The sequence below is a fragment of the Girardinichthys multiradiatus genome, chromosome 1 (assembly GCF_021462225.1).
Source record: "Girardinichthys multiradiatus isolate DD_20200921_A chromosome 1, DD_fGirMul_XY1, whole genome shotgun sequence".
In the NCBI taxonomy this organism is placed as follows: Eukaryota; Metazoa; Chordata; class Actinopteri; order Cyprinodontiformes; family Goodeidae; genus Girardinichthys; species Girardinichthys multiradiatus.
The window spans coordinates 2,495,365-2,567,453 of NC_061794.1; the positions used below are offsets into that span (position 1 = coordinate 2,495,365).

The 72,089-nt window shown below is 42.1% G+C and overlaps 1 protein-coding gene across 2 annotated transcripts; it reads right to left on the bottom strand.

Moving 5' to 3' along the window:
• Positions 1-1,979: 1,979 nt before the first annotated feature.
• LOC124875741 (histone-lysine N-methyltransferase SUV39H1-like) lies at positions 1,980-42,974 on the bottom strand. Of its 2 annotated transcripts, XM_047378148.1 has the most exons (6): positions 42,835-42,974; positions 41,957-42,102; positions 40,229-40,888; positions 11,314-11,460; positions 2,555-2,684; positions 1,980-2,466 (listed from the first exon to the last, which is right to left on the bottom strand). In XM_047378148.1, exons 1-6 carry the CDS (start codon positions 42,851-42,853, stop codon positions 2,333-2,335), a joined length of 1,236 nt encoding a protein of 411 aa, XP_047234104.1. In that variant the 5' UTR covers positions 42,854-42,974; the 3' UTR covers positions 1,980-2,332. The 2 variants fall into 2 exon arrangements, with proteins under 2 accessions (XP_047234104.1, XP_047234161.1); XM_047378205.1 differs by lacking the exon at positions 11,314-11,460.
• Between the last annotated feature and the right edge of the window lie 29,115 nt (positions 42,975-72,089).

The window sequence follows — 72,089 nt, forward strand, 5'->3', positions numbered from 1 at the left end:
GCTGTTTCTGGTTCAAAAGTGGCTTGACCTGGGGAATGCGGCACCTGTAGCCCATTTCCTGCACACGCCTGTGCACGGTGGCTCTGGATGTTTCTACTCCAGACTCAGTCCACTGCTTCCGCAGGTCCCCCAAGATCTGGAATTGGCCCTTCTCCACAATCTTCCTCAGGTCCGGTCACCTCTTCTCGTTGTGCAGCGTTTTCTGCCACACTTTTTCCTTCCCACAGACTTCCCACTGAGGTGCCTTGATACAGCACTCTGGGAACAGCCTATTCGTTCAGAAATGTATTTCTGTGTCTTACCCTCTTGCTTGAGGGTGTCAATAGTGGCCTTCTGGACAGCAGTCAGGTCGGCAGTCTTACCCATGATTGGGGTTTTGAGTGATGAACCAGGCTGGGAGTTTTAAAGGCCTCAGGAATCTTTTGCAGGTGTTTAGAGTTAACTCGTTGATTAATGATATGCTAATTTTGTGAGATAGGAATTTTGGGTTTTCATGAGCTGTATGCCAAAATCATCCGTATTAAGACAATAAAAGACCTGAAATATTTCAGTTAGTGTGCAATAAATCTAAAATATATGAATGTTAAATTTTCATCATGACATTATGGAAAATAATGAACTTTATCACAATATGCTAATATTTTGAGAAGGACCTGTAGTCCTTCCACTGCCCGATAATGTCCCCCATCGAGGTCAGCGGATTCCCACCCCACTGTAAACAGTGTTGGCAAAGCATTGCTTCCCTCTCCTGGGGTGCCACACGGATTGCCAGAATCGCTTCGAGGTCGACTGATCGTCCTTCTCCACTGCCTCACAGAGCCCCTCCCAGGCAAGAGTTTTGGCCTCTGCTACGGTACCTGGTACCTGTCAGCTGCCTCAGGAGTCCCACAAGCCAGCCAGGCCCAAAAGGACTCCTTTATCAGCTTGACGGCATCCCATACTTCCGGTGTCCACCGCCGGGTTCAGAGATTGTCACACAGACAGGCACCGCATACTCTACGGCTACAGATTTGGGCAGCTGCATTGACAATAGAGGTAAAGAATACAGTCCACTCGGGCTCCATATCTCCTCCTGAGGGATCTGGGAAAAGCTCTCCTGGAGTTGAGAGCTAAATAAGTCTCCCAACAGACGCTCACTAAACGTTTGGGTCTGCCAAGTCTGTCCAGCTTTCTCCCCTCCAGCGGATCCAACTCACAAGGAGGTGTTTGGTGGACAGCTCGGCCCCTCTTCAACCGAGACATGAGGCTGAAGGTCCAAATACACAAATAAGTATTCCTATACACTGAGGGGGAAGCAAGGCCAGTGTCTTTCCCAAGAACACTTCAGCACATTGCAGGGGATTCATCTGTCAATCCTTCAATGTATCAAAGCTATCCTCAAAATTATATTACTTTTGGTTATGTCCAGATCTTCCATATCTGTTGCTATTGTTAGAATTATGTATTTGGACACATATACATTCAAATTACCACACTAATAAACAGTGCCAGGCTCACGCAATCCCATCTCGCCTAAAAATATGTAAAGATACAAAGGCACTGGCATGAGGCCAAGATTTGCCACATCATGGACAACAGTACTGCTATATAGCACTGACAACCTGGGCATTATTAAGAGACAACATGCATGACAAACTACACAGTTAACAGATCCAATAGCTCATCTAAAAAATGAAGAACATGCAGGACAGTTTGGTGAGCAACTTAAAAAGAATATAATCAACATAATATAATGTAGCTCCAAAATAGATGGACAGTTTTTTTAACAGTAGACTAGAAAAACAAATTGTCCTCAGTCAAATGTTACAGGACCATTAAACCTATGAAATAAAAATCATTTCAATCCAATGTCCAAACATATTTCAAGCAAAACATTTAGGGGGTCCAACAGCATGTGAATTAACAGTTCTGCGAGTCTGTTTATAAATCTTTACGCCAAAATTATAAACATGCTAAACTTTAGAGTGTAGCAGACTGGATAAAATGTAAGTTTCAATTTATTTTCTGCATGCAAGTGTTTTTCAGAGGAGCAGACTTACAAAAAACTAAATCTCAGGCTGTAATGAAATAAACAAGCCTGTAAAACTGTATATCAAATCAGGCCTAAAAACATTCAGCTGTAGGGGTAGACAAAAACAGACAAAGGCAGACTCAAAATTTAACAACAGAATAATTCATTCAAAGCTGCAGTTCAAGGAAAAGAACAATCATTTTATGTCTTAAAAAACTGCCATATTAAAATACAAGAAGTTGATGGTGGTTCATTAATAAAATAATTAAACTGTACAGCTCTCATTTCTTTTTAAAAACCAATATTCTCTGCAGTCCCCTGTCAGAACAGATACTTTCGACAAGATTCTGATCCACACAGACACTCAACTCGAATCATTTTCTTTGGTGAGGTAGGGAGTCCTGCTAGACTGAAACTGGAGTCCATTTTGGTGCTTTCTGTGTCCACTGGATCAACTGGAAACAAGGAAAGGCCAGCTCAGGTAAAAAGTTAGAGGGCTTTTTCCAAAAGTGACTTCAGTAATCCAGGATGAGTAATACTTACTTTGCATCTTGTAGTCAAAGGTAAGCTCTTCTCCAGCACGAATCGCCCGTGTTGAAAATAAAGCAATTCTAGGAAGCCTCTCATCAATGTTATCAATGAACACATTGAAGACCTGCAGGTTTGGGTTACACTGCAAAAAGAACAAAAGCTTTTCAAGCTTATATGTAGAACAAGTATAAAAAGAATATTTTTATGTAAAGTTCAGGTCAAATGTTTTAGATATTTTCACTAATTATAGATTCTCACCAAAGGCAACAAAACTATGAATGAACACACAAGTAATTATGTAGTAAACAAAAAGTGTGAAATAACTAAATATTTTCATATTTTTCAAAATATCCACCCTTTGCTTTGATTACTGCTTTGCTCTCTTGGCATTCTCTCCATGAGCTTCATGAGGTCACTTGTAATCATTTTCCTAAGACGACCAAAGGTAAATATTTCAGTCATCACAGCAAAGAGCGGTTACTTTAAGGAATCTAAAGTATAAAACATATTTAAAGTTATTTAGCATTTTTTTCGCTACATACTTCAATATATGTGCATTCATAATTTTGATGCCTTCAGTGAGATTATTTGTACAATGTAAATGTTCATAAACATAAAGCAAACCATTCAATGAGAAAGGCAATAACGGTAGTGTACTTTAAAAACACTACCGTAGCCAGTAAAAAAAATGAGCATATTTTTATGTAAATGCCTTTCAAAGCTGTAACTGACGGCTATGCTTATTTTTTATGTTCCTAAATCTATAATAATAATAACCATTAAATATTGCCAAAATCAGACCATCAGAAGAAAGACTCTTAAGGAAGGAAATGTAGTAAACCTGCAGCGAAACCATCCCCCCCCCCCCCAAAAACACTCTTAGATACATGCAGATTGCCATACGCAAGAATACATTTTATGTGTCTATACAACAGGAAGTTAAATAATTAACTTTTTGAAAGCATTTAATCTTATATGTCCAAACAAAGAAAACCCTAATCACTGGTCTACCAATGTCTTGTTTTTATTTTTTTTATTGTTTATTGTTTTTATTGTAGCTTGGCAGTGAGATGTAAGCTCCGTTAATTTATCCTGGCTAATTCACATACAGTAGGGAGAACAAGTATTTGATACACTGCCGATTTTGCAGTTTTTCCCTCTAGCAAAGCGTGCGGAAGGTACTCTTCAGCTGTGAGTGACAGGATCTAAAACAAAAATCCAGAAAATCACATTGTGATTTTTTTGTACATAATTTCCATGTTATTGAATGACATAAGTGTTTGATCACCTAACAACCAGTAAGAATTCCAGCTCTCACAGGCCTGTTAGTTCTTATCTGTATAAAAGACACCTGTCCACACACTTAATCAAACAAACAAACTCCAACCTCTCCACAATGGCCAAGACCAGAGAGCTGTGTGAGGACATCAGGGATAAAACAGTAGACCTGCACAAGGCTGGGATGGGCTACAGGAAAATAGCCAAGCAACTGTTGGTGCAATTGTAAGAAAATGGAAGAAGTTCAAGATGACTGTCAATCTTCCTCAGTCTGGGGCTCCATGCAAGATCTTGCCACGTGGGGCATCAATGATCATGAGGAAAGTGAAGAATCAGCCAAGGGCTACACAGCAGGACCTAGTCAATGACCTGAAGAGAGCTAGGACCACAGTCTCAATGAAGACCATTAGTAACACACTATGCCGCCAAGAATTAATATCCTGCAGCGCACACAGGTCCCCAAACCTGAAGGATCTGGAAAAAATCTGTATGAAGGTCCAAAATCCCTGCTCCAGTGTGCAAACCTCGTCAAGAACTACTGGAAACATCTGATATCTGTTATTGCAAACAAAGGTTTCTGTACCAAATATTAAGTTTTGTTTTTCTGATGTGTCAAATAATTATTTCATGCAATAAAATGCAAAGTAATTGCATAATAAAATGACACAATGTGATGTTCTGGATTTTTGTTTTAGATTCTGTTACTCACAGTTGAAGGGTACTTATGATAAAAATTAAAGACTTCTGCATGCTTTGAAAGTGGGAAAACCTGTAAAATTGGCAGTGTATGAAATACTTGTTCTCCCCACTGTACACGTAGATAGCTTCCATTCTCACATGTCCCAAGGGATTCGATCTCAGGAAACTACTTCACATGGTAATAAACAACAGCAATGTCACACAGTGGGCTGTTAGCTGAGCAACTAACAGGACCATCAACAAATTTCCTGATGCATTCAACCTTCTGAACTATACTCACCGGCTACTTTATTAGGTCAAGAATATCTGCTGCTGTTCAAACCGGGCATCAGAATGGGGAAGAAAGGTGATTTAAGTGACTTTGAACGTAGCATGGTAGTTGGTGCCAGACGGGCTGGTCTGAGTATTTCAGACACTGCTGATCATCTGGGATTTTCACGGACTAACATCTCTATGGTTAACAGAGAATGGTCGTAAAAAGAGAAAATATCCAGTGAGCAGCAGTTCTGCGAACGCAAATGCCTTGTTGATGCCAGAGGTCAGAGGAGAATGGCCAGACTGGTTCGAGCTGATAGAAAGGCAACAGAAACTCAAATAACCACTTGTTACAACCAAGGCATGCAGAAGAGCATCTCTGAACGCAAAACACGTCGAACCTTGAGGCAGATGGGCTACAGCAGCAGAAGACCACAATGGGTGCCACTCCTGTCAGCTAAAACAGGAAACTGAGGCTACACTTTGCACAGGCTCACCAAAATTGAACAATAGAAGATTGGAAAACGTTGCCTGGTCTGACGAGTCTCGATTTCTGCAGCGACATTCGGATGGTAGGGTCAGTATTTGGCGTCAACAACATGAAAGCACGGATGCATCTTGCCTTGTATCAACGGATCAGGCTGGTGGTGGTGGTGTAATGGTGTGGGGGATATTTTCTTGGCACATTTTAGGCCCCTTAGTACCAATTGAGCATCGTGTCAATGCCAAAGCCTACCTGAGTATTGTTGCTGACCATGTCCATCACTTTATGACCACAGTGTACCCATCTTCTGATGGTTACATCCAGCAGGATAACGCGCCATGTCATAAAGCACGAATCATCTCAGACTGGTTTCTTGAACATGACAATGAGTTCACTGTACTCAAACGGCCTCCACAGTCACCAGGTCTCAATCCAATAGAGCACCTTCGGGATGTGGTGGAACGGGATATTCGCATCATGGATGTGCAGCCAACAAATCTGCAGCGTCTGTTAGATTCTATCATGTCAATATGGATCAAACTCTCTGAGGAATATTTCCAGTACCTTTTTGAATCTATGTCACGAAGGATTAAGGCTGTTCTGAAGGCAAAATTGGGTCCAACCCGGTACTAGCAAGGTGTACCTAATAAAGTGGCCGGTAAGTGTACATTTTGAGGACATTAAACACAGTTGGTGTTTTTTGTGGAGTTATCTGCAACAAAACTCTTAAGTTTAGTTTTGTGGTTTCACAAACACAATATCAGAGAAACCTAACAAATAATGCTAAGCTTTACTGAGCATAGTGTCAACACAAGCCTCAATAAAACAGCCATTTTGAGCCCTGCATACCTTTGTTTAGCTCTATGAATGAATACTGGAACATTCCGAAGAGTAGTGCTGCAAATATTCATTTTGGTAGTTGACTAATCTCGCAGTATTTTTCCTTAATTCATTTTCATTCTCTGCTTTCAGATGGTGCACCTGTTGTTCTCTGTATCAGTTTTCTGGAATCTTCTCAAGTTTAAACAATTTGAGGAATGTACACTGATGCATCTACATCCACGCTCTAGATTCTAACAACAAAAAGAAATACTCGTACTCTTCGTCTTCCGCTTCATCCAGGACCTGGTCGCGGGGACAGCAGACACCCAGACGTCCCTCTCCCCAGACACCTCCTACAGCTCCTCCGGGGGGAGCCCAAGGCGTTCCTAGGCCAGCCGAGACATAGACCCTCCAGCGAGTTCTGGGCCTCCTCCTGGTGGGACGTGCCTGGAACAGCTTCCGAGCTCTTTCTAAGGGAGTACCCTGCCACCCTACGGAGGAAGCTTATTTCAGCCGCTTGTATCCGGGATCTCGTTCTTTCGGTCATGACCCAAAGTTCATGGCCATAGGTGAGGGTAGGAACATAGACCAACCGGAAAATCGAGAGCTTCGCTTTTCGGCTCAGCTGTTTCTTCACCAAAACAGACCGGCACAGCGTCCCCATTACTGCGGTGGCCGTAACGGTCCTTCTGTCAATCTCCCACTCCATTCTCCCCTCACTCGTGAAGAAGACCCCAAGATACTATTCCACAAAAAAAAGACTATTACTATCATGGGAGAAGAAGTGGAGGTGGTGCAGGAGTATAAATACCTCGGTGTTCACCTGGACAACAGACTAGAGTGGAAATGCAACTGTGAAGCCATCTACAAGAAGGGACAGAGCAGACTGTACTTCTTGAGGAAGCTTAGGTCCTTTGGTGTTTGCAGCAAGATGCTGCATATCTTCAATAAGTCTGTTGTGGAAAGTGTGATCTCTTCTACCATCATCTGCTGGGGAAGCAGCATCAGAGCCAGGGACTTAAAAAAGCTCAACAAGCTGATAAAAAAGGCTGGCTCTGTTCTGGGGACTCCTCTGGAACCTCTGGAGATCATTGTGGAAAGACGGATTCTTCATAAAATGAAGAACATTATGGAGAACCCTGAGCATCCTCTTCATGAGACTGTCCTACAACAACAGAGTGTCTTCAGTCAGAGGCTTCTTCAGATCTGCTGTAAGACAGAGCGCTACAGGAGATCCTTCCTGCCCACAGCCATCAGCATCTACAACGGCTCTCTGAGGAAACCTTCATAATATGAGTTATAACAACATTTAATTTCCCTTTGGGATTAAAAAAGTATTTTTGAATTGAATTGATACTTGAACTCCTCCACTTGAGGGAGGAACTCCACTCTAACCTGAAGAGGACAAGCCACCCTTTTCCAGTCAAGAAACATGGAGGAGCTGATCTTCATCCCACCCGCTTCACACTCTACTGTCTAACATGCACCGGGACCAGGTCCGACTTAGTGTTGGCAATGTGGACTAAACTCCTACTCCACTTGTATAGAGCCCGGATGGCCTCTAATAAAAGGGCCCCTGACTCCGTACTCCTGGAGCACCACCCACAGGGCACCCCGAGGGACACGGTCGAATGCCTTCTCCAGGTCCACAAAACACACGTGGACCGGCTGGGCAAACTCCCATCAACTCTCGAGTACCCTCCAGAGGGTGTAGAGCTGGTCCAGTGTTCCGCGGGCGGGACAAAATCCACACTGCTCCTCCTGAAGCCGATGTTCAACTATCGGCCGGACTCTCCTCTCAAATACCCCGGCATAGGCCTTACCAGGGAGGCTGAGGAGTGTGATCCTCCTGTAGTTGGAACACACCCTCCGGTCACCTTTCTTATGAAGGGGGACCACCACCCCAGTCTGCCAGTCCAGAGGCACTGTCCCCGACCGCCACACAATGTTGAAGAGGCGTGTCAACCATGACAGCCCCACAACATCCAGAGACTTAAGGTACTCAGGGCGGATCTTACCCACCCCCGATGCCCTGTCACCGTGGAACTTTTTAATCAACTCGGTGACTTCAGCCTGGGTGATGAAAGAGTCCAACCCCAGCCTCTGCTTCCACCAGGGAATGCGTGATGGCAGGATTAAGGAGATCCTCAAAATACTCCTTCCACCGCCCAATAATGTTCCCACTCGAGGTCAGAAGCTCCCCAACCCCGCTGTAAACAGAGTTGGTGAAGCACTGCTTCCCCCTCCTGAAGCGGTGGACGGTTTGCCAGAATCGCTTAGAGGCCAACCGGTAGTCCTTCTACATGGCCTCCCCAAACTCCTCCCAGGCCCGTGATTTTGCCTCTGCCACAGCCCATGCCGCGGCACGCTTGGCCTCACGATACCCATCAGCCGCCTCAGGAGTCTCACAAGCCAACCACAGCCGATAGGACTCCGTTTTCAGCTCGACAGCATCACTGTGTCCAATGTTCGCGGATTGCTGCCACAACAGGCACCTCAGACCTTACGGCCACAGCTATGGGCAGCAGCATCAACAGTGAATGCGGAGAACATGGTTCACTCAGACTCTATGTCTCCAACCTCCCCCGGAATCTGTTCAAAGCTCTACCAGAGGAGGGAGTTGAATACATCCCTAGCCGAGGGCTCCGACAGACGTTTCCAGCAAACCCTCACTATGCGCTTGGGCCTACCAAGTTGTCCGGCTTTCTCCTCTTTCAGCTGATCCAACTCACCACCAGGTGGTGATCAGTGGACAGCTCAGCCCTCCTTCACCCGTGTGTCCAAAATATGCAGCCGAAGGTCTGAAGACACGACAAAGTCGATCATCGACCTCCTGCCTAGGGTGTCCTGGTGCCAAGTGCACTGATGAACACACTAGCACAGAAGTCCAATAAGGAAACACCACTCATATTCAGATCAGGGAGGCCATTCCTTCCGATCACGTCTCTCCAGGTGTCACTGTCATTTTCCATGTGGGCGTTGAAGTCCCCCAGCAGAATAATGGAATCCCCAGGAGGGGCACAATACAGCACCCCCAACAGGGATGCCAAGAACGCCGGATCCTCCGCACTATCGCTCTGCCCGTAGGCCAAAACGAGAGTCAGAGACCTGTCCCCAACTTGAAGGCGCAGGGATGCGACCCCCTCATCCACTGGGGTAAACCCCAACACGAGACAGCTGAGTTGGGGGCAACAAGCAAACCCACCCCAGCCTTTACCCGCGGGCCACTCCAGAGTAAAAGAGAGAAAATAAAATCTGCAAGTGCGGAAAAAAAAACTTGAACATGAATAGTAGTTTTGAACTTTTTTTTTCCTTCTCCAGTTGCAAAACTTTTTTCCAGTTTTCAAATTTTTTCGGGGGAGGTTCAAAATAATTTTTCATGTTACATTTTTTTTCTTTTGAACAAACTTTATGGCCCCAATTTAGTTCCATAATTCAGCAATAGTGAACCTTTCCAGAAGAAGCCGGTCAACCAAAATTACTCCCAAGAGTGCATCAATGATTCAACCAGGAGGCCAGAACATCATCTAAAGCTCTGAGAGAGAGAGAGAGAGAGAGAGAGAGACAGACAGACAGAAAGAGAGAAAGAAACAGACAGACAGAAAAAGAAATAAAGAAAGAAAAAGAAAGAAAGAAAGAAAGAAAGAAAGAAAGAAGAGTGTTCCTTAGCAAACTAATGAAATACAGGGGTTGGACAATGAAACTGAAACACCTGTCATTTTAGTGTGAGAGGTTTCATGGCTAAATTGGACCAGCCTTATAGCCAGTCTTCATTGATTGCACATTGCACCAGTAAGAGCAGTGTGTGAAGGTTCAATTAGCAGGGTAAGAGCACATTGTTGCTCAAAATATTGAAATGCACACAACATTGGGTGACATACCAGAGTTCAAAAGAGGACAAATTGTTGGTGCACGTCTTTCTGGCGCATCTGTGACCAAGACAGCAAGTCTTTGTGATGTATCAAGAACCACGGTATCCAGGGTAATGTCAGCATACCACCAAGAAGGACGAACGACATCCAACAGGATTAACTGTGGATGCAAGAGGAAGCTGTCAGAAAGGGATGTTCGGGTGCTAACCCGGATTGTATCCAAAAAAACATAAAACCACGGCTGCCCAAATCACGGCAGAATTAAATGTGCACCTCAACTCTCCGGTCTCCACCAGAACTGTCCGTCGGGAGCTCCACAGGGTCAATATACACGGCTGGGCTGCTATAGCCAAACCTTTGGTCACTCATGCCAATGCCAAACGTCGGTTTCAGTGGTGCAAGGAGCGCAAATCTGGGGCTGTGGACAATGTGAAACGTGTATTGTTCTCTGATGAGTCCACCTTTACTGTTTTCCCCACATCCGGGAGAGTTTCGGTGTGGAGAAGCCCCAAAGAAGCGTATCACCCAGACTGTTGCATGCCCCGAGTGATGCATGGGGGTGGATCAGTGATGGTTTGGGCTGCCATATCATGGCATTCCCTTGGCCCAATACTTGTGCTAGATGGGCGCGTCACTGCCAAGGACCACCGAACCATTCTTGAGGACCATGTGCATCCAATGGTTCAAACATTGTATCCGGAAGGCGGTGCCGTGTATCAGGATGACAATGCACCAATACACACAGCAAGACTGGTGAAAGATTGGTTTGATGAACATGAAAGTAAAGTTGAACATCTCCCATGACCTGCACAGTCACCAGATCTAAATATTTTTGAGCCACTTTGGGGTGTTTTGGAGGAGCGAGTCAGGAATCGTTTTCCTCCACCAGTATCAAGTAGTGATCTGGCCACTATCCTGCAAGAAGAATGGCTTAAAATCCCTCTGACCACTGTGCAGGACTTGTATATGTCATTCCCAAGACGAATTGATGCTGAATTGGCTTCAAAAGGAGGCCCTACACCATTCTAATAAATTATTGTGGTCTAAAACTAGGTGTTTCAGTTTCATTGTCCAACCCCTGTATGTTCAAACTTGCATCAACATTAGACAACGAACAACAGAGACATTAAAGTAAATTTGCTGTAACTTGTCAACAGTTGACATCATGGCTGCAGTGTGCAGGTGTTTTATACCTTTATACATTACTACACCTCTTCTTTTTAAAGCCTGCATTTAACCTGTTAAAATGCTCTTATGCGTCTGTCTCACCCGAATGTCTTCAACTAAACTTTGCAGTCCGATCTGCTGCTTCAGTTTATTTTGGCTGACAGAAGGCTAAAATATGCTCTCAAGACACTTACGCTGTGATTGACAAAGTGGGAAATGTTCCCTAAATGAGCTGCATCCACAGTGTACACATCTTCCACATAATCAAGATCAAAGAGGTATGTAGAGCCTTGGCGATCGTAGAAATGACCCCTTCTCTCTGCTTCATCTGTTGTAATGATCTGAGGAAAACAGAAAACCATTTTTTCTTTTAAATACTGCAGTTCACTCAAAGTACAAGGATTTTGATTTTCCTGTGCTAAAGTAATAAGTTCCTCGACACTACAAAAAAAGATACAATGATTTTAAACATGAAGAATCATTATATTAAACTGTATTGTATCCTCAAATTTGTCATAGGGATAAATGCAACGTCTCAAAAATTTAAGATTCAGTATTTGGATCATATGACAAATGCTTTACCATTGAGCTAGAGGTACTCCACCAAAATATGTCAGACAAACCTAACTAGGTCTCAAAATGTTGCAGCTTTGAAGAAAAACTTTATCCAATTTGAATAAATAACTGAATCTGACTCCAATGTACAATGGTTAGGATTAATTGGAATGTATGTACCTGACTTTTGTGAAGTGCCTTAAGACGACGTGTTTTGAATTGGCGTAATATAAATAAACTGAATTGAATTGAAATTTCGTAAAATTCAGTATGTCAGATAATTTATTACAGGTAATGCGGTAGTGCAAGCCAAATTATGTTTTTTCATTAACCTTTGTAGGTAACAATGGAGCACTATTACTGTAGGTCTGGAAGTTAGAGGCTTGCAATGCCAATGTTTTTCTCTGCAATCAGGTATAAAATAATTCACTGACTGCATGGCCACCCAACACCTGTGCTCCACACACAGGGCACACGTGTAAAAGAACCTGCCCACAGCAAACTAAAAAAAAAAAAAAAAAGAAACTGTTGGTTCCTTTGAATCAGAACTGAATACACCCTTTACTGTAGCTTTTCACCAAAGAGTCTCAGTATGTGATAAACTTGTCTTTGTCCTGCCTTATAGAGGTTAAATAGAAAGTCCAACTCATACAGCATGGCACATTACCAGGAGGCGACTGGGGCTTAGTGGGAAGAGTAGTTGTCTTTTAGCCCAAAGGTTATGGGTTCTATTCCAGCTTCTTTCTGCCACATCATTGTGCCCCTGGGAAAGGCACTTACCCCCAAGTTGCCTACCGATATGCATATTGGTATGAATGTGTGCGCGTTTGTGAATGCAATTGGGTGAATGTTGATCTAATGTAAAGCACTTTGAGTGGTCACTAGGACTGGAAAGTCGCGATATAAAAGTTCAGTCCATTTATCATTTACATCAACGGAGTTTTTCCTCTCCACTGTCGCTACATGCATGCCCAGTATGAGGGATTGCTTCAAAGTCAATGCCAGTGACTGTCCACTGTCGCTACATGCTCATCCAGGAGGAGTGACTGCTACAAGTCTCTGACTCGATGCAATTTGCTGGCTTTCCTTAGATAGAAAAAACTTTTATCCAATTTGAATAAATGACTGAATCTGACTGCACTGTTCAATAGTTAGGATTAACTGGAACGTATGTACCTGACTTTGTGAATTTCTTTGAGACAGGTGTTGTGACTTGGCACTATAAAGAAACTGAATTGAATTGAAAACTGGATCAATAAGTTCCATTGCCAGCGACTCCCAGCATAATCTTAAGATCACTGGATGTGATTCAAATGGACAGGTAGTTACTCTAAGAGCGCTTGACAGGGCTGTAGAAGGTCCATATAACTTAAGATTCTGTCAGGTTGCATCCACATAATTCCTTTTTTAGGATTTCATGTGACAGGCCAACATTAAGTTGAGCGTAACTGTAAAGGATGCATGTTTTTCTTTAGATGTATGATCAGCCCCCTTTATTCTGATATGCCCAAAGAAAATCTAACTTAACCAATTGCTTTCAGAAGTTCTCCAATTACTAAACTGAGTCCCCTGCGTATAATGTATTCAAACTATAAATCCAGCAGTTAAATGGGAGACTGAGTGGGGGCCTCGTACTCGTACTCTTCTGCTTTATCCGGGACCTAGTCGTGGGGGCAGCAGACTCAGTAGGGACACCCAGACACCACCTCCAGCTGCTCCGGGGGGAGCCCAAGGCGTTCCCAGGCCAGCCGAGAGACATAGTTCCTCCAGTGTCTCCTGGGCCCCCTCCTGGTGGGACATGCCTCGAACACCTCTCAAGGGAGGCATCCAGTATAGATGCCCGAGCCACCTCAACTGGCTCCTCTCGATGTGGAGGAACGGCGAGCAGGAAGCCTGCAAGGGCCTATTGTAATCGCAAGAATTCTTATTCTTTCTTTCTTTCTTTGTTTTTTCCGTTGCGTCTTTGCGGGGCAATTTGCGGACTTTGCCATGCACCAAAACGCGTAAGATTTTACCCAAAACTGTCCCCCGCGTGAAATTCTTGTTCCGTAATGTCGTTGTCAATGGCCGTGGCCAAACCACTTAGCCACGCCCCCAAACGTGAGATAGGCCGAACCGTAAGTCGTAGAGATCTGAAATTTGGCACACTGCCAGAGCTCCTCAAACCAAGAAAAAAAGTCTCTTAAGGGTATGCCCTAAAATGCACAGGCAGTCGGCCATTTTGGGTCAAAGGCCAAATTATGGCCGTTTTTCACTTTTACTCACCTCGAACTTTAACGAACTCCTCCTGGGGATTTTGAGCTATCGGCTTCATATTTGGTCAATATGCAGTTAAGGCATGGGGGATTAAAAGTTATCAAAATCCTGAGTTTTCGGCCATGATTAGGGGGCGTGGCTGGGGCACGAACTTGGCATTCGCGCTGAAAGTGAAAAATTGCAATAACTTTCCCGAAGAAACACCAAATCACACCAAAGTTGGCATGAAGGAGGACATTCGGGTTCCTGACGATCCCATGGGGTCATATGCTGACATCATCAAAGCCACGCCCCCTGAGAACAGGAAGTCACTTTTTCAGTGGGAAAGGTGCCTCTCTGACCCTCTTCACCCAATCAACTTGAAAGTGTGTCAGAAGACAGATAACTAGTGGGTCTAACTTCGTTTGAAGCTCAGTAACTTTTCATAAAAGGTGTGGCCGTGGTGGCGTGGCGAAGTTGGACGTCACGCCATGGCCACACGTTTGGCTTTAATTTTCACATACATCATCTGATCTGCACCAAATTCAATGTGATTGAACCTAGTCCAGTCCCCAACAGAGATCTGATTACATATTTGGTGGGCGTGGCCTAATTCGTCCACCACGCCCCCTAGAAAATTAAAAACAAAATTAGCCCCAAGCCATGCTTTGACCTAGGATTGTGAAATTTGGTACACATATGTAACTTCTCAGGACCTACAAAAAAAGTCTCTTGGAGCATTGGTCCAAACCCCACAGGAAGTCAGCCATTTTGGATTGAAGTTGCCATTTTGACCCCATTTTTGCTGTTTCTAACCCACGTATCTGAGCAAACTCCTCCTACAGCTTTTGACTTACAGACTTGAAAATTACTCAGCATACTCTTAAGGCACTGGGGATCAAAAGTTATCAAAAGCTTTTTGATACATAAAAGCGTGTACATCAATGCCTCAAAATATGACTTCTCGCCATGAAACACAAAACTGTTATAGTTTCTACAAGGAAAGTCACAGAGACATGAAAACGTTCTGGGATTTATCCATATGTTGACAGGAACAATATTCAATGGTCAACTGCTGACATCATTGAAGCCCCGTCCTCTGAGAACAGGAAGTGTAATGTTTCACTAAGTGTGGCCCATATTTGATCTCCTTCACCTAAAACTGAAACTGTCTCCAATGACAGATAACTCAATGGTCTAACTTGGTCTCCAGTACTGATTGGTTTAGCTTCAGGGTGTGGCTGTGGCAGCGTGGCGAATTCTGAATTCTGATACCACGCCGCGTCCATAAATTACACATGCATGGTCCGATTTATTCCAAAATGAATATGGTTGATCTTTGGCAACCCCCAAACAGCTCTATTGGATTACATTGGAATTTGGATCAACAGCATCCCCTAGGACACTTCAAGGGCTATATCTCCCTCATCCATCATCGGATCCACTTGAAATGTAGTATACATGATCATGAGTTAATGATGGACATGTTGACACTGTCAATTGATGACATCGCTTTAGCCCCGCCCACTAATAAAAAAATGAGTATAGCTTCCATCAGGAAGATCCAATTTTCTCCAAACTGAATATGACTGATCTTTGTCAGCCCCTAAACAACTATATCGGATTACATTGGAATTTGGATCAACAGCGCCCCCTAGGATATTTCAAGGGCTATATCTCCCTCATACATCATGGGATCCACTTGAAATGTACAGGGGTTGGACAATGAAACTGAAACACCTGTCATTTTAGTGTGGGAGGTTTAATGGCTAAATTGGACCAGCCTGGTAGCCAGTCTTCATTGATTGCACATTGCACCAGTAAGAGCAAAGTGTGAAGGTTCAATTAGCAGGGTAAGAGCACAGTTTTGCTCAAAATATTGAAATGCACACAACATTATGGGTGACATACCAGAGTTCAAAAGAGGACAAATTGTTGGTGCACGTCTTTCTGGCGCATCTGTGACCAAGACAGCAAGTCTTTGTGATGTATCAAGAGCCACGCTATTCAGGGTAATGTCAGCATACCACCAAGAAGGACGAACCACATCCAACAGGATTAACTGTGGACGCAAGAGGAAGCTGTCTGAAAGGGATGTTCGGGTGCTAACCCGGATTGTATCCAAAAAACATAAAACCACGGCTGCCCAAATCACGGCAGAATTAAATGTGCACCTCAACGCTCCTGTTTCCACCAGAACTGTCCATCGGGAGCTCCACAGGGTCAATATACACGGCCGGGCTGCTATAGCCAAACCTTTGGTCACTCATGCCAATGCCACCGTCGGTTTCAATGGTTCAAGGAGCGCAAATCTTGGGCTGTGGACAATGTGAAACATGTATTGTTCTCTGATGAGTCCACCTTTACTGTTTTCCCCACGAGGTGACTGTGGCTCAGTAGGAAGAGTAGTCGTCTTGCAATCAGAAGGTTGTGGGTTTGATTCCAGCTTCCTCCTGCCATAGGTCGATGTGCCCCTGGGCAAGGCACTTAACCTCAAGTTGCCTACCGATCTGCGTATCGGTGTATGAATGTGTGAGCGTTAGTGAGTGCAATTGGGTGAATGTGGCTCTAGTGTAAAGCGCTTTGAGCGGTCTGTATGACTGGAAAAGTGCTATATAAGTTCAGTCCATTTACCAATTATCTGGGAGAGTTACGGTGTGGAGAAGCCCCAAAGAAGCGTACCACCCAGACTGTTGCATGCCCAGAGTGAAGCATGGGGGTGGATCAGTGATGGTTTGGCCTGCCATATCATGGCATTCCCTTGGCCCAATATTTGTGCTAGATGGGCACATCCCTGCCAAGGACTACCGAACCATTCTTGAGGACCATGTGCATCCAATGGTTCAAACATTGTATTCTGAAGGCGGTGCCATGTATCAGGATGACAATGCACCAATACACACAGCAAGACTGGTGAAAGATTGGTTTGATGAACATGAAAGTGAAGTTGAACATCTCCCATGGCTTGCACAGTCACCAGATCTAAATATTATTGAGCCACTTTGGGGTGTTTTGGAGCAGCGAGTCAGGAAACGTTTTCCTCCACCAGTATCACGAAGTGACCTGGCCACTATCCTGCAAGAAGAATGGCTTAAAATCCCTCTGACCACTGTGCAGGACTTGTATATGTTATTCCCAGACAAATTGACGCCGTATTGGCCGCAAAAGGAGGCCCTACACCATACTAATAAATTATTGTGGTCTAAAACCAGGTGTTTCAGTTTCATTGTCCAACCCCTGTAGTATACATGATCATGAGTTAATGATGGACATGATGACACAGTCAACTGATTACATCATTTTAGCCCCGCCCACAAACAAACAAGTGAGTGCAGCTTCCATTAGGAATGTCCCGATTTACTACAAACTGATTATGGTTGATCTTTGTCAGCCCCCACACAGCTCTATTGGATTACATTTAAATTTGGATCAATAGTGCCCCCTAGGACACTTCAAGGGCTATATTTCCCTCATACATCATCAAATCCACTTGAAATGTAGTATACATTATCATGGATCAATGCTGAACATGTTGCCACAGTCAGTTCATGACATCATTTCAGCTTTGCCCACTAATAAAAAACAAAGAGCAGCTTCCATCTGGAAGGACCGATTTACTCCAAATTTTTAATGCTTCTCGACAGACCAGAACTCTGCATGACCGAAGATCATATGGCATGACGCTCACAGTGCCACCAAGAGGCGACATTTGGAACTGAACAGCAGCCTTGTCAGTGGCGTGCTGCACGCGATGCCAGGCTCCCGCGGTCGCTGCACAGGCAGAGGTGCGCTGATGTGCGAGGGCCTTCAATGCTGCTTGCAGCTTTAATTAAAATTGGTTTTATGCAATGTTTTAATTTCATGAAAGCCTGAATTTGGTGTTTTCATTAGTTGTAATCCCGAGTCATGAAAATGAACTGAAATTTCACACTTTCACTGGGTGCTCATCTGAAAAACCATACACTAAAGCACGCCCTTCTATTTTAATACGGTAAATTAAAGGTTTGCCCATAATGACAACATCCAATCAGAACACTCTGTTAAGCTTATTGATGAAAACGTTGGTGCTTTTTTTTTAAATCGTTGGTGCTTTTTTTAAGAGCCTTCCTCATAACCTCCTCATAACCATAAAACTCCAACAGCTAAAACTTATCAACTTATGGGTACCACAAAAAACACTATAATCTCATGTTCTCTAAAAGACTCTGCATACAAAAGGCATTCTTCAAGAAACTGTGGAATTATTTCCCACCACAGAACCTAATTGTGAATCCAAAAAAGATTTGTTGTTTTTATTATAATGTTGTCTGAAGCTCCTTATGAACTCTGGGTTAAAAGCAAAAGGATGTGGGGCTAATTAAGAGCTGTGAACTAGAGATTGTCACCCCTAAATCTGTTATTTGTCATGCCAGAAATAATACACTCTTAAGTCTGAAGGTATTTAATCCAAAATTTTAACTCTGCAGAAAGCTGACAGCAGTATTTAAAGCAGCGGTCCTCAACCTGTGGTTTCTGCCCACCTGAGGCTCGTGAGCCATATATTGTGGGTCAGTGAAGAAAATTGAAATAAATCAATAAAAAAGGTATGCAATTTAACTGAACAGAGCTACATTCAAATGGAAAGAAAAACTGAATACTACACCTGGTAAACAAAAAATCTAAGCCAGTGATTGGTTAGGGCATTGAAATCTAATAATACTGAAAATTACATTTCTACTCCAGGGAGAACAGATGGAGGCTCAAGGTTGTTTTGGAGCCAGGGCAAGAATTCAGGAATTAAAATCCTAGGACACACATTTATTTGGCATAAAGGCAGGTAAAGCCCATAAAAAAAAAATGAAGCCCACTCTTTTAGCACTAAAGAGGAAGAGCAACCCAAACTCCAGTCTTCTCCCCAGAGAGGAATTTAAATATTATGACAACTTTGATGAGTTTAATTTGTTCAAATAAATGTTTAATTTGTAGGACTTAAAGGTTAAAACAAAAGATAAATCCTACACTACCTATGATGACAAGATATATTTTCAGATTACAACAAAACATTTTCAAATTACTAATATTTAAAATAATGGAACCTTTGTCACCTTTTGAATTATAAAAAAGGGGTCCTAATTTTCTCCCCCAACTCTCAAAACTTGAATAGCCCTGATTTATACAAAATTTGTTCTGTTTTCCTTTTGATGCAATATGCTGGAATGAAATCTAATTTGGGATTAAACTTCCTTGTTTATTTTTTTTTGGTTAAATTTCAACACTGCTGTGTTTGTATTAGTATTTGGGTATAACATAAATGATCAAAACCTTCTTAAAACAATTGCCTGCATTTAGCCCGAGCAAAGAAAATCCTAAATACAGCGGTGATCAAATTTAACTTAACAAAAGAGAATTATAACAACAAAAGTCCAGTCACCACAGAATAAAATGTTTTGACCTGGCTTGGCTGTCGGAGATGAAATAATCCCCCTGGCTCCATGAGTGTGTGTTCGGATGGATTGATGGCTGGAGTGGGGAGAACAAATATTTGATACACTGCCGATATTGCAGGTTGTCCACTTACAAAGCATGTAGATGTCTTAAATATTTATCATAGGTGAACTGTGAATGACAAAATCTAAAACAAAAATCCAGAAAATCACATTGTGTGGTTTTAAGAAATTCATTTGTATTTTATTGCATCAGATACATCAGAAAAACAAAACGGAGAAGTGATGTCATTCTATGAAACGTGATTTATTCATGTGTTAAAACCACTTAAGTTAAATAAGGGACGGGATAAGTACATAATTATTTGTTTTAATTATGGTTATAAAACAGAAGTAAAAAATGTAAGTTAATAAGGGCAGCTGGTGTCAGTGTAAAAATGAAGTGATTTATGTTACTTTTAAGAGGCATGTTTATTTGTTTTTGTAAGTCAAACTGGTAGACGCAGCTGATTGTATTTTGTATGTTTCAGTTTCACCTTCCTTTCAACGTCATTAAACCTGTGGACAAGGAGTTATCCGTCTACAGAGTCTTGATGTTAAGGAGCAATTTAACTTGCTGTCAAGTCATGTAGAGCACATATGATGAGGACAGTACAGTGAAACTACAGCTCTCAGTTGGGCAGGATAATGCAAGGTGGTGTAAGCTGAAACAAAGGTAAAGTAGCCATACACAACCAGAACACATGGCAGAAGAGACATCGTCGTGGAAAACACGTTCACAAGCCTCATGCTCTGCAGTGGAATCTAGCACCTCATCAGTTGGGTCAGCTGCAGCCAAGGCTAGAGGAAAAGCGGATGCTGTGAAAGCACAACTGGCCTTTGTTGAAAAGGAGGTTGCCATGAAACTAGAGCAAGCCAAACTAGAAGCTTCCATAATAAAACTTAAGTATGAGAAAGAGACTGCTGCAGCCATTGCTGAGGCAGAAGCCCTCGAAGTTGCTGTCAATTTGGACTGTGGAAAACAGAGCGGCAAATTACGCTCGGATCTTACTCCCTTAGACATTCCGGCATGCGCAGAGCAATATGTTCTCAACCAAAATCAGATACAGGAGACTGTTGGACAGTCTTGTGCTGATGGTAATCTAGTGAAAATAGAGCCAAAGCCTGGTTGCAAGATTTCATGTTTTCAGCTGAAACCAGAAGCTACCCCCTTCCTTCCGAACTACATTCCAACGGCATTCCAGTCTCTGCACATTGCTCCTCAGAATCTCCTGGATCAAAGACTACCTGACAAACAGACCACAGTTTGTGAGACTGAAGGGTTGTGAGTCTAACCAGGTAGTCAGCAGCACAGGAGCACCACAGGGGACTGTACTCTTACCATTCCTTTTAACTCTGTACACCGCAGACTTCCAGTACAAGACAGACTCCTGTCATCTGCAGAAATACTCGGATGATTCTGCAGTCGTGGGGTGGATCAGAGATGGACAAGAAGCTGAGTACAGGAAGGTGGTGGACCGCTTTGTGGCATGGTGTGGAAACAATCATCTCATTTTGAAACGTGACTAAAACAAAGGAGATGATTGTAGATTTTAAGAGAAACAGGAATAAGTCAAAAACTATTTCTATCATGGGAGAAGAAGTGGAGGTGGTGGAGGAGTATAAATACCTCGGTGTTCACCTGGACAACAGACTAGAGTGGAGATGCAACTGTGAAGCCATCTACAAGAAGGGACAGAGCAGACTGTACTTCTTGAGGAAGCTTAGGTCCTTTGGTGTTTGCAGCAAGATGCAGCATATCTTCTATAAGTCTGTTGTGGAGAGTGTGATCTCTTCTACCATCATCTGCTGGGGAAGCAGCATCAGAGCCAGGGACTTAAAAAAGCTCAACAAGCTGATAAAAAAGGCTGGTTCTGTTCTGGGGACTACTCTGGAACCTCTGGAGATAATTGTGGAAAGATGGATTCTTCATGAAATGAAGAACATTATGGAGAACCCTGAGCATCCTCTTCATGAGACTGTCCTACAACAATAGAGTGTCTTCAGTCAGAGGCTTCTTCAGATCTGCTGCAAGACGGAGCGCTACAGGAGATCCTTCCTGCTCACAGCCATCAGCATCTACAACGGCTCTTTGAGGAAACCTTCATAATATGAGCTACAACAACATTTAATTTCCCTTTGGGATTAATAAAGTATTTTTGAATTGAATTGAATTGAGAACCCCCCAGTCTATGGAAGGGAGGTGTCTCAAGATGTTATGATGCAGCATAATAATGGTCCTGACACCCAATATTACAGACCTTCAAATATGACACCGTCTCATCCACAGTTTACATGTACAAACAACAGCAGCTCGAATGTGAGTGACTTTGTTCGATACTTAGCTCGTCGTGAGCTCGTGGCTATGGATTTGTTGCAATTCAATGACAAACTGCAGAACTACAGAGCCTGGAAATGTTCTTTTAAGTCAGCTACAGTGGGCTTAGATCTGTCACCAAGTGAAGAGATGGACCTCCTGCTTAAATGGCTCGGGAGAGAATCAGCGCAGCATGTAGAACAGATTAGAGTCATACATATAAATCGTCCACAAGCAGGGCTGAATATGATATGGGACAGGCTCGACGAAAACTATGGATCAGCAGAAGCAATTGAAGATGCTCTGTTCAAACGCATAGAAGACTTTCCGAAAGTAACCAACAGATCACTCCAAGCTAACAAAGTTAGGTGATCTTCTCATGGAACTCCAGTCAGCCAAATCTGAGGGCAATTTATCTGTCTGTCTTTTCTTGACACAGCCAGAGGCGTCAACCCAATAGTGAAAAAGCTACCATATCATCTACAAGAGAGATGGGCAACACTTGGTGCAGCCTACAAACAACAAAGAGGTATTCAGTATCCTCCCTTTTCTTATTTTGTGGACTTCGTGTGCCAGGAAGCAAGGATTGCCAGTGATCCGAGTTTCGACTTCGTTTCTCACATGGACACATATCAGATGAGTAAAGTAGCTCCAAGGTTAAACAAGTTAAAAGAAGTATATGTTCACAAAACTGAAATCTCTCCTCAAGGCTGCACAGATCCTGACAAAACATTAAAACCTAAGAATGTGACAAATTGTGCCGCATACATAGAAAACCTCACCCTCGTGCATTTAAAGAGAAATCAATTGAGGATCGTATGGCACTGCTAAGAGAGAACAACATTTGTTTTAGGTGCTGTTTGTCATCCACACATTGCAATGAACTGCAAGATCAAGCTGCAATGTGCAGAGTGCAGAAGTGAGAAGTTGTACTGTCCGCCAACAGGGTGCGGTAGCTTGGACAACGCGAAAGGTTAACAATTTGTAAAAATTCAGTAACTTGATCATTCATAATTACGCAGCGCAACAATCCCTGCAAGTTTCAAGCAACACAGCTTTTGTTTGCTTTTCCTCTTGTACCGCTGGGGGTAGTAGAAGCCAGCCAGTAGCACACACAATTTCCTCATTTAAATAGGGCAGTCTGCATCTCTTCAGAATCAGAATCAGAATCAGAAAAGCTTTATTGCCAAGTACGTTTTTGGACATACAAGGAATTTGTTTTGGCGTAGTCGGTGCAATACAATACAAATTAAACAGTATAAACATATCTACAATATAATATAAATATATGTGCACAGTTTTAAGTGAGTGAGAGTAAATATAGAGCAGTATAAGATGCAAGAGCAATACAACAGTGCAGGTGATCTGCACCTATTATCCATTGCAAGTGCAATCATTGAAAATCGCATGCGACACGGCCACTTGTTGCACATGCAATACTTTTTTGTGCAAGTAATTTAGCGACCCCTATTTGGGATCTTTGAAGATCATGGCCTTTGTGTTTTGTCTACATAACTGTCAGAATGTACAGTGTAAATTCCTTTGACAAATTAGTCAGAAGATTCATTCTTTTGCTTTTGCTGGATACGTGGAAAGGTTCCATGTAATTATTAAAGTCATTTCTGCTTGATGGAAAAGGGAAAAATGCAAACAAAGTTATTTTAACCTTAAGTAACTGAAACAACTGTGGAGAATAAAAGAATCCTAAAATATAGACTGCAGCATATCTAAAAGCTTGACACCACCAAGTGATGCAGTGGATATAATGCAGGCTCAGGATGGACGAGTCCCTGGAGGTAATAATAAACCATTGCATTTGCATTGCATGCCAGAAAAGTAGACATAGGTTTCATTTTGTTTTGGTGCAGTGAAAACATAGAATGGTTTATTCATTCTAGAACTGTTGATGGCAACAGATAAATCATAATTGTGTCAATATTAGGTCAAAATATGTCTTTATCAAATTTTAGAAATTGGAAATATTAAAGTAATGTTCTTCTTCTTCCTTGAATATTACTAATATTGCTGCAGCTTAAATGTGAAACAAAAAATGTTTGAAGATCTATATGAACTTGCCTCACCATACCTAAAACAGTATAGCTATTATTGTCAATGTTTGTCTGCAACCCTAGTTTCTCTCTAGGTGCAAGCTATCTACAATTAGCAGGATGCAGTCATAATACACCAAACACAACTAGGTTATTGGTTGTAAAAGGAGTTGAAAAGGAAGCGCCGTGGATACAGAGCAGGAGCAAAGAGAAGAGAGAGAAGGAGGAAATTCAAACCATCTCATCCATCGATTATGATGGGCAATGTGAGATCATTGGGAAAACAAGGTGGATGAACTCCAAGCCCTACAAAAGGACCTACCCGGAGTATCAGGAATGCAGTATTATGTTTAACTGTGACATGGCTGTAGGATCATATCCCTGACTCCATCATCTCTCTGACCATATGTGCAGACATAGATTTAAAGAGTAGTGGAAAACGGAAACGAGGTGGACTAGCAGTACTTGTGAACAACAGATGAGCACGAGCCAGAAGAGCTGTATACTTCTTGCTATCGTTGCTGCAGTATTCCCCGAAAACACAGGGGGCAGTATGCTAGATAACCAGTGGAAATGTAAGAGGGAGAAGAAGAGCTTTATGAAACACCAAAAATAGCTGTGTGCACCATCAAAAACATTTCTAATCTATCTGATTAGGTTTCTTGCAAAGTTTCGGATTTACAAGAGTAAAGACAATGAAGAGGAAACTTGCTTTTTAACCTCTTTGTAAAGAATCTAAAACTTTACCTAGATACACTTTCAGACCCTTAACAAAAAAAGCATGTTAATACGGACAATCTAACTTTGAATCTTGCATTTCTCTTACCCTTTTCTTGTTATGTTACTCTCTTCATGAAGAAGTGATTCATTTGTGCGTGACATTTTTGAACCTTTCAACTTCGTTCACTGTGAACGAAGAGTGGTACATGTCTGCGCAAAGCTACAAATATTCGGAGGTGCACGACCAGGCACTGCAAGAGCGAGCAGGGCCCTCACGCAATTGCGTCACTGTTGACACATGCACTCTCACGCCCTGTTCAATGTGTCAAGAACATAGCTTTAGCAGTAACTTTTCATCCATATTATTTACCCAGAGAATTCACCAGTGTTATTTTGGCAACAGTTTGGCAACAACCTTCAGAGAAGGAGACGGAATTATTGAGTATATGGAAGCAACTTAAAGTCCAGATAAGAGACAGCAAGGATGTTTACAAGAAAAAGCTGGAGAGCAAGTTACAGGAAAACAATATCAGAGATGTAGGGTCAGGGATGAAGAAGATCACATGTTTCATTTAGAAGGACGATCGGATAAATGTATGTCTGGACAGAACCAATAAACTAAACACATTCTTCAATAGGTTCAGTTCAGCATCCTTCTATCCTGCCCACAGCCAAACAAACATCCCACCCTTCTTTGACCAAAAGCTTTCCTGTCACACCTCAAATGTTTTATCTTCCATCTCAGCCATGGACCCTTCTGCTTCTACATGTTTGCCTTCAATCAAATCAGAAGATGCTGTGGATCCCTTTGCCTCCCTCTTCCACCTGTGTGTCTCAAGAAGTCAGATGAAGAGGCAACTGGAGAGACTAAACCGGAATAAGGCTGCAGGTCCAGATCGTGTCAGCCCTATAGTCCTGGAGGCCTGTGCAGAGCAGCTTTGTTAGATTCTGCAGCACCTCTTCAACCTGAGCCAGAAGAAGGTTACAGTGTTGTGGAAAACCTCCTGCCTTGTTCCGGTACCAAAGATAACTCACCCATCAGTCCTCAATGACTATAGAACTGTTGACATGACATCATGAATGTCCTATAGAGACTCCTGTGAGTAAGCAAACGATAAACTAACAGGACCCCCTTCAGGTTACTTATCACTCTGGAGATGGAATTGAAGATGGCATCATATACCTGTTTAACAAACCCACTGTCATCTGGACAAAGCCAGCAGCACTGTGAGGATCATCTTTGTGTATTTAATACAATTCAAGGTGATTTGCTTTGTCAGAAACTTCAGAAGACTCAGGTGAAGGCCTCAACAATCTCCTGGATCAAAGACTACCTGACAAACAGACCACAGTTTGTGATACTGAAGGGTTGCGTGCCTAACCAGGTAGTTAGCAGCACAGGAGCACCACACGGGACTGTACTCTCACCATTCCTTTTCACTCTGTACACCCCCGACTTCCAGTACAAGACAGGCTCCTGTCATCGGCAGAAATACTGAGATGATTCTGCAGTCGTGGCATGTATCAGAGATGGACAAGAAGCTTATTACAGGGAGCTGGTGGAGCGCTTTATGGCATGGTGTGGAAACAACAATCTCATCTTGAATTTGAATAAAACAAACGAGATGAATAGGAATGGGTACCGAACTCGGTACTTTTATAGGTACCAACCGAATTCCGTCAGTACTACCGAGTCCCTATTCACATAAAATCAAACGGTACCATGTTTGGGTACCTAAACGCATCATTGTGACACTGAGGGAGTGGAAGAGTGGGCAATTTTCCATGCCGGGCACGATCACAGCATGGCACGCACAAGACCGTAATGACGTCTGTTGGGATCCACAGCCATGGAAACAACATTAAAACTCCGGTACAAACTTTTCTGGAACTTTCAAAATAAATTGCATTTAACTGACTTCCAGCAACTGAGGAAAGAGGGGTATCAGCGGACTTCCCATGATGCCACTGGTTGTATAAAAGCACCCCTCTTTGCGGGACCGGGATCGGAGAGGCAGCGCGCTAATGTCTCTTTGCTGGCAAAAAGACAAACTCTTCAACTGGATCCAAGGGTGTCATAAGATCATGCGATCATATGCACAAGATAAGTAGAAATAAATCACTGTCTGCGTATCCAGTGATTTTCATTCATGAACGGGGAATTCAAGGTACAAGCATTGCTTGACTGTTCTCTCTGAGATCTGCAGAAGTGAACTGTTTCCAGAGTTCCCAGCACGACGCCGAGTGCAGCAGTTTCCCAAGGGAGGCCGCATCACCGTGGTAACATGCAGTTTGGTGGGCCCGACAGAGCGGCCGCACCTTCAAACCCCTCCGCAGCTAAGGAGGTTAGCTGTAGCTAACCATTGTTCACTCTGGATGCTTTCTTCAAACTTTGTCGTCGGCCGGACAACTCCTCAGCACGGTTCATGAGGTCAGGGTTTGGGGAGAACAATAATAGAGAGATATTTAGGATGAAATGATCTAAACGTTTTTAATTTTATGAAGTTTGGTTTTGTTTGTGTGAAACTCAGCTATCTTGGTGCTAGCAGTCTATCTGCAGCACACGTGCTCAGCTTTGTGTTCTTTGTTTGTATGTTTTTAAAGTTAAGACAAACTTTACTTGAAGGGTGATTTAAACAAAAGATTGATCATAACGTGCCGTCTGCGCTTATGCATTTTAACCCTTATATTAACCCTGGAATTTTAAAAGGTATGTGTTTGATTCTGGTGCTAAGCTATCAGCTTCTTTTGTTAGCTCAACTGCTAACCGGTAAGAACACATGCTTGCTGCTAAAGAATATTTAACAGAAAGGTTGTTAGATTTCAAGCTAGTGAATAATAGTCCCTAAACATTATTTTACTAAATCTGATAACCAAGTAAACACCATTAAGCCCCATTTCTACAGAAAGATTTGTCTCTTTTCCAAAATATTCCCTTAATATTTCTTTAAATGTTATTTTAATAAAGGCAGCTAATTAGACACCGTTGAGAAATGGTCATTGGTTTTATTCAGCAGATTATTCTTTAAAACATTATTTTATTAAATAATATTTGATCTGATCTTGCATTGTGAATGGTTGTCTAAACGTTTGCTGATTATTGCCTAAGTTGGTTCCAAGACTAACTTAACTTCATTTCCAGATTCTTCAAGATAATCCTTGGTTCTCAAACATAAATAACATTGCATGGTATTGTTGCATCACTCTTTTGGTCATGATTTTCAAACATCTTTAATGAACTTGTTTATATTGTACATAGCCTACTAGTCTCCGTTATTCTTTAATTCTGCTTGGTAGTTTAGTTGGATTGTTTTAGCATAGTAAAGTTTGTTGATTGAAATATGTTTGACTTTGTGTTGACTGTTTTGTTAATAAATTCTTGTATTTTAAGAAATTGTGTGAATTCATTCCATATGTGTGCAGAGTTTATGCTGTTCAATAATGTCAGAGCTTGTCTCTCACCTTTCTATTTTGTCCTAATACCATCGCCTTACTGGCCTGGTATTCACAGGACAACCTTTAACAGACCGAAATATTATTTGATCAAATATTAAATTATTAATATTAAATAATATTCTCAGATTCATAATCCCAACACGTCAGTAGCCGCTGCTACCGTCAACAAAGCAAGCACGGCTGACAGAAAGTGCTTGAAAGTGTGGCGCCAATTTTCAAAATGCGGTGCAGATTACGCTCGCTGCAATATATGTGATGCAGTGTGCAAGACCAGCGGCGGGAATACTTCTAATCTGAGGAAGCACCTGCAGCATTTCCCCTACCACTATTCAAGGGGGGTGCCGCCGAGAGGATCACGGCATGTAGTAACAGTATGTTTTAACAGTTAATCAGAATCAGCTTTATTGCCAAGTTCGTGCATACAAACAAGGAATTTGACTCTGGTACACCTTGCTCTTTTGTTCTGTTTTTGCATTACAGAATATACAAATTTACAATTTACAATGTGCAATATACAATGTACAGGTCCTTCTCAAAATATTAGCATATTGTGATAAAGTTAATTATTTTCCATAATGTAATGATGAAAATTTAACATTCATACATTTTAGATTCATTGCACACTAACTGAAATATTTCAGGTCTTTTATTGTCTTAATACGGATGATTTTGGCATACAGCTCATGAAAACCCAAAATTCCTATCTCACAAAATTAGCATATCATTAAAAGAGTCTCTAAACAAGCTATGAACCTAATCATCTGAATCAACGAGTTAACTCTAAACACCTGCAAAAGATTCTTGAGGCCTTTAAAACACCCAGCCTGGTTCATCACTCAAAACCCCAATCATGGGTAAGACTGCCGACCTGACTGCTGTCCAGAAGGCCACTATTGACACCCTCAAGCAAAAGGGTAAGACACAGAAAGAAATTTCTGAACGAATAGGCTGTTCCCAGAGTGCTGTATTAAGGCACCTCAGTGGGAAGTCTGTGGGAAGGAAAAAGTGTGGCAGAAAACGCTGCACAACGAGAAGAGGTGACCGGACCCTGAGGAAGATTGTGGAGAAGGGCCGATTCCAGACCTCGGGGGACCTGCGAAAGCAGTGGACTGAGTCTGGAGTAGAAACATCCAGAGCCACTGTGCACAGGCGTGTGCAGGAAATGGGCTACAGGTGCCGCAATCCCCAGGTCAAGCCACCTTTGAACCAGAAACAGCAGCAGAAGCGCCTGACCTGGGCTACAGAGAAGCAGCACTGGACTGTTGCTCAGTGATCCAAAGTACTTTTTTCGGATGAAAGCAAATTCTGCATGTCATTCGGTAATCAAGGTGCCAGAGTCTGGAGGAAGACTGGGGAGAAGGAAATGCCAAAATGCCAGAAGTCCAGTGTCAAGTACCCACAGTCAGTGATGGTCTGGGGTGCCGTGTCAGCTGCTGGTGTTGGTCCACTGTGTTTTATCAAGGGCAGGGTCAATGCAGCTAGCTATCAGGAGATTTTGGAGCACTTCATGCTTCCATCTGCTGAAAAGCTTTATGGAGATGAAGATTTCATTTTTCAGCACGACCTGGCACCTGCTCACAGTGCCAAAACCACTGGTAAATGGTTTACTGACCATGGTATCACTGTGCTCAATTGGCCTGCCAACTCTCCTGACCTGAACCCCATAGAGAATCTGTGGGATATTGTGAAGAGAATGTTGAGAGACTCAAGACCCAACACTCTGGATGAGCTAAAGGCCGCTATCGAAGCATCCTGGGTCTCCATAAGACCTCAGCAGTGCCACAGGCTGATTGCCTCCATGCCACGCCGCATTGAAGCAGTCATTTCTGCAAAAGGATTCCCGACCAAGTATTGAGTGCATAACTGTATATGATTATTTGAAGGTTGACGTTTTATGTATTAAAAACACTTTTCTTTTATTGGTCGGATTAAATATGCTAATTTTGTGAGATAGGAATTTTGGGTTTTCATGAGCTGTATGCCACAATCATCCGTATTAAGACAATAAAAGACCTGATATATTTCAGTTAGTGTGCAATGAATCTAAAATATATGAATGTTAAATTTTCATCATTACATTATGGAAAATAATTAACTTTATCACAATATGCTAATATTTTGAGAAGGACCTGTACTTCGAGAATCTCTCCAGTCCTGCCGTCACACCTTCCCTGGTGGAAGCAGAGAGAGTTGCACTTGTGAGTCATCCAGGCCAAAATCACAGAGGTGGTCAAAAGGTAATAATATTTTGAGAAGGACCTGTACACAATGCAATATTCTGCATTACAGAATATACAAATTTACAATTTACAATGTACAATATACACATATCTAATAGAAAAGGTGCATTTGCAACATCTGTATGCTGTTGTTCTGTACTCTATTGAATGTTCATCAGAGAAACAGCCTGGGAGAAGAAACTGTCTTTGTGGCGGCTGGTTTTAGTAAACAGTGCTCTGTAGCGGCGGCCTGAAGGTAAAACTCTAAACAGTTTATGTGCAGGGTGTGTGGGGTCTGCAGAGATTTTGGCAGCTCTTTTCTTGACCCTAGACCTGTATAAGTCCTGGATGGAGGGAAGGTCAGCTCTGATTATTCTCTCTGCAGTCCTGATTATTCGTTGCAGTCTGGACCTGTCCTGTTTTGTGGATGAGCCAAACCACACTGAGATGGATGAAGACAGGACAGATTGAATGATGGCAGTGTAGAAGATAACCAGCAGCTCCTGTGGAAGGTTGAACTTCTTGAGTTGTCTCAGGAAGTACAGTCGCTGCTGGACCTTCTTTCGAACAGTGTCTATGTGTGAAGACCATCTCAGGTCCTCAGAGATGGTGGTTCCTAAGAACCTGAAGTGGTCCACGGCCGATACAGTGTTGTTGAGGATGCTGAGGGGGGTGTATGGGGGTGGTGTTCTCTGAAGGTCCACCACCATTTCCACAGATTTGAGTGGGTTCAGTTCAAGGTAGTTCTGACCGCACCAGTGTACCAGCCGATCCACCTGCTGTCTGTATGCAGACTCATCACCGTCCTGGATCAGTCCAATGACAGTGGTGTCATCTGCAAACTTAAGGAGTTTCACGGACGAGTCCGGTGAGGTGCGGTCATTTGTGTACAGAGAGAAGAGGAGTGGGGATAGAACACACCCCTGGGGGGCACCAGTCCTTATTGATCTGGATAGGGAGAAGATGCTCCCCAGCCTCACCTGCTGCTGTCGGTCCGTCAGGAAGCTGTTGATCCACTGACAGGTGGAGGCTGGGACGTTGAGCTGGGTGAGCTTCTGGTGGAGGATGTCTGGTATGACGGTGTTGTAGGCCGAGCTGAAGTCTACAAACAGGATCCTGGCGTACGTCCCTGGACGGTCGAGGTGTTGCAGGATGAAGTGTAGACCTAAATTAACAGCATCATCTGCCGACCTGTTTGCTCGGTAAGCAAATTGCAGGGGGTCCAGCAGGGGGCCTGTGATGTCTTTCAGGTGCTTCAGCACCAGCCGCTCAAAGGATTTCATGACCACAGACGTCAGGGCTACAGGCCTGTAGTCATTTAATCCTACGATGGTGGGTTTCTTGGGAACCGGGATGATGGTGGATTCGTGTATTTTTTCTCCAGGTCTGTAATCAGCTCAGCAAGATGTTTTTCCGCGGCAGAAGTGCAGCCATGCGGTGGAAAATATGAGCCAATTATTATAAACGAGGAAAACTCTCTCGGTGAATAAAACGGCTTACAGATCACGGAAAATGACTCCAGATCCGGGCTACATGTTTTTCCCAGCACTTTTACGTCTCTGCACCAACTTTCATTTATATAAAAGCAGATTCCGCCACCTCGCTTCTTCCCCGATAGCTTCGAGCTGCAATCCGCTCTGAGCAGCTGGAAGTCCGGCAACAGCAGTGCGCGGTCCGGGATGTTTTCACTCAGCCATGTCTCGGTAAAGCAGAGAACCGCTGATCCGCGGAGGTCCGTGTTTTTACCGGTGAGAAGAAGCAGCTCGTCCATCTTGTTGTTGAGAGAGCGGACATTTGCCAGGTGGATTGAAGGCAGTGGTGTGCGAAGTCCTCTTTTGCGGAGCTTTACCAGCACGCTTTCCCCTCCACCGTTTTTGGCGCAGGATCCCATATAGAGCCGCAGCTCCGCTCATTTTAATACATCACGTCTCTTGCGTCGTCGCTACTCTACTTTCTATGGCCAAACTTGACAAAAGCTGGACGAAAACACACTACTTATACTCTGTGTCACCAACGCTGACGCCGACACTAAGTTAAGTGCACTTGTACGCAGGTGAACACAAGCTCCTGACAGCGGACAGAAAATCATGCCGCTAAAACCTAGAAAGCAGCAAAGGATATCTGCGGTTTTAAAAAGCGCCAAATTTAGTTTTAATGGCAGCAATTCCTCTCCTGCGAGCAGCACCAGGGCTAACTCTCCTACTCCTGGTAAATATGGCGAAGGTATAAGTACACAAAATAGACCATGTGTTTCATGCACTGCCCCTGACACGCAGCTAAAGTCCATTCACCACCCAATAAAAGTTTTTGACCTGGCTTGGCTGTCGGAGGTGAAATTCTCCCCATGGATCTATAAGACTGAGCTTGGTAATTAAATATTTACATGATAGAGAAAAGAAAGAAGGAGATGGAAAAAGATGTGATAAAGAGACAGAAAGATGGAGAGAGTTAAAGAAAGAAAAAAGACAGATATAGACATACTATATAAATACAGTAGGTAGAAGAAAAACAAACATTTCAGGGGTTTTTTTCCCGTAAGAATGTTCTGTCGAATATGTAGACATCTTAAACAGGCTGGAGTCAGAGGAAACCACGTGCCTAGCCATTTATATATTCCTCGGAGTGTGTGTGTATGTACATGACCTGGTTAAGCACAAGATTTTTGTCAAGGTTGAAGAGACAATTTTTATCAGCCTCAGATCTATGGCTACAACTCCTGCATTCAGCACCGTTTGCACGCATCCAGTACATGCTGCTTAGGTACTCAACACAAAATGGCCGCCATGTAGTTGCTCTCTATGAAGATGGTCAAAGGGTTAGGGATAGGGTCAGGGTTAGGTAATAGAAATGAATGGAAGTGAATGCAGACTCCTCACAAAGACAGTAAAACAGGGATGTGTGTGTGTCAGAGTGGGAGACAGGGAGAGAAGAGAGGCAGAAAGAAAGACAGTCACATACAGACATATACAGTGGAAGATAGAGATAAAAATAGAACAGTGAGGAATGAATCAGCCAATCACCAAAGAGTGTCAGTGTAACTTATTGTGTGAAAGCTGTAATCCCACACTCTCAAAAAAAGGGTACAGTAGTAGTAAAGTTTTGTCCCCTGAGGTACAGTCTGGACTTATGTACCCCTATAGGGCTAATAATTGAACTTTAAGGCACACAATTGTACTTTTTGAGGGCCTGAAAGGAAAATGTTTGTGCCCAAGTAGTAAATGGTACATATTTGTACTGTTTATTAATAATTTTAGGGTACACTTTCAGAAGATGGACAACAAGGAAAGAAAAAATGATAAAACAAAGTTATTTGAAGGTAACAGATTCAATTTAGATTTTACAACAAATGGCTATGGTAGAGTATTTTTAACGAAAGAAAATTAAATACTGAGAAATGGATTTGTGCGATAAAAAAAAAAAATCTAACATATTTAAATGCGGTTTGCATTATTCTATTTCATATTATACTGTGATTTTGCTCATATTTGGTCACACTTGCAAATGAGTAGTACTTGCTCCTAGAGGTGGAGCTTTTTCCCCAAATTTAATTTGATTGGTTGAATCAGCTGTCTAATATGTAGAGCCAACACCGATTGGCTGTCTTTTGAATTTGACAAGTTAGACTATTAAAATCGATCTTTTTACTGGTTTGTGGAGTAAGGCAAACTATGGCGTTTACAGGTCTGTCAACCAAAGACCTATTAAGGAAAATTAAAGAAGAAAGCATTGATGTGTCGGAAGCAGAAGCGCAGAGATTCAGAGGTAAGCTGTAAATTAAAACAATGTCCCATTAAAATTTGCCAATGTTTGCAATGCTAGCATTAGCGCTAGATTATAGCTCGCGCTACTATTTTAGTAAATGCGCTAACATGCAACCAACTTTAGAATTGTGTCTTTGGAGTGCCATGCCAAATGTATTTATTTTTCACTACTACAGTAGTATTAAGTCATTCAAGTCAATAGCTAACATTATCTCCTTCAGATTAGCCGCTTGATTTGCTATTATCGTATTGCGCCATTTTACTTCGGTTTAAAATAAAATGGCGCGATACTCTAAAGGCAAATAAGCTATGTGGTATGTGTTTGTTAGTTTAAGCATTTCTTGACAAACAACATTAATATTGAATGTTTATGCTATTTGCATTTTCAGACAAATTATGTTATTTCCTGTTGTGTTGGTGGATGAATAAGTGTTCTTTTGACTAAATTAAATCTTGCCATTATTGTCAAATATATTATAAAAAGAAGACCAGAATATTATGGAAGCAAATTGTTACCATATTTCAAATGAAAAAGCATTTTCAGAAATGCTTTTTCATTTTAAGAATGTGGCTGCATTGTTTGACTCATAAATGAAATTAGTAATCAATAATCCTATTTGCATTTTAATTTTCTTCTTCAAGACTGCTCATTCTTTCACTTAATTAAAATGAAAAAGACATTTGAGATTTATTTTTCAAAATGTACCCCAGCAAATAGATATCAAAATTAAATTTGAAATGTAAAATTTGAAAATGAAAAAGCATTTCCAGAAATGCTTTTTCATTTTAAGAATGTGGCTGCATTATCTGACCCATAAATAAAATTAGTAATCAATCATCCTATTTGCATTTTCTTCTTCACGACTGCACATTTTATTCCATAATCAAAAAGAAAACAAAGCAGGCATTGCTTTTTCGTTTTTGTTGTCTGCCCGCAAAATACTGTCTAGAACTTTAAAACGAAAAAGCATTCCGAGCGGCGGGCGCACCAGTGACGTCAGCAGCCGCTCTTCCTCAGCTCCCTGCTGACCGAGCTACCCATATTGTTCGGTAGGGGGCGCTGTGCACGTCTGCATTGCATTACATTGCAAACGTGCCGAGAAATTGAATTGCAGCAGGGCCGAGCTCAATTTGTGGCAGTGGTAGGCAGAACTGGTAGTTCTGGAAGCTGCCACCGGAATGAAAAAGCATTTCTGAAAATGCTTTTTCATTTGAAATATGGTAACAATTTGCTTCCATAGAATATTGTTAGTCCAACCAAAATCTGACTTTTTGCCATGCATTTGAATAGGACTGTATCTTTTTTAAACATTCAGAAAAGGATGTGGATGGTGATACAGTCGATTGTGGCCTTACAGAGAGCATGATCGCGGTACTTTTTCAAGGATCTTTCAAGAAGCAACTGAAATTTTATCAGTTTTTGTCCAAGCAAAAGGAGTCCACAATATCAATTACTTTAGAACCTGTGCCTCCAGAGGAATGGCAGCAAAGTACTTCTTCAGCATCATCCAGGTAAATGTATGAATGCAAATTCAGTTGTCCTCCTAGTTGTCCACACAGTGTGAATCAACTACAAAATTCATATTGCTTGGATTTACAGTCTCACCAAATGGATCAAACTTGAAACGTTGTTAGCAAGAAGTCTGTAAATGCATATCAAATATTGCAAATGCATAATTTATGTATTAGTTATAACCCTTTAAATTGTTATGTTCAACAAGCAATAAAACATTTGTATTTAATTTAATTTGTAGCCAGGAAAATAAGTTTTATTTTTCAGCCTTGTGACAAGTGTGGGACTGCCTTCTACTTTTGACATCCCGACATTCCCTAAAACTCTGCAAACAAAACTTGACAACAAAGAACCATGTCAGAAAAACCCAAAGGATAGACACAAAATAATCAGAGTCCTCTATGAAGATGGTGCACAGTATACAATGTGAGTTTTTAGTCTTGCACAATTATCTATACAACTTATTATTGGGGGTATGTTAACCTAATTTTACAATAATACAAATGTTGAGTCAGAACTTGACCTCCATTATTTCAATTTTTTCTCTTGTTTTAGGTATCCCACAAATGCAGAATATGTCCAAGCTGTAAAGATGTTGATTGTGAAGTATCCTTTTCTCAGGGATCTTGAGGGAAATGGTTATGTAAGTGAAACTGTACAGCAATGTATTTATTATTAGAGATTAATTGTATAATGTAAAATTAGGGATTTTACAAGTATTCTAGGTTTTAGGCATACTCAATGTCTTTCCTGTTTGTCTGGACAGAAATAACATGTCAATGAGATTCTGTTTAAATTCTCAGCATACATAATAAATCGTTTTTGGTCATGCATGTCTCTCTATCAATCAGCATACATGGCACATGTCTTTGAAGCGCAAATTTAAATTTGACAATGATGAAGTGAGACGCAGCAAGGAGAAGTTTGGGTTCATGGGGTCAAAGCAGCCTGTTGAATCTGCAAAAACAAGTCAAAGAAATGTTTCCAAGGTCAGAGGCCCAGTTAAAAAAAAAAAAAAAGGAAAATAGTAAATTGATTTACTCGCTGCCCAAATACACCCAACTACACAATGACACATTCTTAATGTTCTTAGTATCCCAAATGGATTCATAAAAATACCTGAATTCCAATATCTTTGGGTGTTTGCTTAAAAACCCGGGATGCCCACCATTTACATTACCTTTGAAAACCCTGGCACTCCTATTAATTGTTCTAAATTAAACAAATCACACAGGATTTGCCATTAAGATCTATTAGTTTTGTTTCAAAATTTAGTGGTCAGTGAAATCAGTAAGTGGACAGATCTTTAAAGAGTACAAAGGGAAAGCCCATTGTAAATTTTACAGTACTAAATACAGCATATTTAGTTCAATCAGATTTGCTTTGTGGACATTATTCCCTCTCACCCTCATTGTTTAGGTTCCAAGTGTCCTCGGTGAGGATCCGTTTTCCATTGAGGCTCATGTAAAGGTCCTACACAGCCAGTATCAGAAGGTGCAACCTGACACAAAAATCGTCAAAGACCATATGCAGCAGACCTTTGCATGGCGGCGAAAGGAGATCGCAAATGGCATGACTTTGGCAGAAACACTTGAGAAATACCCTTTCTTAAGAACATCAAGGGGTGTAAGTGTCTTAAAATGAGATGGATTTTCTTAGCTTGATGTGGAGTATGTTAGTCTAGACAAATGTGCTATGTGTAATAAAAAGGTTAGATTTATTAAGTGTTTTCCTTTTCGACTTTTTCCTAAATCTTTATTCGCAATATTTCTTTCTGTTTTTTACATCGTAAATAAGAATTTAGCAATAAAAGACAGTCTACAACAACTTATTCTGCTACTTGTGGTTCCCTATGACATGTGGCTTTTTAGGTGTACAGATGTTTTTCAAAACATTCATTTTCATCTGAAACGTTTAATGTACCTGAAAGGCCAAGATTTCACCAATATTTGGACAAATTGTTTTCTACAAAATACTTAAGACTGCACAATATTTGTTCTTTTGCAGCTGTGTGATGAAGTACAACGTATTCATCCTGCAATGGAAAACATGCAACAACGATTCAGTGAAGGCTTCGCCTGTATTATGCCTAAAGTGCTTCATCTGACACAAGGGAAGTCTCCTCTGTACCAGCTCTACCAGGAGGCTAGAAAGGAGGCTCTCACTGAAGATGTACCAGGTATACATTATATGATAATGTCCATGCTGGGGTGTTTTCAGGCCTACACTTTAATTTCTAATTTCTTTTTAATTTTCTACCTTTTATGTGTTTATTGTTGATTTAGGTATATACTGACAACATAGGCAACATTGATTAATTGTAAATTAACACAAATTACTACTTTCAGTTTTTTTCAAAACACATGGAAAATAAATTTGAAGCAATAAACTTCTGATTAAATCTCAAATATATCTTATGTCTTACAAATATTGACAGTCGAGCAAACCCTTTTTTTCTCCCATACATCTTCAGTGAGAACACTGATCTCTTTATCATGCTTGGAGAGGTATGTCTAACTTGCAAATGTCTGTTGGTCAACCTAACCAATTTATACAGCAATCTTAGTGTTTTAAGCATTCCTATTGCCTAACTTAAATTTTGAAGCTAGAATATTTCACATTAGATAATGCTGCGTTACAGGCTGTTAACTTAATTTCCTGTTTTTTTCTTATTTCCATTTTGCTTTCAATTAGTGTGATTCTCCATCCCCATGTCCAACAATTCACTTGACTAGCAAAGACTGGACAATGGCCTTTACCAAGAGAGCTACCACCATTGTGAAAGCAGACGATGTTGTGGTTTGTCACACCCAAACAGTTGAAGGGATCATCTCAGCCTTCTGCACTTACTTTGTCTTCAATCTGGCACACCCAAGACACCTGAAGAACACCCTAGTGTTCCTCCAAAGGTACATTGCAAGAATAGTTGAGGATGGGGACCGGCCTCTACCCTTAACTGTCACCAGGAAAATAAATCTCCTCTACTGACGCTATGCCTCGTCCCTACCAGTGCCCCAAATGCCCAAGGAGAGCTTTCACCTTAATGAAGCTGATTCAGCACATAGGACTTATTCATGCACATGAAGCCAACTTTAATGTTACATGTGGACTTGATGATTGCCAGTCCACGTTTACTAAATATGAGTCTTTTGTACAGAAAACAGAGTCAAAATTGTATGTCTTGACAATGAATGTGATGAAAGCGAAGTGAGCTTGTCATTGATGACTTGGGGGAACCTTTGACAGAAAGTTATTGAAAATCCTCCCTCTTATGGTGAGCTGTTAAGAAAACACCCCCTGCAGGCTACTGCTCTAGTTTTAAGATAAAAACAGTAGTCTGACAGGTCACTTAATGATCCAGATTTACAGAATTATGTGTCATATAACGGCTCTAAATGACACTAAGGGTGTATTCACACCAGGAAAGTCCTTTGGTCCGCTTGTTTGGTCCGGGCCAAAAGCAAACTTTATTTTTTTTCATTTGGTGCGGTTTGTTTTCACATTTTACTTTTTTGCAAGTGAACTGTTACTTGTAAACAAAGCCACGCGGGTGGCGAACATTGTTCCCATTGGACATAAATGATGGGGGCGGGACATAGTACAGACCCGGAAATTTAGGAAAACAGCTGTAGATGTGCTGCGTGCAGCGCCTCTGTTCTGCATATTTGTGCCACTATTACAGCTGCAATATTATTGAGACATTGAAGAGCAGCTCATTCAAAACATACTTTGAGACGTTCCATTTATAATTCTGGAACCCCGTCGGAGAATGCGTGCTGAACGCCAATGTTCTCTACGTGCCTTGTCCCACAACAAGCCAGTAGCGTTGCTAAGCAACAGACAGCTTATCAGGTATGATTACCTTACAACACACACCTTTGCTACCGGCAACAGTGGCTTTTTATGTCCAAAGAGACATACGCTTTTTATGTAGTTGGTTGGGTCTCGGTCCGGTTGTTTGGCCCAGACCAGGGTTCACTTGAGTGTATTCACACCTGCACAAAAGGTCCAGAGAGGGAAACGAACTCTGGTCCATTTAAAGCGGACCAAAAGTGGCAAGGAAACACCCTAGGAAACAGCAGCGCAAACATGAGATTAAAGCTGTAAAACAAAAAATAATAATAAACTCAACGATTGCCTACAAAGAGCAGCAGCTTAGAATAAAAACGGTTGCACATGGCTGATTATTTGACCACTAACACCACCCTTGGACAGAGGCAGTGATATTAAGGTTTATCATCCTTTATCCTTTATCAGCTTCCCTTAAACCGCAGCAGAGCTGTTCTCCTTTACAAACATGTCGTCTGTCTGTAAATCCAACATCTGACACTGAAAGCTTGGTAACTCTTGAGGGTCTCCTTACACCTTAAAACGGTTTTGTCACTTCACCTACTAAACAATCTACACACCCTGAAATTTCCAGCATGGAAGGGGGTAAAAGATTAATTCAGTAACGCCTAGGGAAACTAAGCTGCTAGCAAATTAGATGCAGACAGGCAGTGGTTCCTATGGAAATTTAAACTTGAATAGTCACAATATTGTCCTTGAGCATTCAGTTTTATGACGCACCTAACAGGTAAATATGTATTTCATATTGCACAGAACACTTCAACTCTCTTTACAAGAACAGGAAACGAAATGCTAAACCGCTTTAAGTGGAGCTAAAATTTGTTAGCAAAACACCAGTTTTTTATTTTGTCACATCAAGAAAATAATTAATGGATAACTTGTTATGAACAAGGTATACAGGGGCATGTGTCCACCTAAAAAAGTTTTAATATTACTTGATTAAAAGAATAAAATAACATTTGAGCAGGTCTCACCTCTCCCACGTACTCCATTACAAAAGTGTTCTTCTTGATGTGCTGCAAAGTGCGGACACCCCAGCCTCGGCCGTTCTCTGTCTTAAAGATGCACAGGTCAAACTGGATACCTTTCTGCACCACTCTATTAGAGCAGTCAGGCCCACAGTTGCATCTGGAGTTACACTCATATATGGGCTGTCCTGGCCGGATCCGTACCTGACCCTTGTCATTGTAGGCCATTCGATGGAGTGAAGCCCCTGGGCAGCAACCGTTCATCGGCTCCTTCAAACAGTCCTTGCATTCACAACCAACAGCCATCTCATTCAAAACAATGCCTGGGCCAACTTTGTAGTTGTTAATGTAGGTGAAGTGTTTTGGAGGGCCATCTAAGTCAACTTCGTTTGCAACGTAAATGCGACCTGGGTGATTGCGCGTCTTATTTAAATGGGTTTCCCATCGATGCAGACTTTGACGAAGTTTGGCTTTTTGAACCATGATCAAGGCTGCTTCTCTGTCCAACCTTTTGGGGATGCCACGCCTCTTTTGGCGCTTCAACACTTGATCCAGGTCAAGGTGGAACAGTTTCATCAGTTTTGGACATTTGAGGTTCCTTCTGGGTTCCCACGTATTATCAGATTCAGGGAAGCCCTTCCACTTAACAAAGTAGAACTCTTCTCCCTGAAACACACACAAAGGGTTGATATTCCTTCCAAAGTCTCATTTAAGCATTCCTCACCATGTTAACAAGAAAAGATGATCCACTCCTTAAATTAAAATAAGTTGAATTTTTGGTTTATTACCAAGATTATTATAAAATAATGGATGGTGCTATTCTGGCCTTTCTACTTTTCTACTTTAAATCTCTGAGGGCTGTTAAGGGTCCCTTGGCACAAAAGTTAATCAATTGATTTTCTTTCTGAAAAATGTATGAATGGAGCAACTTTTTAACCCATGAATAGGACCACTGGCGCAACAGGAATTATATAAACATTTGTGATAGGTTAAAAACTTTGGAAATGGTTTCAAATTAAACAATATGAATTTAATTATTTTTATTTAATTAAAATTAACTAATAACTGCATATTCTATTACAAAGGATTTTCAAAAAGCAGTCCATCAATCAGTTTTTTTTGGGTTTTTTTTACACAAAGTGAATCAGCAGTGTTTATATGCCAATCTTTTGGCATTTTTGTACACAAACAGAAACATTGAGGAATATTAGCACCACCTTTTTTAGGGTTAGGATTCTACTATTTATATACAGTATATATGTTTAAGGTTGATTAAATAAACAGTTTTTTTTTCTATACAGCAGCTTTACTGTATTACTTCTCTCTGTCTAAAACATACTATTATAATAAATGAATCTCTATGTCTTCCAATACTACCAAAATAAAGTAAGTATGGACAAGATAACACACAGTTCTTCAGAAAATAAAATGAAGCTCTAGCTGTTATCTCCTTGCATACTTGCAAACCACCTGCTGTTTTTTTCTAGACGGTTAGATTAACAAGTCAGGAGAAACTTCTGAGGATATTTGCACTCTCAAATGCTGGCTCTCTGGGAAATATCTAAAAAAAATGCATGTAGAAGCAAAAATTGGTATTGTTATATCTATTGTAAATCAGTTATTTAAAAACATTTACAGGGGTGCATCTAATTCACACTTTAAATGTTTGTGAAAAAACAACCGATCAATTAACAGTACAACGCAATTATCTTTATTATTATATTTCTACTATACCTTGGTCCTCTTGTAATCGGAGAGAAACTCCACTTCATATTCACTGTCATTGACTTTGCTCACATTAAGCTCCTGACAGCACAGCTTCTCCCTGCAGCAAAGTGCCTCAAGCTCATCCAAGGTTATCTTGCAAGGTACACAGCAATCTGAAACAGCAGATCAAAAAGATGGACTTAAATGTCAAAACGAGCACACACATTTTTTATTTAGATAAGTTGTAATATAATTAAAAACAAGCCAATCTGGATAATAACACAGGCCTTGGGAGAGAATTCATTGATGTTTTTGAACATGCATAGCAGTGTGTGTTAGTGTGCATAGGAGCTAAGAGACTGCTGGATTTTTGGAACAAACGCAATAAACCCACTGCTCATTTAGAAAAAGATAGGGAAAACATGTTTCAAAAGAGAATGGTTTAGATTCCCGACTCAATTTAAATACATATCCAAATGCAATGTAACATGAACACAACGAAAATCTAAGTGGAAACCAAGAGTTCGTCTAAGTACAGATGCGCAGACATTTAAGCGTTTTCAAAGCACTGCTTTGCGTGTGTTGCTCCGCGTTATCTCGACTGTCCTGTCCCTCTTCTTACCAAACTCGTTGCTACATGCTTCCCTAAACACGCACACACTCTCACACACACATTAAACCGTATTTAAATTTGATAATCCTTTTCATGATGAAGCGTAAGTACTCTAAACAGTCTAGCAGTCGCGTTTAAGACTTATTCTGTAAAACAAAAGCAACGCTCACAATAACGGTCTGTCCCGAAGACATGTCGATTAGCAGAATAACAAGAATTTCCATATTGCAACTTTCCTCACACTCATGAACAAATAAACGGTTTGACTGAAAACACAGTTAAACAACATTACCTTTCAAAATTTCCGCCATGTTTTCCACATAACCGCCAAATTACATTGAAATTCCAATGGCGGTGACGGCCCGCCACCATGGCTCTAAACTGTTGCTGATTGGATGAGTCGTATCTCTCAGCCCTGTCATTGGTGTGAAAGCAGTAGGGCAGGCAAGACGCACTGCTATAGGCTCGTTCGAAGTTAGCGAAGGAAAAGAAGGGTTGCAAACATAGCAATGGAAGCTAATTGGTCGCGCTGCTGCGACGTAACAGCGCAGGAGCGGAAGACAAATCACTCCGTCTTGGCCATGGGGTAGCAGTACAAAACAATCACTAACGTACGTTTTCACCAGTGTTGCGAAGTCGGCTTATTATAAGCGACTTCGAGCATGTTTTTCTTTAAAGTCGCTTGCAAGCCTCATGAGCCGCGGGTTCTGGTTTTTTGGGTTTGTTTTTGAACGTGAAGTTTTATATTTGGGCTCAGCTTTTTCCGAGTGAAACGTCTTGATTATCTTCTTCTTTTTGGGATTATTGGTGGGTGGCATCAAATTTTAAGATGCATTATCGCCATCTACTATGCTGGAGTGTGGGTCAGAGTATCTAACTGACCTAATTTATATTTTTACAAATACTCCCGTTTCCCTTAACAATCCTATAAATATTATATTTATCATGTCATGTTTAACTAATAATATGCGCACTCTGAATGTTTCCACACCATACTTTCTTAATTCTTGCTTTAATTTTTCTCTAATCATCCTATACTTATCACATTGAATTACAATATGTTCTACTGTTTCCAAATCCATTCCACAATCACATCTGCCTGTTGGATGTTTACCCAAGAAATGTGGTTTTATTTAACTGTGTATGTCCTAATCGTAATCTTGTGAGTGCTTGTTGTTTCGATTTTCTCCAATTATTTCAATTTTCACTACTGTCCTTTGTATTTGAAATAGATGTTGACCTTTTGTTCCCTCTCCTACCAAAGCCGCTGCCATTCTAATTTTACTTTGTTCTTAATAACCGATTTTATTTTGGATTTACTAAATACAGTTTCCATAATTCTGTCTATTCTTAATTCTATTAAAAATTCCATATTCTTAAAGACTGTTTGGCTAGCCAATCTGAAATTTACCTCACCTTCAAACTCTTTATGAGCAGGAACCCACATGAACTTAACTATTAAATGAGATTGTGTAAGTCTAAATAAAGTTTCATACATTTCGTATACTAAGTCTTTGCGGCTTTTGGATGAGAAACCCACAGTCGACATCAAGGATGACAATGAATCTGAGCAGATAAGAACTCTTCCTATTCTGTTTTGTTCTACCCACTGTAACGCCATCAAAATTGCATGCATTTCATAATAATAATAAAATATGGAAATCCTGTTTTACCTGACTAAATCCTTAGACCCATCTGTATAAATTGCAAGAAATGACCTGTATATGTTCTCAATTCTTTGATTTACTACATGAATCCAATTCCTATTAAATTTATAAATCTGCATTTCTTTATGGATATCTAGATCAACATTAATAGTAGGAAACAACCAATAAGGTGTAACTGAATAGGGCACAGCAGTGCTATATCTCTTCTATTGTAATACCATTTTCTCCTGTACAGCCAAATTTGGAGAAGTTTTCATTGCCCCCACAGAATAATCTCAGTGCTTGATTCTCAATTACCTCTAATGTATGAATCATTGGTTTTGCAGCTTATTTATATACTACAGATCCATAATCCAATATGGATCTTATCAAAGCAATATGTACCTTTTTTAGAACAGTTTTAAATGCCCCCCAATCTGAACCCTTTAAACACCTCGTCATATTCACAATTGTCTTACATTTCCCTCAATATACAAAACACAAGTGGTAAGTAGTTTTTTATTCCACGCTCCCGTTTACTGGCTATCGCACCCACCAGACTTGACTCAGCAGATCCCAAACACACTCATGTCAATGGAAAGCCAGCTAGTTCACAGACGTGACCTATGAGATGTAGACCAGTGATTCCTAACCAGGGGTACTCGTACCCCTAGTGGTACGTGAGCACATTGCAGGGGGTTCATGGAAACATTTAATATTTTATTTCTGAGATGACAGGTAAATATCATAAGTTAGTAGAGATAATTATTGGATGTGTGATGCTTTATTAGTACCCAGGTGCAAAATACAACCAGCTCTATCAACCAAAGGAGCAAAAAAGACACAATAAAACTACAGGAGGGAAAAACTAGAGCAGGGTTGTCATTGCTGTTCACCTACACGACGCTTTGCTACCGAGAGAGAGAGAGAGAGAGAAAAGTAACAGCTGTTTCCACGCAGATCTATCAAAGCTCATCATGGACAAGCAAGCTAATTAAAACTCACTAACCCTCCAGCAATTCTGGAGGGGTGCACTACTCGAGTTTTCCCGTCTCTTTCATGGTTTTCCCACAAGCTGAGCTGCAGGGAGCCCTCCACATCACATTTCCAACCACTGCCCTAGATTTTTGGTCCTGGGATCAGAGCAATCTCACGTGCAGTTCTTTCTGACGCCTCCCATGACATCTGCCTCACTCTGTGCTAGCACAGAATGTGCTAGGACTCTGTGCTAGGACTGCAGGAGGGTTGAAAACAAAGTAAAACTGATATAGTCAGCCGGAATATTATATTGTTTAAGTGTTCTGTTGCTTATTTCTTTAAGTTTAAATGTCTGTTTATTGGGGACTTGTTCAGGAAAGCTTCAGTTTTTGTTATAACAAAGGCAGGTTTATTATTATTCATGTTGATCTTGTATTTATTTAGATTACTTATTCGCTTTCACAGCAACAGAGGTATCTTTATGATTTATTTGAGCCAAAAAGAATAAAATATCTAAGAACTAAATGTTCAAGTTACAGAGATTAAATAAAAAAATTTTCATTTAATGATCAATTGTTGCACATTCTATTTTTACTAACACGTTTGACTGAGGGCAGCAGTTCCCCTACCATTATACAAGGGGGGCGCCCGCTCCACCAACAAGGTAGTAATTGTACGTTTCACAGTTGATATCATTCATTTTTTTAGATCACCTTGTGAGCAAGTTCTGGACCTGCGTCGTTGCTACTCTACTTTCAATGGCCAAACTTGACAAAAGCTGGATGAAATTACACTCCTCATGCTCTCTGTCACCGAAGTAGATGCTGACACGTTGAGTTACATGTGCTCGCACGCAGATGAATACGCTCCAGACAGCGGACAGAGAGTGGACAGAAAAACATGCCACTAAAACCTGGAAAGCAAGCAAGATTACCGGTGTTTTATAAAAGCGTCAAATTTTGTTTTGTTGGCAGCCCTTCCTCTCCTGCGAGTAGCAGCAGGGCTAACTCCCCTGTTCCTTGTACACGTGGCGATGGTACAAAAATACAAAATAAATGTTTCATTATGAAGGTCATTTTGAGGCAAAACAATTTGTGCATTGAAACTGTGAATTTACAGTCACAGAGAGAAATGCAATAGTTTTGTAATTGTAGAAATGTTCTGTCTTTCACAAATACAAGCGTTACACCTCTTCAGTTTCTTAAGTACAAGTGCACAAATTGTATTCTCTGAGTTACACATCAAAAACCTCTTACATTCACAGTTTTGCTCCAGTTGTTCTCAAACAAATGGTGTAAACTAAATTCACACGCCTGTATTAACATCTTCTCACAGTTTTTTAATAAATTATTTTCCTTTAACACAAACACAAATCAGTGCATACAACTGCACAAATCTGCTGCCGTGAGTAACAAATGCTGCTTTACAAGTTACACCTTCTATTTATTGCTCTTTCACTTTTGCCCCAGCTGATGGTAGAACAAAACAATCTGTGACTTGTGGGTAATTCGTATGCCTGTACACGATGGGGCACTGCTGCTCCACATTAGGCTTTCTATAAAACAAAATGTTAGGTTTTAGGCGAGAATGTAGCTGTGTAAATCTGAAGTATATGCTTGTTTTATCATGATAGCACTTGATTGCTGTTAGGAATAACCTTGCTTACTATTACTTATCGATGAGTAACCAGAATGATAAAGTATAAATGCAAATGTTTTAACTTTTGTTAGGATAGAATAGGAATCCTCACGGACGCACATCCTAAGGATAAATGACCTACAGTTTGACATAAAGTTTAGTGCATTGGGTTTGATAATGGAACACTCTGTAACTGGGGTGATTAGAATGCTGCAGCCACACTTAGATTGAGGGTTGGACACCTGCTATTACACACTCTATCAGATAGACACCAGAATGGTGACGCATAGTCTACTGATAAACACTGAGGGAGTGGACATCCCTTGCAAGAGAATGCCAGACATAAAAACCATGTGTGACCTTCTTTTAGAATCACCAGTAGATTCAGCAATCCCCTTCTCAATTGTGGCAGTGATGAAGTGAACCATCAGAGCCCTGATGCATGGTACACAGCGACAACCACAGGTAACAATAATGGCAACAAAAGTAACAATAGAGATCATTAATGACATAATTAAACCTTTCCATTTTCCAAACATATCAGTAAACCATTGCCCCAATGCATTGTCAATTCCTGAATGCTTGTGCATAGTTTTTCTCAGAGTTCTGAGTAAAACCTTCTATGGCTCAGGTTACAGATCCATCAGGAGCGGTGTTATTGGGGATAAAAGTACAACACATATCTCCAAACATGGCACAGACACCCCCTTTTTCAGCTAGCAACATATCCAACACCATTCTGTTTTGTATGGCCATGAGAGAAGTGGGGGCTAGGTGTTCTGAGAGACCTTTAATAGTATCCCAGGTTAAGTTGGCAAGTCGTAGTACATTGTAATGAATATAATAAATGCGATCTACATTCTTGTTAGGAGTTATTGGAATAAACGCTGAGATTATGGGAATGTTTTCAAAGCCAGCTGCTACTTGATTCACTAATTTATACTCATCTGGCACTCTTCTAGGCACTCCAATTGCATCAATATAGGTAGGAGAGCACTGCGTGAGGTCAAAGGAGTTAGATGAGCGCTTCCTTAACACATTTCTGCACCTCCGAGCTGTTAGGATAGAGGGTAGATGAGTGTTATTAGTTATTTGTATTGGTTCACCAATTAACATCAGTGTTGCCTGTAATCTGACCATGGCACACACTCCCCAGGCTTCATGAGGGATCCTAATTAAAAGTCTCCTGTCACCACATTAATAGTATAAACCTGCTCTAGCCCACCTTCCAATGTTTGAACCAGATACAGTTCTGTTACACCAATCCTGGGGAATTTCACCTAGAAGCACAATAGCATTCAGAGAGGTGAAATTGAAACATGTATAGCTTCCATTGCCTTTATAAGGGGTAAATGGTCCAGCGAGAGTTTTATTGTTAATGGGTGGAAAAATAGGAACCATTGTGGTACAGTTAGTGGGTGTAGCTGCCTTGGTTAGATTTAGCATACAGTTATAGCCCCAAGTATCAGAGGAATACAGATGAGCAGGTTCAGTGTAATAATGAGAGGGTCTTGCAGCTGCACAGGCCACACAGTTAGACATATGATTATCTTGTGCAGTCTCAGCCATCCACTCTAGCCATAAGTTAGATTCAGTAAATCCTGTTTCCACTGATACCAGGTCTTTCACAGTATGTACATCTACATAGTGGACAAGGAGGAGGGGTGATGTTGTGGCATTAGAGACTGTTTGCTGAGAGGGGGCAGAAGGTTTTACCAGTTGTACCTTAAGAATGCCCTTAGGATCCTTTCCTGTTTTATCGACCCCTATGACAAAATAATACTCATTACTTGTCTTACCAGATCGTGGGTTGATTTGAACATATGTCAGATGTCGAGGGGTGAGTTTGAGGGGGTTTGCGGGACCACCAGGTGTTGTTTTGGCTCTAATCAAGGATATGTTCCTTTGCAGCTGTGCTAAGGGGTACCTGTGGTCATGAAATCCTTTGAGTGGCTGGTGTTGAAGCACCTGAAAGACATCACAGGCCCCCTGCCGGACCCCCTGCAATTTGCTTACCGAGCAAACAGGTCGGCAGATGATGCTGTTAATTTAGGTCTACACTTCATCCTGCAACACCTTGACCGTCCAGGGACGTACGCCAGGATCCTGTTTGTAGACTTCAGCTCGGCCTTCAACACCATCATACCAGACATCCTCCACCAGAAGCTCACCCAGCTCAACGTCCCAGCCTCCACCTGTCAGTGGATCAACAGCTTCCTGACGGACCGACAGCAGCAGGTGAGGCTGGGGAGCATCTTCTCCCGATCCAGATCAATAAGTACTGGTGCCCCCCAGGGGTGTGTTCTATCCCCACTCCTCTTCTCTCTGTACACAAATGACCGCACCTCACCGGACTCGTCCGTGAAACTCCTTAAGTTTGCAGATGACACCACTGTCATTGGACTGATCCAGGACGGTGATGAGTCTGCATACAGACAGCAGGTGGATCGGCTGATACACTGGTGTGGTCAGAACTACCTTGAACCCATCCCACTCAAGACTGTGGAAATGGTGGTGGACTTTCGGAGAACACCACCCCCATACACCTCCCTCACCATCCTCAACAACACTGTATCGGCCGTGGACCACTTCAGGTTCTTAGGAACCACCATCTCTGAGGACCTGAGATGGTCTTCACACATAGACACTGTTCAAAAGAAGGCCCAGCAGAGACTGTACTTCCTGAGGCAACTCAAGAAGTTCAACTTTCCACAGAAACTGCTGGTCATCTTCTACACTGCCATCATTCACTCTGTCCTGTCTTCATCCATCTCAGTGTGGTTTGGCTCATCCACAAATCAGGTCTGCAGAGAGAATAATCAGGGCTGACCTTCCCTCCATCCAGGACTTATACAAGTCTAGGGTCAGGAAAAGAGCTGCTAAAATCTCTGCAGACCCCACACACCCTGCACACAAACCGTTCAGAGCTTTAGCTTCAGGCCGTCGCTACAGAGCACTGTTCACTAAAACCAGCCGCCACAGAGACAGTTTCTTCCCCCAGGCTATTTCTCTGTTGAACATTCAATAGAATACAAAACAACAGCATACAGATGTTGCAAATGCACCTTTTTATTATATATGTGTATATTGTACATTGTAAATATGTATATTCTGTAATGCAAAAACAAAACAAAAGAGCAAAGTGTACCGGAGTCAAATTCCTTGTTTGTATGTACGAACTTGACAATAAAGCTGATTCTGATAAAGTCGAGTGTAACTGCCTGGTCCAGTGTTCCACAATACCTGAGCCCAACTTCCACACCACGGATTCTGAGACAATTCAGTGGGGTGGCCTTTCAACACACAAGTCAAGTTTTGCTACCGTGATTCCTTCAGAATTAGTATAAATGGTCCATTTGGCGCCATAAGGGTCAGGCTATGCATAACTACAGAAGGGGGCTGTTTATAGTTTTGGTGCTCCCACCGGTGCCCTCCGTTTTGGTTATTAGCGCTGCCACTAGGACTGTGATTAAGCATGCCTGGAACCGACAATGTAATGGAACTCGCTGAAATTTAATTATCCCTGTGAACTTTAATTAATCCTTTCAGAGATAATATAAAATGAATTAAAGTAATATCAATATACATCTCTTACTCCAGAGGGGACATAAGGATTATTTTACATTAACTATGCTTTAGGCCCTGCTGCCTCTGCCTTACTTTTGCCTGAGGACTTGTGCATTTCCTGCTTCTGTAGTTTCAGGGTGCTTAAAACCCTCAGCAGGGACGTCTGATAATTGATAACTATTACTAGATGTCACTGTTTAATCAACCGCTTCACCGAAGGTGAGGGAACATTGACCTTATTTTGACAGACAAATCACTCTTGCTCTTTATCTACGTGAATATTTATTAAATCAACAGCCCTGATACATCTCGCTATTCTGATTCAATAATCTTCACCTAATCAAGCATGCAAAAATTCTACACAAAAGGGGTAAAATAACTAACTAAACAAGATAAAACAACACTGAGTGTGTATGAAAGTCAAACCAGCAGTTATGACGAAAACAAGAGAAAATATGGTACTGGGCGAAGCTTTGGGAGCGGCCTCCACCAGGCTGCAGTCATAAAACCCCCAAAGTTGGAGCTCTGTGAAACACAAAGGGTCATAAAATTTTAGGCGGCAACCAGTGGAAAAACACTAAGAGTGAATTCAATGGAACAGTGAGTATTCCACCATGAGGTTCCAGCAGTCCAACTTTAAGTTCACCCGAGTCTTTCGCTCAGGTGTTCAAACACAGTGAGACACACACACACCTTCAAAGCGTAGCAGCTTTCAGAGTCCAACAGCAATCAAAGTTTCAATAAGACATTGCATGCACATACAACTTAGAACACATTGAACCATAAGTGGCGATTCTAAATTGCCCTATCCTGCCCAAGCTATTTCTAATAGAAATAAAAACAAAGACGGTCGACCTTCCACCTTTGGCAAAAAGGGGAAAAATATGACAGACCGTCAGCAGTCGACTGGAACAAAAAACACAAAAGAGGAAAATTTTGTCTCCTTGGAAAACTTCCGTGGGTTTTTCTTGGGTTACGTGTTAAATCCACCCCATTGATTGGTAAAGTAAAGTTTACTGGTCTTCTTATCCCAGGAAACTTAGCTCATTGAACTTCTCATGAGTTTTCAGTGAGGATAATTATAATTAATCATCCCTGTGAACTTTAATAATTGATAATTGGCGAACATTGTGGGGAAAACCTGGTCTGATCCGGAGAGACGGCATCCATCCCACTTTGGATGGAGCAGCTCTTCTTTCTAGGAATCTGGCTGAATTTATTAGTTCTCCAAACCTCTGACAACCCAGGGTTCAGACCAGGAAGCAGGGTTGTAGTTTAACACTCCTCTCTGCAGCTTCTGTACTGCTACCCACCCATTACCCTATGTGTCTCGCCCACAGCCAAAATTTAATAGATTAAAAAATAATCTAAAGGGAGGAAATCATGAAAATCTCATAAAAATAAACACAACTCACACTATAAAGAAAAATAAAACAATTAAATGTGGCTTAGTGAACATAAGTGTCATGGTATGACATCCTTGAACTTGGTTTGTGTTTTTGTATTAACCGTTCTTACGTCTATGGTTTCCTTTATTGTTAATTAGTTCCACCTGTCCCTTATGCCTCCATGTCTCCTTGCCACACCTGTTCTTAGTTCCTGTGATTACCTGCCTTTGTTTTCTCCCTGTTTATTAGTTGGTCTGTGCTCTTTGTTCCCCGCTGGTTCCTCCGTCACTATTCCTCGTTCACTACCCCTGTTTATGCTCAGTTTTGCTACGTTACAGAACTATGTACACATGTAAGTTTTTGGCTCGACTCATGTTTGTACTTGTTGGATTATGTTACGTTTTGGAGACCTTTAATTAAAGAAAAGTCTTCCTCTCATCATGCGGCTGCCAAGCTCTTATCTGCACTTTGGTCCGATCCAAACCAAGAACATGATAATAAGATCACTTTCTTCAAAGACTTTGCTAGATAGTGACCTGATTTGTGACAATCAGATTGATTTATTTTGCCTCACAGAAACCTGGCTGCAGCAAGAGGATTATGTCACTATAAATGAGTCATCCTACTAATTATTTAAATTTCCACATTCCTCGATATACAGGTCCTTCTCAAAATATTAGCATATTGTGATAAAGTTCATTATTTTCCATAATGTCATGATGAAAATTTAACATTCATATATTTTAGATTCATTGCACACTAACTGAAATATTTCAGGTCTTTTATTGTCTTAATACGGATGATTTTGGCATACAGCTCATGAAAACCCAAAATGTCTTTCTCACAAAATTAGCATATTTCATCCGACCAATAAAAGAAAAGTGTTTTTAATACAAAAAAACGTCAACCTTCAAATAATCATGTACAGTTATGCACTCAATACTTGGTCAGGAATCCTTTGGCAGAAATGACTGCTTCAATGCGGCGTGGCATGGAGGCAATCAGCCTGTGGCACTGCTGAGGTCTCATGGAGGCCCAGGATGCTTCAATAGCGGCCTTTAGCTCATTCAGAGTGTTGGGTCTTGAGTCTCTCAACGTTCTCTTCACAATATCCCACAGATTCTCTATGGGGTTCAGGTCAGGAGAGTTGGCAGGCCAATTGAGCACAGTGATACCATGGTCAGTAAACCATTTACCAGTGGTTTTGGCACTGTGAGCAGGTGCCAGGTCGTGCTGAAAAATGAAATCTTCATCTCCATAAAGCTTTTCAGCAGATGGAAGCATGAAGTGCTCCAAAATCTCCTGATAGCTAGCTGCATTGACCCTGCCCTTGATAAAACACAGTGGACCAACACCAGCAGCTGACACGGCACCCCAGACCATCACTGACTGTGGGTACTTGACACTGGACTTCTGGCATTTTGGCATTTCCTTCTTCCCAGTCTTCCTCCAGACTGTGGCACCTTGATTTCCGAATGACATGCAGAATTTGCTTTCATCCGAAAAAAGTACTTTGGACCACTGAGCAACAGTCCAGTGCTGCTTCTTCTGCTGCTGTTTCTGGTTCAAAAGTGGCTTGACCTGGGGAATGTGGCACCTGTAGCCCATTTCCTGCACACGCCTGTGCACGGTGGCTCTGGATGTTTCTACTCCAGACTCAGTCAACTGCTTCCGCAGGTCCCCCAAGGTCTGGAATCGGCCCTTCTCCACAATCTTCCTCAGGGTCCGGTCACCTCTTCTCGTTGTGCAGCGTTTTCTGCCACACTTTTTCCTTCCCACAGACTTCCCACTGAGGTGCCTTGATACAGCACTCTGGGAACAGCCTATTCGTTCAGAAATTTCTTTCTGTGTCTTACCCTCTTGCTTGAGGGTGTCAATAGTGGCCTTCTGGACAGCAGTCAGGTCGGCAGTCTTACCCATGATTGGGGTTTTGAGTGATGAACCAGGCTGGGAGTTTTAAAGGCCTCAGGAATCTTTTGCAGGTGTTTAGAGTTAACTCGTTGATTCAGATTATTAGGTTCATAGCTCGTTTAGAGACCCTTTTAATGATATGCTAATTTTGTGAGATAGGAATTTTGGGTTTTCATGAGCTGTATGCCAAAATCATCTGTATTAAGACAATAAAAGACCTGAAATATTTCAGTTAGTGTGCAATGAATCTAAAATATATGAATGTTAAATTTTCATCATTACATTATGGAAAATAATTAACTTTATCACAATATGCTAATATTTTGAGAAGGACCTGTACTGGGCGAGGAGGAGGAGTAGCAACCATTTTTCGGTCTGATTTATTGATTAGTCCCAGACCAATCGATCGCTACAACTCTTTTGAATATTTAATCCTTAGTTTTCCTAACCCAAATTACAAAGCACTAAATCCACTTCTGTTTGTTGTTTTGTACCATCCACCAGGCCCTTACTCTCAATTTTTAGATCACTTTTCAGACCTTTTATCTGTTTTATTGTTAAATACAGATAAGGTTATTATAGCGGGGCATTTTAACATTCATGTTGACACTGAAGGTGAAAGCTTAAATATAGCCTTTAATGCTATCTTAGACTCAGTTGGCTTTGCTCAAAACATTAACAAGCCTAGCCACCTTTGTCTTCATTCTCTGGACCTTGTGCTGACATATGACATTGAGTGTAAAGACATAACAATATTTTCTCATAACCCTGTCCTGTCTGACCATTTTTTAATAACCTTTGAGTTTAATTTAACTGAGTACTCCACACCTGAAAGAAAATTTCATTATAGTAGATCATTATCAGACAATGCTGTAACAACCTTTAAAGAATCTGTTCCACTTTTAATTTCCTCATTATCACAGAAAAGCACAGTGGAGGGCAATAATTTTGTTTCTTCCCCTTCACAAATTGATTCTCTTGTTCATTGTGTTATTTCATCATTGCGTGGTGCATTAGACAATGCTGCCCCCTTGAAAAAGAAGGTAATTATTCATAGGAGGCTAGGTCCCAGGTTTAATTCAGAGCTGCATACTTTAAAGCACAATTTTATAAAATTGGAGAGAAAATGGTGCTCTACACACCTAGAGGATTCCTACTTAATCTGGAAAAATAGCCTACTGTTGTATAAAAAGATACTTCACCAAGCTAGAACAGCTTATTTCTCATAATTAATAGAAGAGAACAAGAATAATCCTACGTTTCCCTTTAGTACAGTTGCCAAACTTACACAGAGTCATAGCTCTGTTGAACCATCCATCCCCTTAGCTCTCAGCAGCCATGACTTTATGGGATTCTTCCAAAATAAAATTGATTCTATTCAAAAGAAAATCTTTGACATACTCCCGAAGATGATTACCGTATTTTCCGCACTATAAGGCGCACTTAAAAACCTTTAATTTTTTCAAAAAATGACAGTGCGCCTTGTAATTCGGAGCGCCTTATATATGGATCAATTGGTTAATTGGTTGATCCATACTGGTTGTACACGGCGCTCTGTCAAAATGTTTCAGTACGACTGGTAAACTACAAAGCCGCACCACTTGCAGCATTACGGCTACCGTAGTCAGGGGTGTCGCCGAAGTAATAGCGGTAAACACCTGTACTGTGCTTACTCCTAGTCCAACACCACTTGTGTGTGTATAACGTTTGAATGTACTGTTGCAGGAATTGCCTGAACTATATGTGATTAGAAGCTCAGTGTGTGGGGTGTATGTTTCGTGTGTGTGTATGGAAGATGTTGACATTACTCCTCTGGACAGAGGTGGCGCTGTGTGCTGCCGTAGCTGAGAATCAAGAGTGAAGGAGTGACGTCGGTATTATTGTGTGTGTGGGGTGGGTAGAGACGGCGACCGGAGCAGCGGTGTATGAGTCTGTAAGCCCTGTGTTTTTACGTGCTGCAAAGTAATTAAAAAGAACCCCGAATCTCGTCAACAACTCAGTGTTTTGATGCTGTTTCTTCATGCTCAACTCAGCAACGTATGAGTGAGGGAGTTAACCCCGAAGAAACTAGTAACTTCGGCCCTGGAGAAAGCTTCTCCCCTGTGTCATCAGACTACGGTCAGGGGACAGAAACAGGAAAGGTTAACAGTACTAACGTTTGATTTAGTGCATCAAACTGTTTCTTTTACGTGTTTACTGAATCGGGGAAAAGTTCCCTTTCACGTTTTAACTAACGTTTGATTTCAACTTCATAGACTCCAATGCATTCCTAACGTGCGGTTGGCTCTACTCAATAGAATTCTATGTAGAGGAGACCTTACCATGAGAGTGAATGGAGTTATCAGAACGCTGGTTTGTAGTGTATTAATTAAGTTTGACTGACTGACTTATCTGTTGACATTCTCTTTAGCACAGCTCCATCTAGTGGATGCATAATGCAACCCCAGTCAAACGTTTGACTGCAGTAGCTTCTATTCTACGCGCCTTATAATCCGGTGCGCCCTATATATGAAAAAAGTTCTAAAATAGGCCATTCATTGAAGGTGCGCCTTATATTCCGGTGCGCCTTATAGTGCGGAAAATACGGTACTTCCTCCTCAGCAAGTGAGACAACATTGGAAGTAACTGTAGAACCTGATCTGTGTTTGGACTGCTTTGATCCTGTGGAGCTTCCTGAGTTATCCGAAATATTAGCTTCATCTAAACCTTCAACTTGTATGTTAGACCCAATCCCAACCAAATTATTTAAGGAAGTGTTACCTCTGATTACCAGCCCCATTTTAGGTATGATTAACCTATCCTTAGTAAATGGATATGTACCACAGGCTTTTAAGGTAGCTGTAATTAAACCTTTACTTAAGGAACCTTCGCTTGATCGAGATGACTTGAAAAATTACAGACCTATATCCAATCATCCATTCTTATCTAAAATTCTTGAGAAAATAGTTGCTAATCAAATGTTTGAGTTTCAGTCAGGCTTCAGAGCTCATCATAGCACTGAAACAGCTCTGCTGAAAGTCAGTAATGATATTCTTATGGCCTCATAAAATGGACTTGTGTCTGTACTTGTCCTCTTAGATCTCAGTGCTGCATTTGATGCAGTCGATCATAATATTCTCTTAGAAAGGCTGGAATATGCTGTAGGGATCAGGGGAACAGCGCTAGGCTGGTTTAAATCTTATTTGTCTGACAGATTCCAGTTTGTTCATGTAAATGATAAATCATCTTTAAACTCCAGGGTTAATTGTGGAGTACCACATGATTCAGTACTTGGGCCAATTCTCTTTACTATATATATATGCTTCCAATAGGTGAAATTATCAGGCAGCATAGGATACATTTTCACTGTTACGCTGATGACACTCAGCTTTATGTATCCAAGAATCCTGATGAGCCCAACCAGTTAGATAGACTACAAGCATGTCTTGAAGACATAAAAACTTGGATAACTTTAAATTTTGTGCTTCTAAATTCAGACAAGACAGAAGTTGTCGTATTTGGACCGGAGTCTTTAAAAAAGAAACTGCTTAGTCAATCACTTAACCTGGATGGCATTAAATTGACCTCCAATAATAAAGTAAAAAACCTTGGTGTTATTTTTGACCAGGACATGTCATTTAAATCCCATATTAAACAGGTTTCTAGGATTTCCTTCTTTCATCTCCGGAACATTGCCAAAATCAGAAATATCCTGTCCTGTAACTTCAATGCTGGACTATTGTAATTCGTTACTATTAGGATGTCCATAAAATGCAGTTAAAAGTTCGTTCGTTCGTCGTCTTCCGCTTATCCAGGACCGGGTCGCGGGGGCAGCAGACTCAGCAGAGACGCCCAGACGTCCCTCTCTCCAGACACCTCCTCCAGCTCCTCCAGGGGGAGCCCAAGGCGTTCCCAGGCCAGCCGAGAGACATAGTCCCTCCAGCGTGTCCTGGGCCATCCCCTGGGCCTCCTCCCGGTGGGACGTGCCTGGAACACCTCCCGAGGAAGGCGTACAGGAGGCATCCGGTATAGATGCCCGAGCCACCTCAACTGGCTCCTCTCGATGTGGAGGAGCAGCGGCTCTACTCCGAGCTTCTCCCGGATGGCCGAGCTCCTCACCCTATCTCGAAGGGAGTGCCCAGCCACCCTACGGAGGAAGCTCATTTCAGCCGCTTGTATCCGTAATCTCGTTCTTTCGGTCATGACCCAAAGTTCATGGCCATAGGTGAGGGTAGGAACGTAGACCGACCAGTAAATTGAGAGCTTTGCTTTTCGGTCAGCTCTCTCTTCACCACAATGGACCGGCACAGCGCCCCCATTACTGTGGCAGCCGCACCGATCCGTCTGTCGATCTCCCGCTCCATTCTTCCCTCACTCGTGAACAAGACCCCGAGATACTTCAACTCCTCCACTTGAGGCAGGAACTCCCCTCCAACCTGAAGAGGACAAGCCACCCTTTTCCGGTCGAGTACATTGGCCTCGGACTTGGAGGAGCTGATCCTCATCCCAGCCGCTTCACACTCGGCTGCGAACCGCCACAGCGCATGCTGTAGGTCTTGGCTAGAGGGGGCCAGCAGGACCACGTCATCCGCAAAAAGAAGAGACGAAATCCACTTGTCCCCAAACCAGACCCCCTCCGGCCCTTGGCTGCGTCTAGAAATCCTGTCCATAAAAGTTATGAACAGGACTGGCGACAAAGGGCAGCCCTGCCGGAGTCCAACATGCACTGGGAACAGGTCCGACTTAGTGCCGGCAATGCGGACCAAACTCCTGCTCCACTCGTACAGGGACCGGATGGCCCCTAATAAAGGGCCCCCGATTCCATACTCCTGGAGCAGCCCCCACAGGGCATCACGAGGGACACAGTCGAATGCCTTCTCCAGGTCCACAAAACACATGTGAACCGGTTGGGCAAACTCCCATGAACCCTCGAGCACCCTGTAGAGGGTATAGAGCTGGTCCAGTGTTCCACGGCTGGGACGAAAACCACACTGTTCCTCCTGAAGCCGAGGTTCGACTATCGGTCGGACTCTCCTCTCCAATACCCTGGCGTAGGCCTTACCAGGTAGGCTGAGGAGTGTGATCCCCCTGTAGTTGGAACACACCCTCTGGTCCCCCTTCTTATAAAGGGGGACCACCACCCCAGTCTGCCAGTCCAGAGGCACTGTCCCCGACCGCCACGCAATGTTGAAGAGGCGTGTCAACCATGACAGCCCTACAACATCCAGACACTTGAGGTACTCAGGGCGGATCTCATCCACCCCCGAAGCCTTGCCACCGCAGAGCTTTTTAACCACCTCGGTGACTTCAGCCTGGGTGATGAAAGAGTCCAACCCCGAGTCCCCAGCCTCTGTTTCCACCACGGAATGCGTGATGGCAGGATTGAGGAGATCCTCGAAGTACTCCTTCCACCGCCCGATAATGTCCTCAGTCGAGGTCAGCAGTCTCTTGCCCCCACTGCTTCCCCCTCCTGAGGCGCCGGACGGTTTGCCAGAATCGCTTCGAGGCCAACCGGTAGTCCTTCTCCATGGCCTCACCGAACTCTTCCCAGGCCCGAGTTTTTGCCTCTGCCACAGCCCGGGCCGCAGCACGCTTGGCCTCACGGTACCCATCAGCCGCCTCAGGAGTCCCACAAGCCAACCACAGCCGATAGGACTCCTTCTTCAGCTTAACAGCATCCCTTACTGCCGGTGTCCACCACCGGGTTCTGGGATTGCCGCCACGACAGGCACCGCAGACCTTACGGCCGCAGCTATGGGCAGCAGCATTGACAATAGATGCAGAGAACATGGTCCACTCGGACTCTATGTCTCCAACATCCCCCGGGATCTGGTCGAAGCTCTCCTGGAGGTGGGAGTTGAATACATCCCTGGCCGAGGGCTCCGCCAGGCGTTCCCAGCAGACCCTCACTATGCGCTTGGGCCTGCCAAGTCTTTTTGGCTTTCTCCTCCTCCAGCGGATCCAACTCACCACCAGGTGATGATCAGTGGACAGCTCAGCCCCTCTCTTCACCCGAGTGTCCAAAACATGCGGCCGAAGGTCTGATTATACGACAACAAAGTCGATCATCGACCTCCTGCCTATGGTGTCCTGGTGCCAAGTGCACTGATGGACACCCTTATGTTTGAACATGGTGTTCGTTATGGACAATCCGTGACTAGCACAGAAGTCCAATAACAAAACACCACTCGGATTCAGATTGGGGAGGCCATTCCTCCCGATCACGCCTCTCCAGGTGTCACTGTCGTTCCCCACGTGGGCGTTGAAGTCCCCCAGCAGAATTATGGAGTCCCCGGGAGGGGCACTATCCAGCACCCCCGACAGGGACGCCAAGAAGGCAGGGTACTCTGCACTACCACTCGGCCCGTAGGCTGAAATGATAGTCAGAGACAACCCCCCAACCGGAAGGCGCAGGGATACAACCCTCTCATCCACTGGGGTAAACCCCAACACGAGATGGCTGAGCTGGGGGGCAACAAGCAAACCCACACCAGCCTGCCGCCTCTCCCCGTGGGCCACTCCAGAGTAGAAGAGAGTCCAACCCCTCTCAAGGAGATGGGTTCCAGAGCCCACGCTGTGCGTGGAGGCGAGCCTGACTATTTCTAGTCGATATCTCTCGACCTCCCGCACAAGCTCAGGCTCCTTCCCCCCCAGCGAGGTGACATTCCACGTCCCTAGAGCCAGCCTAAGCATCCGGGGATCGGGCCGCTGAGGTCTCCACCTTCGTCCGCCACCCAATCCTCTTTGCACCGGTCCCTCACGGTTCCCCCTGCAGGTGGTGGGCCCACTGGGGGATGGCCTCACGTCTCTCGTTCGGGCTTGGCCCGGCCGGGTCCCGCGAGGAGCAACCCGGCCACCAGGCGCTCTCCGACGAGTCCCGACCCCAGGCCTGGCTCCAGGGTGGGACCCCGGCTCCGCCGTACCGGGCGACGTCACGTGCCTCGATATTTTGTTCTTCATGAGGGGTTCTTGAACCATTCTTTGTCTGACCCATCACCTAGAGCCTGTTTGCCATGGGAGACCCTACCAGGGGCATTTAGGCCCCAGACAACATAGCCTCTAGGATCATTTGAGCACTCAAACCCCTCCACCACGTTAAGGTGACGGTTCAAGGAGGAGCAGTTAAAAGTCTTCAGCTGATTCAAAATGCTGCAGCAAGAGTTCTGATGAAAATTAAAAAGAGAGATCATATTTCCCCTACTTTAGCTCATTGATTCATTGGCTCCCTGTTAAATCTAGAATAGAATTTAAAATTCTCCTCCTCACATATAAAGCCCTTAATGATTTAGCTCCATCATACATCAGAGATCTGATTGTTCCATACGTTCCTAACAGAGCACTTCGTTCTCAGACTGCAGGTTTACTGGTGGTTCCTAGAGTCTCTAGAAGTAGAATGGGAGGTAGATCCTTTAGTTATCGAGTTCCTCTCCTGTGGAACCAGCTCCCAGTTTTAGTCCATGAGGCAGACACCCTGTCTACTTTTAAGGCTAGGCTTAAAACTTTCCTTTTTGATATTTTGATAAAGCTTATAGTTAGAGTGGCTTAGGTGATCGTGAGCTATCTCTGTCGTTTTGCTGCTATAGGCTTAGGCTGCTAGAGGACATAGTGACCACTTTCACTCTCTTCGCTACATTCTAATACTGCTCTCCAATTTTGCATTATTTGCTGTCATTTCAACTTTTAACTTTATGTTCTCTTTCTTTTCTTTTCCTAGAAGCTACCCTTGGCCTGACTCTGTGTCTACCTGTGACACCTTCATGGAGGGGGGCATCGTCCAAGCTTCTGCTGGCAACAACTGAATGCTCACTTTCTACTGACTTTCTACACTTGACTCTGTCTTTCAGTGTTTAACCCTTTACTTAGAAAAACAAGAGGGTGGTCGTGGAGTACGAGGCATCTGCCAGCTACTCACCCTCCCCACAGACTACGGATCCAATACCTGACCCTCAGCCTTCACCGGAGGATGAGAGTAATCAGGGGGATGAAATTGACGGTTGGATCTCAACCGCCCTCATCAATACGATGAAAACAGCAATACTTCATTTATTCAACATAACCTGTTTGAACTATCTCAAAGAAACCTGTTACGGGTGCCTAATGAACCACCCGAGTCAACGACAGCATCAGTGCCTGGAGATATTGGAGGACGAGTATTACCAAATCAACTTTCAACGCATTGTGCTACAACTCATAAATCCCAATAAGACTACACTTCAAACCGGTGATATCACAACGTAGCCTGAGATAAATTTTATTTGTATAAACTATTCCAGAGATATACATAACGTCTAAGACCAATTGGTTATCATTTATATTCCCCTGGTCCTTGTGCACCAAGCAGGCAAGAGAGAGCATAGCACAGCTAAGTCTGAGACGTGATCCTAATCGCTTTGTACATTACTATGTAAGTCAATCAGGCGGTAATCTGCCAGGGTTTTATGGGGCCCTGGTCATGTACGGATGCGGAATTGGATCATCATTTTCAAAATAATTTTGCTTCGTATCTTCTCTGGTTAAAAAAGGATTTGCTATTGCAAAACCCCATCTTAAAACGGCTGCATCAAATATCGCTTCGGATGTCATAGGTAGAGCCATAAGTAAAATGAGAGGTTCTACACACACTGACAGTCAGGAAGGTTCAGGAATTATGGTTTTATCCAAAAGACCCAGAACACGACCCCCTGGTAATTGTTTAAGGACAGTTAAAAAAACAATGACAAGCACGAAAAAGGAGATCAGTTGGAGCTGACAAACGAAGAGGACGGAAGTCTTCCGCAAGATATATACATTTAAATAATGGCTCTTTTACATAAAAAATCATCAGAGTGCACGCTGGCAGAGTTGGACTTATTTTCTGCTATCGATTGAAGATAAAATTTACAACGAGATACAACCTTTATCAGCAATCACCGATGGAGGCCCGATTGAGTTTTTCATTCCGGGAGACGTAAAAAAGTATCTGGATCTCAACGATACGCTGTTGTATATCAGAGTGAAAATTACTAACGAGAATGGAACAAACTTGCTGAATGATGCACCTGTAGGGCTCATCAACTACCCATTAAACACCATCTTCAGTCAGTGTGATGTCACTCTCGGAGATCGATTAATTTCACAATCCAGCGCCACACATCCATATCTGGTCTTTTTTTAAAGACACTGCAGGGGCTCTGAACTCTATTGTTACAACTAACGGCCCTAACCATGGTCTTAACAGCAGAGCAGGCTTTACAGCAAATTCCAGGGAAGTACATCTTCTAGGACTCCTGCATTCAGACATATTTTTCTGTGAGAGACTTCTTTTAAACTCTGTTGACCTCAGAATTAAACTTACAAGAGCCAATGATTCTTTTTGTCTCATGGCCGCAAGAGAATCCACTTTCAAACTCAGGATATTAGGAGCATCTCTTTTCATCAAAAAAGTCTCTCCAGCTGTACGACTGGGTCACACTACAGCTTTAATGAAAGCAAATGCTCCCTATCCACTTTCACGTGTGAATGTAAAAACATATTCCATCCCTGAAAATTCAAGGGTGTGCAACCAAGAGAATCTTTTCTTGGGTGTCTTTCCCAAGTATGTGGTGATTGCTTTACTGGATCATAAAGCTTTTACAGGAACACACGATCTCAATCCGTTTTACTTTAATCATTTTGATATGGAATATTTAGCCTTATGCAAGGATGGTAGACAAATTCCTGGTAAGGCCTTCCAACCCAATTTTAACCAAGGCAATTCAGTGAGAGAGTATTACAACTTGTTTACGGCTACAGGACGACATCTAAAAGATCTTCCGCTGAGTATAACACGTCAAGAATTTAATCAAGGATACTCTCTATTCGCATTTAATCTTAACCCGGGTGAGGACACAAATGCTCTATCTCCACTTTCCAACGGGAATTTAAGATTGGAAACGCGATTTAGGCAGCCATTCCCTCATACAACCACGCTGAACATCTACGCTTGTTATGACTCTATTTCAGAGATTGATTCAAAGAGGCGTTTGCTGTTGGATTATTATTAATCTAATCAGACATGAATAATCATGAAATTGAGGATCTACTGCATCATCTGCTGGGAGATTTGTTTTACGGTGTATGGGCGTGCGACCAGCTACCGCTGCTCGCTGACACATTCACAGGACCTGCATACTTTATAGTGAACACACATCCTTCACACATGCCGGGAGAACACTGGTTGGTTCTGATTCTGGAAGAGAGTGGCGAAGCCAGCTTTTTTGACTCTTATGGGTTCCCTCCGAATTTTGATTTCTACCCGTCAAGCATCGTAGCATTTTTAAAAGACAGATCATCAAAAATATTGTATCACAATAACCAGCTTCAAAACACTCTGTCCACAGTCCACATGTCCAAGTAATTCTGAATAATATTATTTTAGCTCACAAAACACAGGACTGGACTGAGAGTTCCAGAAAGAGAAATAAAAACAAAATACACCGGAGATGTGTTTAAGAATGATCTAATGGTATCTAACTTTGTAAAAAAATACCAGAAATCTGTCATTAATCAGAGTTCTGCATTTTTCACTCACAGTGCATGCTCCTTGGAGATGTTTCAGGATTGTTATGGAATTTAAATTGTCTTTTTATTTTAATTTATTTTATATTAATTTTGTTTAAATCCTAATGAAAATGTATATCGGTGTGTGTGTGTATGTGTGTGTGTGTGTGTGTGTGTGTGTGAAGTAGAGCATGATGCTAGACATGAAAATATAATCAATAAAGATTTTATTGAATGAAAGAAATAGGTTACAAGTCTCATTTTTCTAATAACGGTTTATGATGAAAATGTGATCCATCGGGGAGGTAGTATTGTTTTACGAAGAGACTTTTTTGGCTTCATAGTAGTATTTTTAGGGTCTTCCTGCTCGGATCTTGACCAGTGGGTAGAAAGAGTTATCTGCTTTTTTCTTCTCTGCTTAATGCGGGAGATGCTTCAGCACTTTCAATAAATGTTCCCTCTCCGTCTATTTTGAGCCGTCTGTATTCATCACAAGCATAAGGGTTTTTGACTGAAGATATGGGGATGTTTACCTGTGACAAAGTATGCAGAAAGTCTGACCATCCTTGGGGTGGCGGTGCTCCAGATTTTTTAAACGGTAGCATGAGATTTCTCAACAAGTAATTCATATGGGACCCCTTTACAACATTTCCCTTAAATACAAATTCACCTCACGAAGTCCAACCCCCACTTCTTTCGGATAATTTCTTCAAAATGTACTCATCATTTTTACGGTTATGCTTTGGCAGGCTTTTCAGTACATCCATAACAATCTGATCTGAAGCAATCTGGTCATGCCCCGGGCCATGTTTTTTTTCATACCGCTCGTGCTCTGGAGTATCGCTCGATATGTCACGCTGAAGCATCAAACTCACCCATGGCTCTTCTTTCACACGCTGCTTGAGTAGAGTGAGATACCTCTGCAAAAGTGCATCATATTTTTTTATTTTTATATAAGAAGTCAAACCGGGGTCATTCAATATTGCTCTCATTTAAGCACCCAAATTCTCCTCCGCTGTCTGTCTGATGGATGTTTCTGACTGGGTCAGATGCCTGAACTGATGAGGGGAAATGAGAAACATCTTCTGCGATGTTCTGAGAGACATTATCTCCTGATGATTCCACTAGATCACAGATCTCTGCCGGGCTTTCTAACCATACGAGCAGACAGAGATTTAAAGAGGAGCGGCAAATGTAAAGGAGGTGGACTGGCAGTACTTGTGAACAACAGATGGTGTAATCAAGGTGTAACACTGAATTCCTCTTCACTCTGTACACCTCAGATTTTCAGTACAAGACAGACTCCTGTCATCTGCAGAAATACTCGGATGATTCTGCAGTTGTGGGGTGGATCAGAGATGGACAAGAAGTTGAGTACAAGAAGGTGGTGGACCACTTTGTGGCATGGTGTGGAAACAATCATCTCATCTTGAACGTGACTAAAACAAAGGAGATGATTGTAAATTTTAAGAGAAACAGGAATAAGTCAAAAACTATTTCCATCATGGGAGAAGAGGTGGAGGTGGTGGAGGAGTATAAATGCCTCGGTGTTCACCTGGACAACAGACTAGAGTGGAGATGCAACTGTGAAGCCATCTACAAGAAGGGACAGAGCAGACTGTACTTCTTGAGGAAGCTTAGGTCCTTTGGTGTTTGAAGCAAGATGCTGCATATCTTCTATAAGTCTGCTGTGGAAAGTGTGATCTCCTCTGCCATCATCTGGTGGGGAAGCAGCATCAGAGCCAGGGACTTAAAAAAGGCGGGAAATCGATGATTAAATAACCATGAACGTCTCTCGTTGCATCTTCAAAACTCTCCAGGAAGAGACCCTTTTGCGATGGAAACATTTGGCGGGCCAGTATATTCAACTGCAGTTTTTCTCTCGGGTTCTTAAACACCATATAATTACAGTTCAAACTAATGGTGCGACTGTACTTTCCCTGATGAAACACATTCTGAGTCAACAGCTGACGCTCATATTACGATGGTGACGAAACTGTGTAAAGACCTTTATTACGTTTTCATCATCTGAGGCTCGGGCGATAACATCATCTAAAATAACCAGATGATTCTGATCAGGAGGAAACAGGTTTTCATCTTCAAAAGAATGAGGCAATCCTTCCACAAATTTAATATTTTTATTCATTTTCTGCAATTCAGCATACATGGACTGAAAAGATGTGTAAATCCATACAACATTTTCTGGAACAAGATCCATGACATGGTTACAATTTTGCAAAACACATTTTACAAAAAACGTTTTCCTGCAGCCGCTGGGTCCTACAATCATACACGAGAAAGGCGGTCTAAATCTAGGATCAAAATCAATTTCCTGTAAATCGGCGGAATGCAACATTTTTTTTTAAATCTTTCTTCCTCTTCTTATGCTCTAATAACCAAACGGCAGAGTTCTCCCATCAGAAAAAAGGTGTCTCTTGTCATACACCAACCCAAACCTTTTAACAAATGCAGCATTTCTTAAGGGGAATCTCTTTTTATCCCTCCTGATTGTGTGCTGTGGAATTTCAATGACACCCTCACTGGATCCTGCAAAGTAGCCCTCAACCAGCCCTTTGATGCTGTCAAAATTTACCCTCTTGCTGCATTCATGCATCTGAGTGATGCCTTTAGCACGTATCACTAGCTTTTTCTGGTTTTTGGTTTGATATGCATAACTCTTGGGTCCTGTTGATGCAAACTCCAAAATGCTGTCTCCCCCAAGCTCATCTGTAAGATCCCCCAGATGATTTCCCAGTTCTAGAGGAGTTTCACCACTTTTTGTCACATAAATCAAACTGTCCGTGTCAATGTAAATCAATCTGTCCTGCAATTGCTCCATGCTGTTGAGAAGTTTTAAACATGCATAAGCAGTGGTGAATGCTGCAATAAACATATTGTTTACTTTGCTTGGGGGAGAGATGACACATTTGCTGTAGTTCCACTGCACTACACACATTTCAAGGTTGAAGAAATGGAAGTAGTTAACCCTGTATTTGCTCAAGAACATGAAGCTGAAAAACTCATCAGGGTTAGTGACGACTGTGGTCAGAGACAGATCACTTCGCTGTGCAAACTTTCCCCACAAGCTGTTTAAACACAGTTTTGCTACCTGTCTTTTGGCAGGATTCACCTCGATTTTGCATTCGTCTAATTGGATACCCTAGTGGAGTTTGTAGTCTGTTACATACTTTGACCTGCTCTCCTCATCCACCGCTTCAGAAGAGTAGCCTGAAGCATCCTGCTTACCATTTAAAAAACAGTGCATGTAACCTTCAAAGATTGTGCTACTGCTACTCTCAAAATGCCAAACGTCTGTTATTTTAGCAAGGCGATAACCACACTGCAACGATTTACAAAACTCTACACTCACCCACACACCCATCAGAGCTCTGTCCTCATCATTATGCCTGCAGGGACCTGACTGGTTATTTATTTCAGCACGTGCGGCAGAGAGTAAACACAAGTTTACCTTGGGATGTTCTGTAAGGCAAAACGGGGAAAAAGAGACCTCGTGGGGGGTAGACCACAACTTTGGTGATGCCAAAGTAGCTGCTGGGGTAATCAAAATCTTTGTAAATGATGGTGGGGTGCCCGAGGTTGAAAGACACAGTTAGCATTTACATAGGGGTACAGAGATGTGTAATCCACATAGTGTACAGTTTCACCCGGCCCCGTTATGTACCTCAACCTCATAGGGCAGGTGCGACCACCATACAGAGCATCTTGGGGTGATAGCGGGTTCATTAACTTTCTCAAGAAAGCTGATGACCCCCGGGTCTGATTTTTTCATTTCAATCCACTCATGCTCCCAAATAACCTCGAGACGAAGGCCATACACAGTTTGGAGTACCTTACGTCTCTCAACAGTAAAACTGTTCAAATGCTGCCCCTCTCAAAGGACACTTGTCATGAGGCATGTAACACTTTTTACAGCCGTGGAAAAAACAGCCGTAAAATTCGAACGTAACCTTTCCACCGTTAATCTCCGCAAACCCATCTACAGAATATGGACAGATTTTCTTTTCCCCGTTGTTAAATGCATGTTCGATGTCTATTTTTCTGCTGTCTGAAATCCAGCCAAGCCATTGACGCGCTGGAAAACATTTTACTACTACGCCTGTAGTCTAGAGGTGAATGGATGGCCAAGGTTTTAGGAGGAAGGAAATTGGTTATAAAAACCTCCATGCAGGCTGAGGCTATCGTGATGGATTTAAGTGGATCCACACTTGTCTCCTTAAAGAACTCATCCCTGAATTTAACACAACCTTGATAAAGAATGTCTACATCGTTTTCACAATAACGAAGAGCTTCCTTCTCAAAATCAAAGACCCTTTTGCTGACTTCTCTGTACGAGCTGTTAAACACCTGTTGTTCTTGAAGGCTCATGCGTTCTACAGCATAGGAGGTTGGAGGAGGAAAGGACCCCACATACTGGAGACGTTGTTCAGAGGAGAATAGGTGGGGGAAAAAACCTTTGGTCTGATCCATGCTTTCGGCATCGCACTAAGCTTCATACACATGAATGATAGGCTATCAATGAATTTTAACCTGTAATCAGGGTCAGTTAAACAGAGAACTTTACTACCTTGCATGATGAGATGGGGTTTAATACCTAACTGCAGCATAACTGTGAGAATCAGATAGCTATCATACCTACGCACATTATGAGCTACTAAGGTGAAGCCCCTATACATCAGTCTCCTGAAATGGAGAAGAACATTTTGGTTGCAATTCAATCCATAAGCATGCCATTCCTTACCTTTCAACGTTTTAACACAGACCAGAAAGGAGATGTGCACACCGTTCTTGTTGATGAAGCATTCAAAATCATAAAAAATCAGTTTATCATCCAGCTGATTACAGGGTTTGCCGGGTTGAATGTAACACTGATGTTCATCGCATGTCACATCTAAACCAAGACGTATATTCTCACCGCAAATATGACATTTTACATCACACACGTGTGGTTTATCCTGCTTGCTGATTGGAATAACGTATATCCTTTTGCACGCCTTGCACAGTTTTACCAAGTCACAGTCACTCATAGGCCTGTCAGCACTAGGTCTGTTGTGGGGTTCCCTATGTCTGCTGAAACATGAAGAGTTATTACAGATTTTGTCCTGAACAGGCGACAGGTTCGTTAATTCCACGCATACACTGATATGAGTGACAAACTGGGCAATAGCCTTCACAGTGAGGTGTGTCTGGCTTTTCATAGCTCCCGTAACAATATGCGCAGATGTATCTCGACCCTATAAAACCCTTGAGATTTTTTATCCCATAGTAGTGACCTTGAATTAACAGCAGAAAGAGAGGGTTTGATCGATCAGGGAAACTGGTCTCAAATTTACACAGAGCTGTAGAGCCTACAAAGGTTCTGTGAAACACTACAATGTTTCTCTTTAGAATGTTTTCAAATTTACCAATTTCGATGAAAGTTATTGCCGTCTGATCATCTAAACCAGCTCTGTGTTGCCACATCCTGCCCTGCTCTAAAGCCTGATTATCACTAAGGCTAGGGTCAGAGACGTGTGCAAGACTGATGGCAAAGCATAACTGATTAATGGTATTATCTACAATGTACAGGTGACGCTTTTTCTTATTAATCAGTTCACATTCTAACATTCGTTTAACCTTATGTTTCGACCCTCCTGCAGGGTCATTAACTACCTGTAGAAGAAATTCCAGGTTATTAGCTGCAGGCACTGCAGCGTTGGACTGTACTAACTCATCTAAAAAATCCTCGAAAGCAGGCAGAATCATATTTCCATCATCGGTAACGGAAAACGTAATGTTACGGTTGAGATTTTTCCCGACTAATTCTTGCTGTACAACATCGTTACGTCTGGTTAAAGATCTTGCAGTATTGGCTAATTCAGTGAGAACACGCATCAGGGTTGACTGCAACCTCCGGATCTAAATTACCGCCATGCTGCACAGTATGATCAGTGACGTGTGACGTTGAAGGAATTTGTAAGTTATCCGATTCATTTTGATGAATGCCGGGTGGAGATGGTGCTCTCTTTAAATCTTCAACTGCCTGTTCTAATGAGCCTAACAAATCACCGTGCACATTTTCATTGTTGTTAGCAGGAGAGGCTTCTTGATTTAATTCGATGTTATCTGCTACTTCTGCATTAACGGGAATTTCACTGAGCTAAGCGACAACATTCCCTATCTCATTCAGCGCATGTATGATTTGGTTATCTGATTCATTTTGATGAATGCCGGGTGGAGACAGTGCTCTATTTAAATCTTCAACTGCCTGTTCTAATGAACATAATAAATCACTGTGCACATTTTCATTGTTGTTAGCAGGAGAGACTTCTTGATTTAATCCAATGTTATCTGCTACTTCTGCATTAACGGGAATTTCACTGAGCTGAGCGACAACATTCCCTATCTCATTCAGCGCATGTATGATTTGGTTATCCATATTTACATGAGTATAAGAAGAAGAATAAAACCCAGGGATCAGTTTAAATTACCTTGATATCAATGCAATGTTTCAGTAAGAATGTCTGGCATGCATCCAAAAGCGTTAAGGTTGACGCTTTATTATGATGGTCACGTAAGGCTAGAGAAACTCTCTGTCTGCACTGTTGCTGTCCGGGTCTAGATGGAATCTGCTCTATCATCAACGCTGCCTCTGGATTGATAACGAAAAAAAAAAAGAAATTATTGAAATATACAAATTAATTCAGTAGGTAAAATAAGAATTAAGTCTACCATTCATATAAAATAAGAATTAAATGTACCATTCATATAAAATAAGAATTAAACGTACCATTCATATAAAATAAGAATTAAACGTACCATTCATTAAACCTCTGGCAAGCTTCGACCTGGTATACAGAGCAGAGAGTTGCCGCCTTTTCCTCAGTGTAAGATATTCTGTGTAACAAAATTAAGTTACCTTACAATGCTGATCTTTTGAAAAACATTTTTTTTTTTTTATTTCTGTGAAGATTTGGATAGAACAGAATCTGGAAATACTATAACTTTCACTTACTTCGTACACGGGGTATTTTAACGGTTCCGGGTGGTTTAAACTCTTCCTGCACTGAACTGGTACAGCTCTGCCAAATGTTATCCAGGCTTGGGTTCTGGATTAAATTATTCGATAAATCTGTAAAATATTTATTCAGTGGTTAAAACAAGGCTGCAATATATGAAAACATACGCGTAGAAAAATAAATGTTTTAACTTACTCTTCTCTTCTGGAGCTGTCTGTGGATATTTGTTTTAAAGTGAATGCTGAAAGATGAAGAATTAAATGTGTAATATTGTGTAAAGTTTAAAACTGGGCAAATTAGGGAAAGAACTGGAGGATGATAAGGAGTGACGAGAGCCGGCTGCATGCTGACAGCAACGGGAGGATGCGTCTACAGACCAGCGTGGCTATTTTTGGGCATCTCCAAGGCCGAGAAGCAGAATCAGTAGGTCACAATGACCATGACTAAAGTATTGAGCAATGATCAAGAAGCTGAGCTGAAAAGGTTGCGCAATAACTAAGAAGCCTAATAAGGGCCTGACCGGTGAAGGCATCAAGCGCTATAAAAACAATGCTGAGAGCAGAAACGGGGTTGTTTCCTCGCAGAAGACCAGCGAACAAGTTCGGACGGAAAAAATAAGCTTCGATGGAAAGGGAACAGAGACACAGCCCCACTGATCGACTGCATTAACAAAGAGGATCAACCCGTGAGCCCAGAAAGGACTGTGCCTCAAAATTAAGAATCTGATTTTTATCCAGACAACAGAAGTGAACTTGATCGGTGAACAGCTGATTGCTCTAAGTTTCAGGCTTCTGGAAGTCCAGAATCAACTTCATTTATGTCCCCGGGTTTCCTTCAACTCTTCAGCCTCTGGAAACTACTGTCTTTGGAGACATATAACAACAAAGATCCTGTTTAACCATCAAA

What these genes read in the sequence shown, in the direction of transcription:
- LOC124875741 (XM_047378148.1), bottom strand. An exon ending in CCCACTTTGTCAATCACAGC is followed by an intron (nt 2,685 to 11,313) that starts GTAAGTGTCTTG and finishes TTCTTTTTGCAG; the next exon opens with TGTAACCCAAACCTGCAGGT. An exon ending in CTTTGACTACAAGATGCAAA is followed by an intron (nt 2,467 to 2,554) that starts GTAAGTATTACT and finishes CCTTGTTTCCAG; the next exon opens with TTGATCCAGTGGACACAGAA.